The sequence below is a fragment of the Peromyscus eremicus genome, chromosome 5 (assembly GCF_949786415.1).
Source record: "Peromyscus eremicus chromosome 5, PerEre_H2_v1, whole genome shotgun sequence".
Classification (NCBI taxonomy): Eukaryota; Metazoa; Chordata; class Mammalia; order Rodentia; family Cricetidae; genus Peromyscus; species Peromyscus eremicus.
The window spans coordinates 73,790,580-73,862,668 of record NC_081420.1 but is presented as its reverse complement, the minus strand read 5'-3'; the positions used below and the strand labels follow the sequence as shown (position 1 = coordinate 73,862,668).

Sequence of the window (72,089 nt, the reverse complement as noted above, 5' to 3'; positions counted from 1 at the left end):
GTTCAGTCTGGAAGCCCTATATGCATTATATTACCTGCAAGTAGTAAGTTTCCAGTTGGCATTGATCAGTGAATGGACATAACACATGCTATATGTAAAGTGCTGAGAGTGCAGAGGAGGCTAAGGGATCATGTTTGAAGTGCACTGGGGAGACAGTCCCCAGCTTTACCCTGGGTCTTAGCTGATTCTGGAATACACACTGCCTTCACCTACACAAGGACTCTGAACATCATGTTGGACAAGGCTTTCAACCATCCCAGCACCTCCACTGTTCATAGATGAGGTTTTGGCTTTCAGGTGACCAGCCCATCACTAGGCTGAACCCAGTCTCCAATCCCTAATACATGCTGGGATGCCACACTTTCCACTCTTCCCAAAATATGCCTACAGTGAAGGCATGCATCAGGACATAGGGATTCTAGGCAGTAGTTTGTTTATTCATGCCCAGGTGGGCACCATGTGGGGCTAGGACACAACCCACCAGGATAACTGAGCTCTAGGTTGGGCCACTAGGTCACAAGTGGAGGCCAGACAGGCCAGAACCAAGGGACACTCAAATTGGAGAGTAGCGAGAACAAGATCAACCAAAAATATGAACATGTAAATTGTAGCTAGAGTTTTCCTGCCTGGCCCACAGTCAGGACAAATCTCTGTCACCCGCCAGTCCCACAGCCACTCAGACCCAACCAAGTAAACACAGAGACTTATATTGCTTACAAACTGTATGGCCATGGCAGGCTTCTTGCTAACTGTTCTTACAGCTTAAATTAATCCATTTCCATAAATCTATACCTTGCCACATGGCTTGTGGCTTACCCGCATCTTCACATGCGACTTGTCATGGTGGTGGCTGGCAGTGTCTCCCTCCGCCTTCCTGTTCTCCCAATTCTCCTCTGTTAGTCCCGCCTATACTTCCTGCCTGGCCACTGGCCAATCAGTGATTTATTTATTGACCAATCAGCAACACATTTGACATACAGACCATCCCACAGCAGTAAATGAAGTGCCACATCCAGTCACAGTTCCAGGGATTTGGACTGGGCTGTGGGCCTTGCCATTCCTCCATGGGTCTGAGGCTCTGGGCTCCTTGACATGGCCATGTCTCTGTAAACAACACACATTCACTCAGGACATCACTCACTCAGGCCTTTCTGACCACCCCACTCTCCAGTGTGTGTGTGTTTCCTTACTCTACTTCTTTATGATCTTCCTCTGTCCAGCAAAGGTGCTAGGTCACATAGTCCATGAGCACTGGCACAGGTCCCCAGGGACAGCCACACCAAGAGCTGGTAAATCAACAGATACATGCAAAGACTGACTTAGTTACTTTACCACTGCTGTGATAAATCATCATGACCAAGGAGCCTTACAGAAGAAGGAATTTATTTTGGGCTTACAGTTCCGGAAGAAAACAATCCATCACCTTCATAGCAGGGAGCATGGTGGCAGGTGAGTGTGACTGGTGCTAGACCAGCAGCTGAAAGCTCCCATCTCAACCCACAAACAAAAAGCACACAGAGAGCTAACTCAGAAGGACAAAAGTCCTTAGAAATCTCAGAACCCCATCCCCAGTGACAAACTTCCATCAGCAATGCCATACCTCCTAATCATCCTGAAACACCTACCAAACCAGAAGCAAGCATTTATGTCCGAGGCTTATGGGGGGACATCTGATTCAAACTACCATTAAGGAGGAGACCAGGCATCTGGTACTCACTGAGCGCTGTCTCCTCTTCAAGCTGTCCATCACTGCCTACCAGACTTACTCTAGCAGACCTGGCCTCTGCTCATGCCCTCATTCTCCAGATGGCCCTAGAGGCTAAGCCAGCGGTACATAGTTACCCTAGTGTCTTGAGATGGACAAGGTGGCTATGGACCTGGGAGAGGTCTGATGAGGGTTGCCTAGAATTAACTTTCCTCTATTCATCCTTGAAACCCCTCCAGACTTCCACAGTTCCCATGCACACCTGTGCTACCTGAACTTCCTCGTTTTACCTTTGTTCTTCAGAACAGTCACCGATCAGGGAACCATCATGTTGCACATATGACAGGCAAAACATCTTCCAGAGAATTGAAGAATTTATTCACGCTCCCTTCTAGAGTGACAAGCTTACATCTTGGTATAGACAATGAGTCTGGCCTCAGTATCTATATGACTGACCATTCTCCGGGGTTCCCATCCCTTCTATTGAGCCCCTGGGGATGCTGGTCCCAGCAGGCAGGAGTAGGTTTCGGTGGTTCTGTTGATGTTACACAGCATCTTCACCTGCCAGCACCCTGCACGCACCACTAGAATCTCCTCCCCCAAGGCCAGGGGTAGATGCAAGTGCTGCCTGGTTCAGAAACATCACCCAGATCCCAACATCAGCAGCAGAAGAGTTTGCACACTCAAGTGCTCCTGCCTGCAAGTCTTACTTCGTTTTCTTAACCAGCTGGGTAGCACCAGGCAACCAGTGGGAACTGGGTTCCTTCCTGCTTTAACAGTGTGGAGCAGCTCTCTGGCCCTCTATCCCAGGCCAGCAGCTCTAGGTGAGATGTGCCCCACTCCTGCAGCCTGCCCACCCCAGCCTGCCCACTCCATCCTGAGCAGCTTCAAGAGACAGCAAGTGCTGAAGTTGGACACAGTGCGCAGGCGCAGCAGACACACTGGCAGAGGTTTCGCACAGACCACTTTGACCACACAGCAGAGAGAGCATGGACTTTGCCTTCTCTAACTGGAGCTGGCAGGAAAAGAAGGGTCTCCTGGAGGTGATGGGACAGAGGTGGTGAACCCTCCTTCAAGCAGGCCCTGACCTGATGACCAAGGTGAGCTGAGTGTGCCAGCCGTTAACCGCCACCAGGCTGAGCAGGAGCCGGAAGCTGTTGGAATGCAACAGACATGGGAAACCTTGGGTACCATCCTAGCCATCAGGAGCATTGGATAGGATCCAGAAGCAATGTAGGATGCCCAGGAAAGAGTGAGGTGTGAATTAGTATGAGACTTGAATTCTTTGGGGACTGGGAGAGACCTAGGGGCAACTTGTGGGTCAGGGACAGTGAACCTCTGAGCTCTCTGAGGAAAGGAAACTGCATTGTTCACTGGAGGAGGAGTGTGGGAAACAAGGCAGCCCTGCAGCATTCAGTAAGTCTCCCCATGAGCTGCAGGAAAGTCGGAGAACTGGAAGGATGAAAAGTGCAGGAGGAAGGGACAGACGCCGGGGTTTTTAATGAAATGTGGAGGATACCTTGGGAGACGGTTTGGGTCAGACTTCATGAACCTTAGGAGAGAGGACCCCAGTGACAACAGGGGACAGTCCAGACCCTGTCCCACTGTTTAAGTAGGTCAAAGCCACAATCTGCTGGGGAGGGCTGTCCTTCCTAGGGGCAGGCAGTCTGCTTGGCAGGCAGGCAGCCTGAGCAGGGCTCAGTACAGGGCAATCGGACTGGCAGTGAGGCAGCTTCTTGCTTGCCCTTGCTGTCTCTGGAAGGCTGTGTGGGAGACCCCGTGAGGGGCAGGCTTGGGGTTCAGCACATTGACTGAGAAGCCAGCAGCCTCTGCCTTTTCACACTCCTCCAGCAGCAGGAGGATAAAAGGAGGCAGGAAGTGTTGAGGACAGAGACAGTGGAGTTGACAAAGGCAGATGCCTCAGGCCCCATCCTCAGGTTCTCCAGTGTCTCTAGGGAAGGCTGGTCTGTGTGTCCGGAAATCCACAAGTGTTAGCGGATATGCCAAAAGAAATAATTTATGTTTCATCATATTCTCAAATGCTAGGACTTGCCGTACTTGCTCCTAGGTGGAGGAACAGGAGTATCCAGGAAGGGCCATTAGCCCACATGAAGTTCTTTGTAACGTGCAAACTCAGAGGCCAGACGTCCCCCTGGGGAGAGTCCCGTTTGGAACAGATTTTGGGTTGAACATCCTCGGGGCTATCATGTGAAGAACCACAGGGAGGTTTCCAAGATGCTGTGTCCCTGTGGTGCTCCATGAAGGGGTGCCCTTACTTAGAGGAGGTAAAGCTTTGCTGTTTGGTCTCCATGCCATGCTGACCCTCAGAGGACTAAAGAACAAAGTTCCTGCTGAGATGGCTGTTGAGACACAGCCCAAGGCTGGGAAGTGCAGACTCTTGGGGTACAGGTGGCTCTTTGTCCTTGGCCATGCTGAGTGGAAAGACACATCATACAGTGTCTTCTTTAAACTTTACCCTAAAAGTGCCTGCTGTTTCCTCCAAACACTTCTGTGGAGGCCCACAAAGATTTCCTGGTGAGATCTGAGCTTGCTTTACCCAGCAGAGCTGCATTAGAGGATTGCTTGACCATGAGCTTGGTTACTAGGTGAGTGGAAGGGTCTACACTTGGCTGAGCTAGGGGGAGGTCTTTTGCTCCAACCCTTGGCATTCCTATAAAGAGTCCTTTAGAAGAGACAGAAGGGGCTGGTGGAGAATGATCCAGGCCTCTTGAGGATGTCCTGTGTTTCTGTTTCTCTCCCCTCTATCCTTTTATCTAATATTTCTTATCCCTCTCTCCTCAAGAGTACCCTGTCTTAAAATGTGGGAACCAGTCTCCCCAGCTGGGCTCCCACACCCTTCCTGTTCACTCTCCAGGGAGGGTTCCAGCACCTTTGTGTGTTCTGTTGTGGCACTCAGTGCTCAGCTCAACTGCTGCATGATCCTGAACACTGCCTGGATCTCACTGTCTTCAACAGAATGGGAGCATGTTGGGAAGAGTTTGTCTCCAGTGTCTGTGTGTGTTTAATGGAAGGCACTATATTCTTAGCTCGTGTAAACTGAACGCTGATCTTCATCCCGTTGTTTCAAGTGTCACACCGGGGGCTTTTAATTAGGTGTGTGTGTCTGTGTGTGTGTCTTTTGTGTGTGTGTTTGTGTGCAGGAACACGTACATGTGTGTGCATGTGTGTGTGTGTGCCTGTGTGTGTGTGTGTCTTCCTGATCCCTGTGCCTTTCTTTCCCTCCACCCCATGAGGCAGGGCTGTAGCTGGTCCCTCCAGCCTACCCCAGCACTCCTCTGCACCCACCTGCTGAGTGCTGGAGTTGCAGGAGAGTGGCCTTGAGTGGCAGCTGTTTAATCTGAGGCATTTCCCTGTCCCAGCATTCCTGTTTCTTTCCTGGAACATCAGGACTCCTGTGTTATAAAGAGAAGTTTTCTGACTCATTCTTTCTGTCAAAATGAACCAGAAGGAGACATTCCCTTCCCTCACTCTCTCTGGACCTCTTCCATGTTCTTTCTTTCTCATATATTTCCTTAATTTATCTCGTTTATCTCATGAATTGTCCAATTATTCTTAAACTAATTGCTCAATCATTTTTCTTGCTGTACCTTCTCAAATGAACCACCAAGTGGTCCCATGTCAGCCTTGGCCATGACTCCGGAGTGCTTTTGATGACAATATTTACAATTTTACCCCAGTTTCCTGATGCTCCACACCTTCTGCATCTGTGTGATTATTCAGGAAAAAAAAGACCAAGGAAAATGAGTCTTTATAAAGCACATACATTTCTTTTGCCTTTTTGTCCTACCAATACAACTGCTTGTGTAGTATTATATATTGAGAAGCAATACGACGAGGATCTAATTGAATGGGAGGAGGTTCAAAGGTTAATGTAAATACTGCATATGTGATGTAAAGACCTGAACATGTGTATGTGTGGACTTGGGTATTGGGCAGGCCAGGTCATTTCCACAAATGATGGAGAAAAGTCTCCATTTCTCTACTTTCCAACACCTCTTCTCCCTGCTCTTTGCCTCGGACCCTAACTTTTTATACTGGGCTTGGTTTCTTATAGGTTATTTGTGTATGCGTGTGTGTGTGTGTGTGTGTGTGTGTGTGTGTGTGTGTGTGTATCTGTGTGTGTGTGTGCGTGTGCGTGTGTTGTATGAATGTATATATGGAGTTTGCATGCAAGTGTGCAGGTGCTTGTGTATGGAAGTGTGTGTCTTCATTTTTCACTTCCCAGCTCATTTTTAGAAATAGTATCTCTCACTGGACTTGGAAAGATGTCCGATGGGTCCCAGAGACCCACCTGTGTCCCATTTCTGCAGCCCGGAAGTTAGCAGATTCCATCACCCCACCCGGTTTTTTCATGGATGCTGGAGATTCAGACTCTGGTCTTCTTGTTTGGACAGCCAGACTGTATTGTTCTTGAGCCTCGCCCCACACCCCACTGAATTGTGTTAGTTTTGAATGTTATGTATAAAGCAGGGCTGTATCTACTGAGCTGCCAGTACTTCTGGGCCCTATGGTGAGAGTCTGGGAGTAGATTTGTTTGTAGGTGTGATGGTTTGTTTGAGTCATCAGCTGTACATGATGTAGAGTCTCGTGGGAAGAAGAATCTCTGTGAGGGATGGCCTAGCTTGGGGTGGCCTGTGCTCATGACTATGAGGATCCTAGGAAATGTATTCACTGATACACAGGTAGCTACTGTGGTTAGCATCCAACCCTGGGTTCGGGTCCCAGACTCTGCCAGAGTGTGAAGGAGCACAGAGTGCAGTTGTCAATGCATTCTCTCTCTCAGGTGACGGTGGGTGTGCTGTGACTAGCTGCTTCAAGGTCCCCCTGTCGGGACGTCCCCAGTGATGGACATTGGCAGGGGTGGCCCTGGAGTCAGCACTTTCTGCCATACCATGCTTTGTCTCACAGCCACGGAATAGGAAAGTAGAAAAGTAGGTGTGTCTCCATCTTGTCTTTGTGACACTCAAGATTTATCAAAAAATAAAAATAAAGACTTTTTAAACTTACATTTGAGATGATAGTACAATTACATCATTTCCTTCTTCCTTTTCTATTGTCCAAACCATCTCATTCAAATTCATGGTTGATTTCAGTTACTGATTCTGGTAATATTTATATATGTATATGTCTCTGTGAATACATATCTATTCCCAATTATTACCTGCTCAGAAAGTGTAATATTACATGTCTGTGTGCATTCAGGATTGACCATTTGGTTCTGATAACCAGTTGTTCTGCATTGCCCTTGTGATAACTGTTATAGGACATGTGCATGCTCTACAACCTTTCTGAAGTAAGAAAACATATGGACAAAATGTAATGAGTTTCTGGGTCTGATAAAATTTTATTTATAAAAAAATAAGCAGCATCAGGCTGAGCTCTCGGAATGCTATTGAAGAGAGGTGGGAAGGACTATAAGAGCCCGGGGAGGTCACAGTCATCACAAGGAAACCCACAGAAACAACTTCCCTGGGCTCATAGGAGCTCACAGAGTCTGAACTGGCAGTCAGGGAGCCTGCAAGGGACCAACCTAGGTGTAGACCCTTGCATAGCTTGGTGTATTTGTGGGACTCCAATCAGTGGGATCAGGGCCTGTCACTAATGCTTGAGCTGGTATTTGGGAACATGTTTCCCATACTCGGTTGCCTTGTCCAGGCTTAATACAAGTAGAGAAGCTTAGTCCTGCCTCAACTTGACATACCATGTTTTGTTGATACCCACGTGAGTCCTGCCCCCCCTGAACAGAAACAGGAGAGGACTGGATGGGGTTGGTGGATGCAGAGGGATCCATGGGGAGGAAATGGGATGAGAAGAGGGAGGGAAACTGTGGTTGGGATGTAAAATAAATGAAAAAATTTTAGTTAATGAAAAATTATAAAAGCTTTATTCATCATAAAAAGATAAGCAGCATGGAATTTTGATGTGGGCTACAGTCAGCCGACTCTACCTGGTAGGTGTGGTCATGGTCTGGGTATGGTGTTCTGTGGCTCCTGTACTCCTGTCCCAATAACTGAAAATGGGGCCTCCCACAGGTCAGCAAGGTAACGTTACTAGAACAACAGAAGCCGGTGGTAGAAGGCAACACTGTCACAAGTGAAGGAGTAAAGCCCAGAGCAGGAGGGGTGGCTGTCCCCAGGGAAAAGCAGAACACCTGGTTATCCAGGGCCGAACAGTCAACCCTGAAAACATAGATACAAACTCAGAAGCTTGAAATAGGAACATATATGTGTATCCATCATGCATTTCAGTAACACTGAAATAGGAGGTCATGAATTTGAAGGACACCTGGCATGGGTATGTATGAAGATTTGCAGGGAGGAAAGAGGAGGGGAAATACTGTAATTAACTTATAATCTCAAAAATTAAAAGGAAATACTTTCAAAAGAGAATGAGGGTGGGTCACAGAAGTCAGAGGACTCGAGGTCCCCACACTACATGTTGGGGACACATTTAAAGGGCCTGAATGTTTAGGGGCTGGTTCCCAAAGGGGAAATTTACAAAGATCCTTCTATTTTGATGGGTAGATTTGGTTATAAAATCATTTCTCTACTGGGCATGTCCCTTCCTATACTGCTACTGATTTTACCCACATGTATGCCCAGTACGTTAGGCAGGAGATGGCAAATAGGGGACCCTGCAAGGTCACTAGAGGCCACAGGCCTACTGCCTTTGGAGCAAGGTCAGTAGGACGTTTCAGCTCTTCTACTTACCATATTTGGACAAGTTGGGAACCAACTGTAATGAAACTGTAAATTCAATTGTCACCGTGGACAGGGCAACGTATAACATTCTCTGTGATGGGGAATATACAGCCCACTGCAGGGGCTTGAGTGAATCTGAGGCTGCTAGAGGCATGTGTGCGCTAGAAGTAGGTCAAGGGAGTATGTGGTGATATTTTATTTGTGCTTTGATAAATAAAGCTTGCCTGGAGATCAGAGGAAGTAGCAAGCCATTTTAAGTAAACATAAAAGTCAGGCAGTGGTAGCACAGGCCCTTAATCCGATCACTTAGCAGAGAGGATTTCTGTTTGTTCAAGGCCATACTAGGGACCAGAGCCAAGCGTGGTAACACACGCCTTTAATCCCATTACCAACCACAGAGACCTGGGGGTCTGTACAGACAGGCAGTGACAAGGAAGTGAGGTTGCTGGGCTAAGAGCCAATGAGAGGGCAGAAAAGCAGGATATAAAGGGGTAGGTAGACAGGAAGTAGCTCACATTTTGGAGGCTGCAGAGTTGATGAGGTGGGTTGCCTGGTGGCTCTCACTATTTCCCTGATCTAAGATTTCACTCCTATATTTGGCAGCGTGTTTTTTTAATTTAATAAGGCGATTTAGAAATTCGTCTATAGAAGTAGGGTACAAAGTGCATTATTATCGAGAGATGGGAGGATTGAACCCAGAACCCTATGGGGTCCCAAGGAGGACTCTCTCTTGTGCTTGCCTGCCTCAATCTGACACTCTATTAGCACAAGGACAAGAATTCATGGCCAATTTGGTGAAATTCAGTTTTACCCATGCCATCAAAGAAGGCCATAGGAAAGACACTTGGAGGAATGGGTTCAAGGTAATTATGCGCTGTCTCTGTTGCTGACTGCTCTTTTCTCTTCTGTGGATGTTTGGACAGCGCTTTCTTGTGTCTTGTCTGTGCATTGCAGCTGTGTTTGCAAAAGGAGAGTCCATTAACCACAATGTGCACAACATCCAATGCTTTGCCTATTACAAAATGAGAGAAAATAATAGTGTAGGCTTGGGAGGATGCTTTCTTAGCATGGTAGATATTTGCCTTCATCCTTCTTCATGAAGGCCTGCTGAAGGCAGAGCCCCAGAATGGGTTGGGTCCCTGGCTACTGTCGGTTTACAGTTTTGAATGCCATGTTCAGCTGGAGGAAGGACGACAGCGCAATCATCGGGGTGAAGAAAAAATCTTGTGATTATACTGCTCTAGGCTCACAGGACAGATTTGCTCCATTTCCTGCATTTGATCGTTTTTCTGATTCTGACAGAAAAGGAGCATCTTCAGAGCAGTGCCGAGTTACCTTACCAGTATCAAATTTTCAGTCTCAGGGGAAGCCTCCTGAGGGACACATGGCCTTGGTGAAACACACTGCTTGCTCTGGGTGTGATGTTTGTTCCAGGAAAGGAAAGCAGTCACATGACTTAACATAAATGTTCAGAGGCCTGGACTTAAAGAGTCTGATGATGTAAGATGAACTGGGCCTTCCATCCTAGCTTACCTGTTAGTCTCCACGCTCAGAAGTGAGGTTTGTCCTTTGGGGAGGTACATGTTCCATGTGCCTGGGGGTATTTTGTTTGTGAGAATCAGCAGCAAGTGTCTGTAGTCTTTTCTCTGGGATGCAAAGATGTGTTTACAGTCTGCCTCAGCACACTCATGGTTCTGAGAAAGCTAGGGAGGCTTAGATCCCAGTTGGAGGCTATGCAGTGCCTTCTAAGACATCTATTTTAGCCTTACAGGTTTTCATTTGGTTGGTTAGTTTTAGTCTGAAAGGTGATGAGCACCAGTGTCCTAGAGGACTGACTACCGTGCCTTTGGTCTTGCTATTGCTCATGTTCTGTGGGAAGGAGAGTCCTTGTTCTACCTAACAGATGGAGGAAAGGACTGGAAGTTAGAAGTTCCTTTCCCAAGGGCGCTGCTCCTTCCCAGTGCATTCCGGAAGTGTCCGTTCCTAGTTGCCAGTCTGGAGCCCCATTTCCTGCACTGTGAAGAAAAGTGACTTCTCCTTGAGTGACCTCTAAAGACCCCTGCCCACAACACTTTGTCATCAGTAAAAATACCAAGAGTCAACTTCTATGAATACTTTCTCTTAGATTCCTCACATGGAGAGAAACCACTGGCCTCAAATGGTGACGCATGTGCCAGAGGAATATCTTGTAGCAAATACAATGATCAATCAAAATTATAATATGCCCATCCGGTTTCACACCAGAGGCTTGCTTTGAAACACATATTTGCCCGTTTTCTATCGCTCTGACAAAATTCCTGAATCAGAACATGGTATAAAGGGTTCGTGTGTTTTTTGGAGGGCAGCTAGAAAGCTCCACCATGGTGATACAGGTGCACGGATAAGAGTGCTGTGCCTGTGTCAACAGCACAGAAGTGAAAAGATAATTCACTGTGGGCAGGAGGAGCCAAGAGTGCAGAGCAGCCCCAGGAGGGAACCGCTCATTCTCGAGGGAAATAGGGTAGTTGCTGACCTCCTGACCCACTCTAGAGAGACAAGATTATTCATTTATGGAGCACTGCTCCCACAACACGAGATTCTTTGCAGATACTCCCTCATCCAGCACAATCTTACCACCTCAGCATGTCCCTACTAATGACCTCACTTACACAATATTTTGTTTTTGTTGTTGTTGTTGTTTTGTGAGACATTTTTCTCTGTGTAGTTTTGGTGCCTGTCCTAGTCTCACTCTGTAGACCAGGCTGGCCTCGAACTCAGAGATCTGCCTGGCTCTGCCTCCTGAGTGCTGGTGTTAAAGGCGTGTGCCACCACCACCACCCAGCACACTTACACAATATTAATATTGGGAGGACAAACCCATGCCAGTCTGAAGCAAAGCAAACACTCACACCTCTAGATGGCCTGATGCCCAAGGGAATCACACAATATTTATTTGCTTCTGGAATGTTTGATTCAGTTGAGTTCGTGCCTCTTCATATTTCAAGTATTCTTTGCCTTCTCTTTTGTCTTGGTTATTTTAATTAACAGTATTGCTACAAGTTGTTAATGGCTTTTAATGTGACTTAACCCCATTTGACTTCCTCATGGCCTTCATCTAGAGTCCAGCCCTGTTAATAAGGTCACTCATACACTGTACTTCAGCAAGACTTCAGAGATTTCATTTAACTCGGGGCATGCCTAGATTGAAAACACATGTTTTCATTGTTCTTTTGTGAGATCAGATTCTGATGTTCTTGGAGAACCGATTAGAATGAATATCAAGATTGGAAACAGAGTGTATTAGTTTTTCTAGCTGCAGTAACAAATGGCCACACAATTAGATTTGTTCCCTACAGTCCCGGGTCAGACCAAAGTGAAAACACTGCTGAGAGCCTTCTGGACACTCGAGGGGAAGGAAGACCTGTTGTGTCCCTGCCTGGCTTTTGGAAGCTGTCCACTGTGGGGTGGGAGGAGGTGCTGTGGGACCTTCATGTATCTGAGAAGCTGACAGCAAAGTTGGTCATTTCTGTCCCCTCTGTTCTTTCTCCTCCGTGTAGGAATTTTGGGGATTGCATTGTGTTAAGCTGTATAAATCTCCATTTTCAGGTCATCTTCCTCCGACGGTGGCCATACAGCATGCAGATTCCCTTGGAACCACTCGGAATACGTCTGTCTGCACTTGTGCACTGTGACCAAGAATCCTGGGCCTGGTACAGAGACCCTTCAAGAACAGCAACCCAGTGCTTCTAGTGCAGGAATGATTGCAGGCCCGGCTTCCAGACACTGTCAGAGGAGGCCAGTCAGGAGGGAATACGGCCTCTAAGGGATCTCCTCTCAGCTTTCATGTTCCCTCTCAAGCATCAGGGTTGACTTCAGAAGATGCCTGACCCAGAGGAGAGATTCTTATGGAAATGACAGGCTCAACCTCCATTTCCTCCCCAGGAGACCAGCTGTGAAAGAAGTTTTCGTCATGGGATGCTGTGCCCACAGTTCAAATTGCCTCAGAGGACATGAAGATGCCCATAGAGGGCTCTCAACTTGAAAAACACTTTTGCTCAGAGAGACCCAACTGTGAGAGTAGAGAATGCTCTGTCTAGCTTCTGATCCCCTCAAAGGCGTGGAGTCTCCCTTGGGGCAAATCTGGTAGGCAAACAGAATTGAGTGGAAGCCCAAAGGACCAGGGCATCCTTCAGTGGAAATTTCACAAGGGATTTTGATGACCAGAGAGGATGCTCAAATATGCCCCCTGGTTCCCAAGAGAAGACCACACCGCTGTACACAGAGTTCTTCAGAGGACAGAGTAGATAAAGGATGCCAGACAAGTACCACAGATGCCTTACAAAGGGGCACAGTGTCACTCAAAGATTGTCTCAGTTGTCATGATGTCTGGTTATGAAGATTCCTTCTGTTTCTGGTCATGAATATTCCTTCCATGTGTGGTCAACCCAGGGTTTGAACTCCCTAGGATAATTTCAGGTGTTTGTATCTCTAAGTGTTTCCGGAAGAATATGCAGAAGCTCCTCTTCCTGGAGCCATCGATGAGCCTGTTGATAACCAGTCTACTGTCGCGAGAAGTGAAGGCATGCCCTCTCAGCCTGGAGCCTGACAGGGGATCCAATGAAGGAGGGGCTTCCTGAGTGCCAGACCTCCTGCTATGCAGCCATTGGCCTCTGCTTGTAGACCCCCACCTCCCGCTTCCCATCTCTGTTGGTCATGTTATAGTTACTCAGGCGCTGTGTGTGGTCTTACCAGATGCATAGAGAGGCAGTGTGTGCTTTGTTTTTGGATCATAGGGGTAGCTGTCGCTATCAAGATCTTCAGGACCAAACACAGGAACTGTCCTTCCTCTGCCAGATACAGAAGCTTAACCACTTCTTGTTTCCCACTCCAGAAGCCAGAGACCTTCATGGTGGATGCCTTCCTTCCCAGGACCCTCATATCCCACTGTGCTGTGTACACACCCAGACATCTACTGGTCCAGATGACAGACTCCTTATGATGATGCTTCAAACAATGGAGATTAGTTTGCAGAGTGCCTGTTCTTGTGTGCCAAATCCCTCAGAGGATACCTGACGTGGCCATGGATTCCCTCAGCATGCAAGTCCCGTTTGTGCATATCCCCGTGCATGATGGGCATGGCATGTCAATTCCTTAGAAGCAGGGAGAAGCCATGCCCTCAGGATGCTCAACTTAGTTTTCAAAGTCCCTCAGAAAACACATAAACTCCCCCAGTCCCCACAGCCAATGCCAAGACTTGCAAGGACATTTCTTCAGGAAAATTCCAGAGGTGGTATCTGTTATGATTCCTGTTAGGAAAACCCAGGAATCACTGCCTTATGGTGTCCAGAGAATGCCTGCCAGCGTGTCATATTCCTTGAGGACACCAGGCTCTGATTGTCACAGTGGTGCCTTGCTGTGGGGCTTACCACAGAGGACACTCTGCCCTGCTTTTGGTCCCCTCAGGTATGCTTGCTCTCTCAGATGAAGCCTATCAGCACAGCAGAATCCCGTTCAAGGGACACTTGTCTCTATAGCAACAATGCTCCTCATCATCTACCCATGGCAGGAGCCCCAGAGCATCTTGGCAAATCTCTTCCCTTCTGTAAAAACAGAATTTTCATGACAGAGGTCCATGTTCTCCTAAAGGAAAACAGTGGTGTCTCTCCTAATGTGGTTATTTTGACTCCAGGGTTAATCAGAATTTAATTAAATAGTCACGAGTTGCAATTATCTTCAATGGGGTAACGGAGTAAACTTTATCCAGAGACATCTTAAAAAAGATATCAACACCTTGCTGAAGAAGAAACCTGGCCATATATTCTGAATCAATTTTTATAACATCCAAAATGCAATTCCTTCTAAGATAGCAGAGATAACCTCACTGGTAGAATCTTTAATAGAATTAATTAAATGGTAAGTGGATATAGTTTACCAAGTTCATAACTTGCTCATCTGTGTAGAATTGCCCATTTATCAATTAGAAGCATATTTGGAGATGAACCAGACATCTCTACAAATTGTCTTCAGTGCTGCAGGGAGAGGGCAAGCAGGCAGTGTCTTACTCCACTGAGGGCTTACCAGGTGCGTGCTGAGTCAAACGCTGAAGTAAGCGCCCAAAACTAACATTGCTTTCCTGTGATGACTTTTCTTCTTATAAAAATTCTTTTAAAAGGGCACTTGAAGAAACAGAGGGTGTGTTAGTCACAAATTCGGGTGTTTTCACATGTTTTCGTCATGACTTCACAGAAGAAAATCACACCCGTCACCTCTTCCTCCTGGAGATCAGAATTTGAACAGATAACCTTCTCAAGGATAGGACTCTGAAGTATTATCAGAGAATGCCTGAGCTTCTAAACAAGCGTGATCAGTCCTGTGCCTGCCACATGGAGTTCTAGAGTTGTTGTAGGAGTGTGGAGGCCCTCACTGGTTCCTGGCACACAGACACCAATGTGGGAGCATTGGTAGGTACCATTGCAGTCTTTAATGTGGGTTCAACACGTACAATCTCTTCCTCCCAATTTGGCAGGGTCTGTGGCACTGTAAAAAGAAAGGGATTTTCCATTTGAGGAATTCAGCTTAAGCTATCCTGGGAATCACCACTCTGCTCTGTTTGCATCTGCATCCACACATTTTTCTTTTGGCATCTTTGGGCAGCCCGTGAGTACAATGACAGGGAAGAGTTTGTTGATTCAGGGAATTGAAGGTAAACACCCCATGGGATTCACCAGTTGGTTCCTTTAAGATGAGATGTTTCATGTTTCTAAACATTTAAATGGAAGCATCTCATATTGAAATAGATGACTACAGCCTACCTTCATCAGAGTTGTGGAAGTGCTTCTCAGTGTGTAAATGTTGCAGTTGTTGGCTAATAGGAATGTCATTAGTACCATGTGTCCATGAAAACGTGATGAATGAAGAGCAGTTCTATGGAAATGAAAAGGACTTTCAAATGTAATTATAGAGCACTCAACATACAGTTACTCATATCATTGGAAACAGTACCGAAAACTGTTTGTCGGTACTTTGGTGTGGTCTTTGTCTTGTATACAGGTATGTAACTTCCTTCTGAAGGGAAGCCAACACTTATTTACTTGTTGAATTTCCCTCCTCAAACAGTCCATTTCCTTGACATTCAGCACCACTTAAATTTTCAGGCCCTGGAACGAACAGAGCCAGATTCTGTGACATTTGTGTCCCACAATCTTTTTCATGCCCCACTCCAATGGGGTCTTCATTCCCCATCTGAAATCTGCTGAGAAAATCTGTCACTATCTGTGTCTATTAGAACGCTGGCCTTCTGCAGTTCCCCAGATTGACTGATTGAGCTCCGCTCAGATCAGTCTAGAGCATTTCTAGTCCTCAGCTCTAAGCTCTGCATTTCTTCCCCAAGACAGGCCCTGTGGACATGCATGGTTTTATCCCAGCAAGTGTCCATGCCTCAATGCCAATGTCCTCTTCTTCCCTGGCACATGCTATGGAATCCCACATGGAACAAATGAAGGGGGGTTATTCTGGCTCACAGTTCCTGGGGCACACCTGTCGTGGCAGGCGGGCCTGACAGGGGAAAGCTCACAGTTGTGGCATGGGAATCTAAAGTCGCCTCATGGAAGCGGTGGTAAGAGAGGGGACTAGAATGGGCAACTGGCTATATCCCTCGAACCTTTTCCAGGGCCCTACCCCCTCTAGTCAGACTGTACCTCCTAAAGGCTCTGTGGTCTCCAAGGCATGACCCGTCCAGCAGGCCAACTTATTGGATGAGATCCGAGGAAGCACCTCCTGAAAGATCAATGGGGGCGAGAGAGAAAGGAGACCAGGCGCATAAAGAAAGACAAAGTCAGTCTGAGTTGCGTCAAGGTCTCGTTTATTGCAAGGGGAGTCAGGCTTATATATGCTGGGAGCTAGGAGAAGTAGATAGGGGTATGGAAAAAGGAAGAAGTTAGGGTAGGGTAGGGTTCAAGGAAAGGTCTCTTTGTTCCAGGGCTTGATCAACAGACCATGCAGCAGACCATCATGTTTCAAGAAGTTAATCTAAAAGTACATATTGCGGTTTTGTTGAAAAATGGTTGCTATTGAAACTGTTAATGGAAGGTTAGGTACACAGCTTTTTCCCATGAGAATCAGTTAGGCTACTTGGCTCCTGACAAAGGCAGAACTACCTGATGAGGATCCAGGACTCAAATACATAGCATGTGGTGAGATTGTCACACTCAGAACAGGGCAGGTATGCCACCAGTTCGGCTGCCATTGAGATGCTCTTACTCCAAACAGCATAGTGCAGAGATGTCTGTGTTCCCACGCTGGTTCATAGCATTTGGATTGGCACCGTGTTCTCATAAAATGGTCATGCATTGTTTATGCTCATATTGTAAAACCTATGGGTATTACATCAAGAAATAGATCGGAAGGATGAGAAATTCAAGACAAGCATTCCATGGATTTCACTAATTATTTGCATTTAGTTGAGATAAAAATCACGTCTATTCTCAGCACCTACAGCAAATCCACGTCATAATGAAACTGTTGGCTACTCTCTCCCCTAATTAGAGCCATGCTGTTGTCACTGTCACAGAGATCAATGTCACACTTCCATGCTATTAGAAGGGTCACTGCGTCAGGATGGCCATGAGCACAGGCATAATGCAATAGAGTTCTGTGAAAATGAAGACTTTTTAAGACTTTATACAAGACTAAGTCAAAAACACACAATTATTCATGTAACCATGTTAGTAATTGTCTTCTGATGTCAGACAACATTTATCAGCTCTTACCACACATCACATTAGCAAAGAGACTCTCCAACTTGTGTACCTGAGAATGCCTAATGTCTAATCCAAGGAGGCATTTCCTGAATGGGGTGGGGTGTATCAGAGACAATCAGATCACTGAAATCTGTTGTTAAAGAAAGTGTCTCAGTGATGGGCAATCCTAGAATAAGTGACAACCAACCAAGTCAAAGGCTGCAAAAGTAACCGTGGCCAGAAGTGGCTGCTGAAAAGAGGGAAATAAGGAGGTTCCTAAAGTGATTGACGCACCGATGAACTGACCCTTGGACCACTCACGACTCATCAGGACTTTAATCAGTGTGGAACAAAAGTGTCTCCAACACCCCACTCTTCCTGCTAGGAGCAGTCTGCTGGGAGAACACAGAATGAAGATGCTCCAAGGCATTGGTTTTATGTGGTGTTTTTGTCTGTGCTTTCTTTTGTAACTTCTAAGTTTTTTTCTTTTTAATTCCTCTTATATAATTTTGTTCATATGTTTCTTTTTATTTTAATTTTTAATGTTTTAACTGAAGTAGAATTATATCATCTCCCCTTTTATAAAATCTCCAGCCTCTACTATCTATCCTCCCCAACCCCTACCACGCTTCCCTCACTTGATAGACTTTTTCTGTGATTACATCTGTGTGTGTGTATATAGTGTGTGTGCGGCACAAACATATATATAAATACAACCTGCTGCGTCCACTTCTGGTGTTTGTGTGTATTATGGTTTCAAGGCTGACCGCTCTGTACTGGACAACACCGCACTTTTTATTTTTATCGTTTGACGCTTTCTTTCCCTCTTTCTAAAATTCCTATCCTATTATCTGCCAGTAGTTCACCTCCCCAGCCCGCCTCTTGTCCTTCCGGCCAGTTCCAGTCAGCTGTTTTTCCAGTCTTGGTCATTCTTGCCATTGTTGCCAAGGCTGAGCCTGCGCTGCCCCTTGGCAACGTCCTCACCCAAGCTCGCAGCCTTACGGCGCTTTCCGAAAGCTGTATAGCCTTTGAGGTGTCTGGGAGGGAGGAGGGTACCAACAGTCACACTGAAGTCCAGGACCCAGAAAGGACCCTTGGGGTTGGAGGAGGATGGCGAGGACAACTGGCTTTGACTCCAGAAGCCCAGGATCTTCTTCATGGTGCTAATAGTGGACCTTCCCCGCCCCCCCCCCCCCCACCGCCCCAAGATCTGTCCAACCTATTTGCTAGCTTAACTTCCCCTCTTTCCAACTGCGGAGGCAGAGCATGGCGGCTGGCGGGGAAGCAGGGTTTGCCTGGACTCTCAAGACTGCAGAGGTTAAGGGGACGCTTAGCTAAATACTTTCTAGCTCACTTAACCTGGGTTTCAGCGACTTCTCTTCCACCTCCAACTGCATCTAGCCCCAACTGGTCTCTAAGGGAAGTTAGCAGGTGCTACAGGAGGCAGGTCTCCAGCTGGCTGACTCCTGCGTTGGTAGCAGGACGAAACCGGATGAAATGGAAAGCCATTGTGCCCGCTTCACCCTGTTGCCTTCAGCCAGCCTCAAATTCGCACACGTCCTCCAGTTTCTCCATATGAATCTGGAAGGAGATTCACACTTAGGAACATGATGTCCTATTCTGGACATTTCAAGCCTTTTTCCTTTGCCCTTCACAGGCCAGCAGAACTCCGTTTTCTCCCTGAGCAATTACGGTCATATGACTGGTTGAGCCACCTCATCCCAGATATGTCTCCAGCCTATGTCTGACCTTCCTTCCTCTGTCTCCTCCTCCTCCTCCTCCTCCTCCTCCTCCTCCTCCTCCTTCTCCTCCTCCTCCTCCTCCTCTTCCTCTCTACCTCCATGTGTAAGCATTGCAGCTCAGATGGAAGGGGATCCTGGCAGTTGGGAGCCAAGGAATACCACAAAGTCACCATAAGCATAGTAGCTTATAGCGTTGCTCTAGAGAAAGGTTTCCCGAATATAAGTGTTAAGAACTCTGCTCCGGCAGGCAAGGGTTTCCCAGCGAAGTTGTTACAGCTCTGCTCTGCTCCACTACGGGAAAGTTTTCCCAGCAAAAGTGTTAACAGCTCTGCTCTGCTCAGGCTCTGGTGAAAGTTGTTTACAGCTAGGCTCCACTTGGTGAATGTGTCAGAGATTTATTAGGAAGGAAGAATCCTGGAGAGTGGCTACCTCTAGGGTAAGAAGCAGCATAAACCAAACAGGGTGTAGGGAAAGGGGGCTAGCTAAAGAAACCCACCTTGAACCGGGAGCCCAGAACCAGTGAAAGAAACACAGCCCATGTCTGGGACCAGAGGCAGAGAAACATTTTATCCCTGAACCCAGAATCACAGAAACATGCCCTGACTCTGAAACCAGTGCCAAAGAAACACACTTTGTCCCTAGAATCAGAGCCAGTGAAAGAAATATGCCCCTGCCTTAGAATTAGAGCCAAAAAACTAAGAAAGGCCAGTGAAAGAAACACAATTTGGCTCTGAAATCAGGGTCGTCTCCGCCCCTGACCAACAAAACTAACCAATCCCTAGACAGAAAATCTTCTCCCTGGAGAAACTGCCCCTAAGAAATCCTATATAAACTACCCTGCCTGTTCAGTTGTGGGCTGTTCTTTCCCACCCTGGTAGAGGCAGCCACTCTCCTGGACTCCTGCTTCCCAAATCTCTTTCTCAAAAGAATCTTGGGTGTGAAGATCTTCATTTGCCCATGCAGACATCCTTTAGGGGACTGAGCAGGAAAAAAAAAAAAAAAAAACAAACAAAAAAAAAACACCTTGCAGAGATGTTCCTTTAGGAGACTGAGCAAGGTGAGCAGAAAAAGTAACAACTTTACACCAGGGGAGGAGATTGCTACATACATTTTACACACATTGTAAACCGTTTAGAGGTTTATCCTATCTGAATCTGTCTTATTGTGAACCTCTTGCTTTAAACTGCAGCATTACTAAGACTGAAACAGCAGCTCTGGCTGCTGGCTCCACCCACCTCAGCTTTCCAACATGGCGGAACTACGTTCACCACCAGCTCTGGATCTGGGAGCCATGTATACCATCAACTCTCAAAAGCAGTGGGTCTATGCTTCTATCAAAGCAGTGTGTAGCCCAGAAACCTCTTGTGTGTGTGTGTGTGTGTGTGTGTGTGTGTGTGTGTGTGTGTGTGTACTAGCTAAGGCTAAATCCACCATGATGACTCAACATTACAGAGGAACTTTCAATGACTGTCCAGGCAGGCAGCTGTCTCTGTCATTCTAGATTTTTGGAAGTTGCTTATGATGCTCTTCCTGTTTACTTAGGTAATATATTATCCTTCTGATGTCTTTGATGTAGTTGAAGACAAATAGTATACTCTTCCTTAGTTATGATAAAAGATAAGTTAGATATGAAACCTTAGACTCACAAATATAGGATAGATAGGATACCTTCTTTAATTTTGCCAAATACAAATAGACTAGAAATAATAAATAGACTAGATATTGTAACTGTAATTCTTGCTTTGTTATATGTAATTTTACTGTTAAAGTTAAAACCTTTCTTTTTGAAAAAAAAAGAAAAGGGGAAGTGCTATGGATATTTCTCTGTATGCTGTGAATGTGTTGCTCTGATTGGTTAATAAATAAAGTGCTGATTGGCCAGTAGCCAGGCAGGAAGTATAGGTGGGAAAAAGAGAGAGGAGAATTCTGGGAACAGGAGGGCTGAGTCAGGAGACACTGCCAGCCGCCACCATGAGAAGCAAGATGTGAAGGCAGAACTGGGAAAATGTACCAAGCCACATGGCTAAACATAAATAAGAATTATGGGTTCATTTAAGTGTAAGAGCTAGTCAGTAATAAGCTTGAGCTAATGGCCACACAGTTCGTAAATAACATACGCCTCTGTGTGTTTATTTGGGTCCGAGCAGCTGCGGGACTGGTGGGTGAGAGAGATTTGTTCTGACCACCAGAAGGCTGGGACACAGAAAATCTTCAGCTACAAATATAAGACCCAATACCCTGAACCTAATTCAGAGAAAATAAAGAATAGACTTGGAATCATTGGCCTAGGAAGAACTTTCTGAACAAAACCCTGATAGCACAGGCATTAAAATCAACAATTAAATAAACAGAATCTTACAAAACCAAAAAGCTTTTGTTCTGAAAAGGACTCTATCATTTGAGTAAAGAGGCAATCTACAGAATGGGAAAATATCTTTACCAATTATATGTCTGATAAAGAATTAGTACTAGAATATACAAAGAATTAAAAAAAAAACTAAACTAAGCATCAAGAAAAAAAAACTCAAAAAACTGAGGCATGGATCTAAACAAAGTTCTCAAAGGATGAAATAAAAGTGGATGAAGAATATTTTTAATATTCAGCCTCATTAGCTATCAGGGAAATGCAAATGAAAACTACTTTATGAGTTCACCTTACCCTAATCAGAAAGCCTAAGATTTAAAAAACAAATGATGAAAACCACTGCTGTGGAGGTGGTAAAGAGGAACACATCTTCATTGCTGATAGGAATGCAAACTGGTGCGGCCACCACTGTGGAGGTTCCTCAAAAAGCTAGAAATGGATCTACCACCTTATCCAGCTATACCACTCTTGAGCATGTATCAGAAGGATTCTACACCTACTATAGAGATACTAGCTCATCTATGTTCATTGCTACTCTATTCATAGTAGCCAGGAAATGGAAATACCCAAAATGTCCATCAATTGATGAACGGATAATTAAACTGTAATGCATTTATACAGTAGGATATCATTCAACTATTTGTTTTTTTAATGTGATATCTACAGGTAAATGGATGATGCTAGAAGCAATCATTCTGAGTGAGGTAACCCAGAAAGACAAGTATCACCTGTTTCCTCTCATGTGTTAATGTTAACATTGACTCTTCAGCAAATGCAGAGATCCACAGCCAAGCACTGGGCTGAAACTTGAAGTTCAGCTGAAGAGAGGGAGGAGAGATTATATGAGTGGGGGGAGGGCTCAAGATCATGATGGGGAAAACCACAGAGACAGATGACCTGAGCTAGTGGGAGCTCATGAACTCTGGAACTCTGGGGAACCTGCATGGGACTGAATAAGGCCCTCTGAATGTGGTGACAGTTGTGTGGCTTGATCTGTTTGTGGGGCCCAGGGAGTGGGACCAGGACTTATCCCAGGTACATAAACTGGCTTTTTGGAGCCCATTCCCTATGGTGGGATACCTTGCTCAGCCCTGATGCAGTGAGAAGGGGCTTAGTCCTGTCTCAACTTGGTATACTAGATTTGTTGACTCCTCAAGGGAGGCCTTACCCCCTCTGAGGAGTGGATGGAGGTGGGGTGGGAGGGAGACAGGGGGAAGTTGGAGAAGGGGAGGGAGGGGGAATTGTGGTTGGTGTGTAAAATGAAAAAAAATTAAATAAAAAAGAGCTAGTGGGACAAGCCTAAAATATTGACTCTTCAGATATGTGTTCCATTTGTAATATCCATAAATATGTTGTGGAATCATCTTTTTGTACACTGTGAAGATATGTCTTTTCCAAGGCACCTTCTGATTGCTTTGTGAAAGAGCCAAATGGTCAATAGCAAGGCAGGAAGTTAGGCAGGACTTCCAATCAGAAAGAGAAGAGGACATAAATCTAGGTGTGGCGCAGGGGCCAGAGGACATGGAGAGGAAAGAGGAGGTGCAAGATGGAAGAGAGGTAAAAAGCCATGAGGCAAAACGTACATTAACATAAATGGGTTAAGTTATAAGAGCTAGTGGAACAAGCCTAAGCTATAGTCTGAGCTTTTGTAATTAATAACAAGTCTCCATGTCATTTTTTGTGAGCTGGCAGCCCTCTCTCTACACATATGTCAGAAAATTTAGTAAGGAGCCATGGATGTGGAAGGATCCCAAAGGAGGGGAGACAACACAGTAGCATAAAATATTAAAAGGATATAGTGGAGCAAGCAGGGCTAAATTAGGGTAGGAGATTATGGGATGGGGGGATAACTAACGCTGAAGACATTTTGAGAAAGGCATATGAAAATCTACGACTGGAGAAGCCTCCTAAAATATACACATACATAAAAAGAATTTAAATAGTTACCCTACAATGGGGCAACAATGCCCCTCCTAGATACCACAGGCTAACAAATAAAAAGCCCAGTTCCAGGAATGGGTTACTTCTTTTGAGTTATTGGCCAATGAGATGCCACTGACTGCAAACATTACAGGCTATAGCCAATGCTCATGGTTTCCCTCCAGAACTTGATGGTAAGACTATATTGATGAAGACACCACATACTTGAGTGTTAGAACATGAAGACATCAGCTGGTACTCACTTGGAAGCTTTGTCCCTACGGCCTAGCTTTCATAATTCTTAAAAGTGCCATACAAGTTACCAAAGGAAAAAAAGTAATAACCAATCTCACCCAGCTGTGATCTCTGCAAGCTGCAACATGACCAACCTAGCAAGACATGCCTATTGGTACAATAGTGGCATGAATATCATAGAAGTAACCAATCATTATATGATTGGATTTAAGGTGTACTCTACAGGTTGAAACCTCTATATGGTACCAATATTGGGCCAAGAACCTGTGACTAGATTGGTCACAGGGGAGAACCTACTACTATTTCTCCACTAAATGGGCATAGTATTAAATCAACTCCTAATGATTTATCATTACATACATAGGTTAGTGAATCTCTTAGCTCTCATCAGAAAAGCTCCTTTTTGCTTTAGATGATAATACAGAGACCTACAACTAACTGGCCATCGTCCAGAGAATACAAGATGGCGAAATCCTCAGGCCTAACTGGGACCTCTATATCATAACTTCCCTCTCAGGGCTCAGGGATCTTTGTGGAAGAAGTGACAGAAAGATTGAAAGATTGTAAGAGCAACAAGTGGTGGAAACAGTGTTTTCCAGACACAGCATGACAGTTGCACATATAAATTTACAGTAGTTAAGACAGCATGCTCAAGACTGAACAACCTCAAGTCAGAGAAAATCCCAGCATGGAAAGGGAAGTGGGCATAAAGTCCTATCCAGAGCTAAGGAGCTATTGGCAATTGATAATTCCTGAGAAAGGAAGACAGATTTCCATAAAAGTGCAGCCCATGGTGACCTTGCTCCAGTGAAAGGCCGCATCTGAGAGTGTCTGGACAGCATCAACTATACTTGATGAGGTTTTTTTGCTTGTTTGTTTTTGGTTAGTTTTTTGTTGTTGTTGTTGTTGTTGTTGTTTTTGGTTTGTTTTTTAGAGGACCTTAAGTTGGATGGTTAGTGAAGTGGAGGTGAATCTGGGGTGAGTTGGGGCAGGAGGTAAATATGATCAAAAATACATTTTATAAGATTCTCAAAGAACTAATAAAAATGAGAGAATGAAGACTTTCTAAGTAGAATGTAATTGATTCCTTCCACTAGCTCATTTATTATATATGTACTTTTTTGATCTTTAGCCCCAAATATATCATCAACAAATGTCTATGGAAGACTCTCAGGCATATCCTGATAAATTTGATATCAATAATGAAAGGCACAAATTAGATATTTCAATTTTGTATTTTGGATGTAATTAAACTTAAAGGGGAGAATTGCCAAAATTAGAATATTTTAATACATAACCATATATATGTAATTCTACATCCAGCCACCTCTGATCTTCATGTGGGAACTGACTGAATACTAAAGTGGAGAAGAAAACAATTCATAGATAAATGCTCATGTACACATTTCAACAAAGGAATTAGCTTTACAGTGTGTAGTCCTATATTTCACCAAAACTAAGATGAGCTTTTTAAATAAACATTTAAATCAAATTAGCACTTATATCTTTTTATTTTTTCAAAACAGAGTTTCTCTGTGTAGCCCTAATTGTCCCAGAACTCTCTCTATAGACCAGGCTGGCCTCGAACTCAAAGATCTGCCCGCCTCTGCCTCCCAAATTCTGGGATTAAAAGTGTGTGCCACCATGCCTGGCAGCGCTTATATCTTAACTTACTATAATAAGTCATAAAAATGTCACACATTTCTATTGTAAGGACATTATGTTCGTATTAGGATGCTAGGGTGGTGAAGGAAACCCAAGCATGTTACACTGAGTCCAAAGAGAGTATTTTGGAATTGATGTCATGTATGTGAACAGGGTTTACATAAATTGTTTTTATAAGAAAAATATTAATAGCATATGGGCAGTGCAAACTGGACTCTATGGGTTTAAAAGAAAGAAGGCATGGGGGATGGGAGACAGCTTGGAAGGTCAAATATTCTGCTGTCAAATATTGACGATCAGAGTTTGATCCATGGACTTAAGTTTGAGGCCCAAGACCTACATGATGGAAAGAAAGAATTGAGTCTAGCAAATTATCCTCTGCCCACCACGTGAGAGCACACACACACACACACACACACACACACACACACATACACATACACACGCGCACACACACACCCCAAACAAACAAATTAATAAATGTGATTTTTTTATTGTTGTCTTGTTTTTGGAGACAAGGTTTCTCTGTGTAACCTTGGCTGTACTGGAACTCAATCTGCAGACCAGGCTGGCCCTGAACTCACAGAGATCTGCCTGCCTCTGCCTTCCGAGTGTTAGAGTTAATGGCTTGTGCCACCACCACCACCTCCAGCAACAAATGTAATTTTTTAAGACAGTAAAAGGCATATGGTTGAGGAGAGAAGTGGGGGCAGACCTGGGAGGAGTTGGGGGAGGGGAATAAATATGATCAAAATACATTGTATGAAATTCTCTAAACTAATTAAGGGAAAAGTGTAAACAATATTAAAAATTCCAAGTAAGTAAGAAAATTAAGTTTAGCAAGGAGTACTTTCCCCCAGCAACAACACACAAGCCTTAGTTGCTGTAGGTAAGGTTGTTCCAGCACCAGCTTTCTTTGTTGGTAGGCCTTCAAAACAAAAAGTGCACAAGGTATGTGAATACGAGTCTTTAAAGTGTAGTAAAAGATCAACTCTTCACAAGGTGAATTATATTTCTCCATTTCATTATTCTAATTTGACCTGAGTGTTTGAGACACCTTTAGTTAATCATGTCTGCCTCCACCTATCCCAATCTAAGAACTGCTCAATGGGGTATTAGTTACAGGTTTATCTCATGCCAATATTTTTGCAGGCCCTGGAAATACTTTGCATTTAAATATTGCCTGACATGGAGGCTAAACTAAAATTCCTATCAAAGGTTCACAGAAATGAAACAAATCTTACAGCATAAAACATGTTATAATGCTGAGATATTATTGCTCTTTCATCTACTCCCAGATCAAATACCAAGTTTTGTAATTCAAGTGTGGTAGTTTTGTTTCTTCATCACTGGATACACCTATTAAAAAGAACCCATTGCAAGGCTAGAGAGATGACTCAGTTAAAAACACTTGCTGTTCATTTGAAGAACCCCGATTCTGTTCTCAGCACTCACTTCGGGTGGCTCACAATCATCTGAAATTCCAGTTCTGCAGCTCTGCCACCAGCCCGAGGTGGCATCCACCAGCACCTGCACAAATGTGTACATACTCATGTAGACATACGTACATAAACACACAAAAGAAACTTGAAAAAAATAATTATTTTCTCTCTGAAAAATAGTAGAGGGAGTCCCCTGAGACATTTTTAAACGTTGAAAGATAAATTTGCAAAGTCCAAGAATATGTTTGTAGTTGTTACTGAAAATGTTTTTCACAGAGGTTAAAATACTATAAATTATAGTATTAGAACACAGGAGCTATAAAGGGGAAGAGGGAATAATTGGAACAAAAGGTTTAAGTAGGGAGGGGGGATGACAGAAGAGGGGATGGAAGGAGCAATAAGTAACACTAAGTATGTTTGAAAATCCACATAGAAACCTACTCTCTGATTAGCCTCTTAAATATATATATACATATATATATACATACATACATTAAAGATTTATTTTTATTAGTTTTGGTGTGTATGTGCATCTTTGTGTAGGCATGTGCACGTGAGTACAGGTGCCAGCAGAGGCCGAAAGAGGGTACCGGGTTCTTAAAAGCTGGAGTTACAGGCAGTTGTGAGCCATTTAACATGGGGGCCAGGAATTGAACTCTGGTCCTCTGGAAAAGCAGTGCATGCTTTTAACCACTGATCCATTCCTCCAGTATAAAATTATAAATCTGTGAGTGTGAGTGTGAGTGTGTGTGTGTGTGTGTGTGTTTGTGTGTTTGTGTGTGTGTGTGTGTGTGTGTGTGTGTGTGTGTGTGTAATGGCATTACACTCAACAAGATAGAATGATCCTCCCAGAGGCTATAGGTTATCAAACCAAAAGCCCAGTGCCATGTATGGGATCCTCCCCTGGAGTTGTTGGTCAGGAATACCAGAGACCCCCAAAACAATACAGGTGGTTGCCATTAATCTTGGTTGCCCACCAGAACTTGATGTAAGACTCCACTGCTGAGGACACCACATGCTATGGTCCCAGGACATGAAGAAATCAAGCTGGTACTGACTAGGAAATTTCCTTCTTACTGAGTAACTTTCATAGTACTAGAAGGTGCTATGCAGGCAGCTAGGTAAGGAAAGTCATTCAAAGTTTTACCCAGCTGTGACCCCTGTGGGCTACAATAACAAATAGCCAGGCAAGATACGGCTGTGGGTGAGATAAGATACGAAGTGCAATGGGTAAACCACTGCTTTCTGGTTGTATTTAAGGCCCTCCTCACAGGAGGAAATGTGTGTGTAAATCCAGCAAGTGATCCATGGCTGGGAAGGTCATAGGCCCTAGAGCAGAACCTGTCACTATTATTTTGCTGAGAACATGCTGTATCAGACTGCCTTCCAAATATGTGCCTCTGTACCCATGCATTAGTGCAGTTCTTAATCCCCATCAGAAAAGCTTCGTTTGGCAGAGGATGGTAGTTAACAGCGACTCAAGGTGGTCAAGGTGCAGAGAATAAGTGTCTGTGGGATGCTCAGGCTTACGCTACATCTATATCACAGTCCCTACCCCAGAGTCTCAGGGAATGAGGAGCAAGGGGGTACAGAAAGACTATAAGAGCTAGAGGCCGGGGAGGACTACAGCAAACAGTGTCTGATGGACATGACAAGGCCATTGAGCTCATGAACTCACAACAGCGTGGTCCCAACTGTTTGAAGTGCAAGAGCTTCTTTGCCAGCCAACTGTAAACCTTGACCACGAGTGTATATAAGAAGTGCAGCAGTGAGTTGGCAAATAAGTGCCACTGGGGGGACACCTGCCCTGGGTACTTGAAGAACTCTAATCCACTCTCTATAATATGAAGTGGGTAATGCAGCCCTCCTAGCATCTGTAGAGACTTGCTCTGGTGTTTCTATTGGGTTTTTTAAACAACTTTCCAAGGAAATTTTGGTAGTTCCTACTATTAAGCGAACAAAAGCAACTTATTTTTCAGGATTCTCTTGAACCCCTGATGTTCATATGTCTTTATAAAGAACTTTCAATATCCTGTTTTGTGTTATCTTTATCAGACCTATCATGAAACCCAGGATCCTGATCTCTGCTCTAAACTCCTGCTGCTTTGAACTGGACCCAGTGTTGTTCCTTTCCAAATTTGCCTTACCCTGTTAATTCCATTCTTATCCTCTACCATTGGGATCATTTGCTAATTTCATTCTTCTTGCAGTGGGATGACTAGACTCATTGATCCATTCTATTAATAAAGAAAAAAAACACAACACTCACCCATGAAGGGATAAATAAGGAAACTGGCCTTCGAATTAGCTGAGTTTTATGTTTACTATATCCAAAGAGGCTACTTTAATATCTGTCAGTCTCAGAGTCTTCACAAGCAATCACTTGTTCTGTGGCATGAGCTCAGGTTGATGAGCTGGAGACCTCTTTATTAGTTTCCAAAGATACCTGAAAATCCTGAAATCCTTGTGCTTTTGTTTTTCTCTGCAAGCATGAAAAAGAGGGATGAACCAAAGTGAAAATAGAAAAAATTAAAAAGTAAAAAGGAGTACAAAGTCAGAAAAGAGTGCAGTTGTAGAAAAAAGAAAATAAGATAAGGAAGACTTCATTCTCCTAGACTCAAATAAATGTTTGAAACAAAAGCCAAACTGAGAAATTAGAGAGGAGATAGACAAAGCTTGGATCTCCTCTAAGTAGACGACGCTGTACATGCAGGCATTTTGCACTTTCACTAAAACATTCCTCTCACAGGCTTTCTCCATCTTGGTGGGTACTCAGTGTGATTTCATAGCCACAGTTAAGTGAGATCTGCCCTGTGGTGCAGTAAAAGATACTTTTTCAGCAGTATTTTTTTTTTTAAGTATTAAGATACATTCTTAGATTATAGCTGTGTTCCTTAGGAAAACTCTAAAGCAATTTAACGTAAAATCATAATTGATTTTCTGAATTGACTTTTTACAGATCTATTTCTTGCCCCTGTGCTCTACAGGAGTTTCTCAGTCTATGAAGAAAATCAAGATAATTTATTATTGAATCACATAGTCTGACATTTACATCATGGGCTGGGTACTTGTTGATTGTGACTTGATGGAACAATTAATCAAACTCTGAATGATGGTTGTTTAATTAGTAAAGGAAATAAATTATAATAGCATAGGTCCTTTTGCATATCTGTTGTGATAGTTAGAATAAAGAACATGCATTAAACATACAATACGGAATCAAGGACAAAGTCCAGCAACACAGTTTCCTTTCATTGCACCCTATAATCAGTTGACATTCTTTTTTCAATTTACAAATCCTACTTGATTGAAGAGTTGTTTTGAGAATCTGAAGTGCTACCAAAGAAAAGACACGATTTACCTTGTGCAGATAACATAACACTGTCAGCTATTAAAAGTGCAGTAGTTAGGCATAAGAATATTCTACGGTGAATATGACTTATATTACTTGTGGGCAAGTCATGTATTAAAAGTTATTTCCCTTTGTCTTCTTGTATATAAGAAAAATTCAGTATATCAAAATGTGATGCCTTAAAGTAAATAAATGCCTTGTTATAACAACCATAATCCCAGCTGAGAACAACAGACTAACAGCAGATAGGGTCACTCACAGAACCAGTTTCTTTCCATAAACTAGCAGTATCATGCACACATTCTCTGGCCGCCAGTGGAGGAGAGATCATGAGAAGAAATGTGAAGCCCCGTCATGCTAATCCTCTTCTAAAAGATGCTAAAAGCTCACTCAGTTTTTACTATTTTTTTTATTCTTCCCTTTGGTGCAAACAAGATTGAATGTCACTGGATATTTGGCCTCCCATAGAAGGAACTACTGGAATGATTGAACTCTTAAGGGTCTATTTGGGGCTGGAGAGATGCCTCAGTGGTTAAGAGCATGGGATGCTCTTCCAGAAGACCCAGGTTCAATTCCCAGCAGCCACATGGCAGCTCACAAGTGTTTACAATGCCAGTTCCAGGGGATCTGATGCCCTCTTCTGGCCTCTCTGGGTACTGCATGCACATGGTACACAGGTGTACCTTCTGGCAAAACACCAAAATACATAAAGTAAAACTGAGTAACTCTTTTAAATTTTTAAGAGTATATCTACCCCAAAACCATAACTAATAGTAAGCGGTAAACTTACAAACAAGAACTGAGCCGGGCGGTGGTGGCGCACGCCTTTAATCCCAGCACTCGGGAGGCAGAGCCAGGCGGATCTCTGTGAGTTCGAGGCCAGCCTGGTATCCAAAGGGAGTTCCAGGAAAGGCGCAAAGCTACACAGAGAAATCCTGTCTCGAAAAACCAAAAAAAAAAAAAAAAAAAAAAAAAAAAAAAAAAAAAAAAAAAAAAGAACTGAGGCAGTGAGGTAGGATGAAGGTCCTTTAGTTGGCAGTCTTTTTATTACTATTTCAATATCCTTATTTGTCATAGGTCTGTATTAGTTACTTTTCTGTTGCTGTGATAAAACACCATGACAAGGCACCTTCTAGAAGGAAAGGTTTATTTGGGCTGTTGGTCCCAGAAGCTTATGATCACCATCCTGGCGGGGAGGCATGACAACAGGAAGGTGCAGAGGCTGGAGTCACAAGCTGAGACTTCATATTTTGAAACACAAGAATGAAGCAGAGTGGAAATAGGGACCAATCTTCTAAGCTGTGAAAGCCCACCCCCAGGGACATACTTCCTCCAACAAGCCACGCCCTCTAAGCATCCCCAGACAAAACCTCAAACTGGTAACCAAGTGTTCAAATAGATGAGTTTGTGGGGGACACTCTCAAACCACCACAGGGTCTGTTGATCTCTTCTTGGTTTAACTCTAGTGAAATGCATACATTTCTCTCAGATTTTCCAATTTAATGAGATACATGTCATAAAAATATTCCCTTATGTGTTTTGAATTTCCTTGGTGTCTGTTGTAATGTTTCTCTGTTCATTTCTGGCTCTGTTAGTTTGTCATCTCCTTTTTTTACTTTGATTAATTAGACCACAGGTCTGCTGATCTTCATTATCTTCTCAAAGAACCAGCTCTTAGATTTTGTCCACTCCCTGGCTCCCATAGGATCGTATCATAATGAAAACTGCATTCAGTCCAACTTCAAAAGTCCGCATAACCTATTACAGTCTCAACACTGTTTAAAAGTCCAAAGTTCAAAGAAAGTTTCTCTGAAACTTATGAAATCTCTTACTATAATCCCCTGTAAAATAAAAAGCAAAAAGCAAATCACATACTTCCAACATGCAATGCCACAGAATATACATTACCATTTGAAAAGGGAGGAAAGGGGCATAGTGAGAAAACACAAAGCAAGACCAAAAACCATCTGGGCAAACTCTGAATTCTGCATCTCCATGTCTAATGTCAAAATGCTCTTCATATCTCCAGCTCTTTCGGTTTTGTTGACTGCAGCATACTTCTCTCTCTTGGGCTAGTTCCACACCCAGTCTGCAGCTTTCCTCAGCAGGTATCCCATGACCTGGCACCCTTGGTATCTTAGAGTCTCCAACACAATCCAGGCTTCACCTTCACAGCTTCACACAATGGCCTCTCTGGGCCTCCATGTAGGGACATCTTTAACATACACATCTGGCCTCCATGGCTAACCCACAATCCCTTTCTTATATCCTTGACTCTAAAGCCAGAACCATGTGGCTGGCACTGAGTTCTGCTGCTTGATGGGCCTGAAACTTGGCCCCCTCCATCAATTACATTTGCATCAGCTTTCTGTTCTTGATGGTTTTCTTCATTGCTTAAGTCTTCTTGTAATTTCTTTCACAAGTTGGAAGCTTAGCTGAGTGGGGTCTTGCCCTGGTCACCATTCTCCTTTTTTCCATGTCACGTCAGGTTTTTCTTTAAACTTTTTATCTCCTTGATCACTGGACTTAACTCCATTACACTTCCTAGTACTCCTTTTCTCCCCAAACTGTATTTGTCTTTGTCCAGCTTGCTTCTTTCATTATAGATCTACATAAGAGTGAACTAATAACCTCATGACACAGTCAATACTAGAATTTCTTGAAATCTCCTCCACAAAAGTCATTCATCCAAAACTCTTCAATTTAGCCTCCAGCAAACTTTAAAACAAGGGCAGAAAGCAGCCATGTTCTTCACCAAAATATCACAAGAACAGTCTGTAGACCACTTACTGATATGCTTCCTCTCTGAAACTTCTTGCAATGGGCCCCTACAGTCCACATTGCCCTCAAAACCACTGACACTGACTATGCTCCTACTAGGATGGCCCAGTAAGCCCCACTTAAAGCTTTCGACAGCTTTTCTAGTCCAAAGTCCCTAAATCGTCCATATTCCCACAACAAACAGTATGGTCAGGCCGATCACAACAATCTACCACTCCATGGTAGCAACTTGTTTCTTGTCACTTTTCTATTGCTGTGAAGAAATGCCTGCAGCGGCCATGCCGGCAGAGGAGAGTGCTGATCAGAAGAATCACAAGCCATGGTTACCTTTTTAGAGCTTTATTGGGAAAGAGCGGGGAGAGAGAGAGGGAGAGGGAGAGAGAGAGAGAGAGAGAGAGAGAGAGAGAGAGAGAGAGAGAGAGAGAACAGATGGAAGGAAAGAGCAGAAAGAGAAGAGGAACACACAGAGGGCCCACCCGCTTTTTAGGCTGGGACGCCATCGCAGGCTGGTGATGTAATTAAGGACAAAATCCTTACATCCCAGACTTTCGCTTATTATAAAAAAAGGCAGGTAGATGGGAATAGGGGCATCGTTCCTATCAAAAACTGCTTCCAGCTGACTTTTGGACGTCTGTTGGCTCTTAGAGGAAGGGAGAAGGGGAGTCTTTCAAGGTAGACAGGCATTGTGAGATGTTGTCTGTCATTCTTTTGCTCTGGAGACATGTATCCCTCTTGGCTGTGGCTTGGAATTTTTTGTTTGACAAGATGCTGGTGACACAGAAAAAAAACTTAGAGAAAAGAATCATTATTATTTTATGTTGGTAGATTCAGCCTGTCCAGATGGATTTTGAAACATGTTAAGCTTTTATCAGAGACAGATTATTTTAAAGCACCTGTTTCCTTTATTAGTTTGGTATCCAAGAGACAGGTAATCAATTGTAAAAAGCATCTCACAGTAATAGATGTTTATATTAAAGTCTATTTTTATAGCGCCCAGACATTTTTGGGTCTGGGTGTGTAAATACCTTTAGCTGTTACAGTATCTTACTTGATGATCTCTGGACTCCAGTTCTGTGGTGGTCCTGTATCATTGGCTGAACAGTGAGTTAGAACAGGGAACTGGGAAGGGAAAAGCTTGTGGCGTATGAGAATTTATTTTTTAGAATTAGGGACAAGGCAAAGATCAGGGCCCTGTCTGTATGCACATGAGAAACACAGGCAGTAACTCTAAAGGTGCAATTAAGTCTGGTGAGGTGGGTAAGGCTGTCCTCTGTACCCGACAACAAAGGAGAGGTGACATCCCAAAACTCCGGGAACTGAGTGAGTGGCTCTAGTGTCCAGAAGGAAAGAAATGGATCGCTTCTCTGCTACATTCTGGGCTCCCTGCCATGTCTGTAGACAAGCCTAGGTCTGCTGGAGGTCTTAGATGTACCCATGCATCTTGGCGCCTGGGGGCAGTCAGCTGACTCGTTGTCTTTCTAGGTGGCACTTTTAACAAGGCTGTTGATGGCCTGGCAGGGCATTTGCTAGCCCGTGGCCTTTTCCTCACTTAAAACAGGGACCCAACAGCTTTTGGGAGTCAGCGAGTGCCAGCACTTGGCAATTTTGTTTTCGGGCTTTTATCTCTTCCCTGGCATACCTTAAATGCCACAGATGACTCTTTTGCCTGTGGGGTCAGGAGCCTTGATCTCCAGATGCTTAAGTTTTAGTCAGAGAGGTCTGGGGAACAAGAGACAGATTTTACTCCATGTCCTGAATTTTCTTTTCCCTGATGATTGGTGGCTTAAGGACAGCTTTTTGGAAGATCTGCCAGTAGGCAGACTATAAACCGATCCTTTTGGAAGACTTGTCTGAGGCTATAAGCTGATTTTGTTTATAAGCCATCCTGACTACTGTAAACTTATTTGTATGGATCTTAGCCACTTCCAGACCTGCCTGTGTCGCTCAAGGCAGTTTGAGAATGAGTGGGTGGAGTTAAGGTGAGTTAGAACGAGAGTCAGTAGAAGTTGCCCATTTGAGCCTGCCCACTGCCGGCGGAAGTCAGACAGAAAAGGTTGCACATGGCAGATGCAGAAGTGGGGAGGGAGAAGGGTTTAGAGCTTTAGCAGAAAGCTTGGAGATAAAGTAACTCTTTTATTTGCCCATTTGCTGGCAGAAGTTCCCACGACTCTGTTATGTGGCCAGATTTACCAGTACTGCAAAGCTGTTATGCGGCCAGATTTACCGGTACCCGCCCCTTTGTTCTATGGCTTTTTCCCATTTGCGGGCAGAAGTTCCCGCAAAGCTGTTATTCGGCCAGAGTTATCGGTACCCGCCCCTATTCGCCAATGTAGGTGGTAAATGTATCTACTCCTTTGTCTTATAACTGTAGCCGAGAGAAAAATAAAAAATTAAAATAACAAATCGGGATCAGACTCTAATCTTGGGCATCCCCGAGCGCGGAGAGATCTATGAATCAGCTCAAGTCACCGATCCTTTTCATCAAGGGATCGTGAGGGCTGCAGCTGTGCTGGAGTTGGTCCACCGTTGGACCCTAGACAGCATTTACACCCTCATCAGGAGCAAAAATGTGCCTGCTGCTGCCAGCACAGCCCGAGGACAACCCCCGGGGTGTCTGTCACAAAGAATATAGCTCAGACTACAGCCATGAGAACGGCAAACGCACTGTGGTGACGGCAGCAGTAGCTGTGTGTGGGTCCAGCAGAGGCGGTGAGGGACGCACACACTCACAATCTCGAAGTCTTGCTGGATGGGGAAGGAGGTGGCAGGCGGCAGTGGTCATAGTAGGTCCTCGGTGGTGTATCCGAGTCTGAAAGTACCAATGTTGGTTAAACAGCGCTGCTTGTGGCTGGCCGCTGCCCGCAGCGTCCATGCCGGCAGAGGAGAGTGCTGATTGGAAGAATCACAAGCCATGGTTACCTTTTTAGAGCTTTATTGGGAGAGAGAGAGAGAGAGAGAGAGAGAGAGAGAGAGAGAGAGAGAGAGAGAGGGAGGGAGAGGGAGAGGGAGAGAGAACAGATGGAAGGAAAGAGCAGAAAGAGAAGAGGAACGCACAGAGGGCCCATCCGCTTTTTAGGCTGGGACGTCATCGTCGAAGGCTGGTGATGTAATTAAGGACAGAATCCTTACAACCATGAACAAAGCAACTGTTACAAAAGAAAGCATTTAATTGGGGGCTTGCTCACAGTTACAGAGGGTTAGTCCATTATCATCATGGTTTAATCTCCACAAGTTTCATTTGCTTTTATTTCTATATTCTGTTGACTGTGTATTTCTCTCTTAAGTCTGAAGTATTGTTTCTAGGATTATCTATAGAGTTGACTTGGTGGGTGTCAGTCTGACCGACAGGTAGGGTGGTGTTTCCTGTAGTCCTTGAAAGCGGCTAAGGGAGATATCTGATTCCACAGAAAGCCTTTCCCGAGGCTGTTCTCCAAATACTTGGAATGTGTATGTGTTAGGGAAAAGTCAATTGGGAAAACTATGAAGGCACACATGATTTTCATAACAGAATACAGCTGATATATAACAAGCCAAGTAACACCAAAAACTCCTTGGGATTTGGCTTCCTCTAGAGGAATTCCCTGATTCCTCCAGGTAGTGGCTTTGCCATAACCAGCTGAGTTCTTATAATATATTCCTGCGGCCTGCAGCAGGCCATTATCTGTTTTCATTTTGGCTGGGTAAACCAAGGGTGGCAAAGCATTGAAGCATATGGCTAATAGCATGTTTGGATTTTTCCCCCGGCGTGTGCTGATGCCCAACAGGCATGGGAGAAAGCATCTGTGGAAAGAAAAACATATTTAAGTTTTTCAAATGGAAAGTAATGTGTGACATCAATCTGCCAGAGATGATTGGGGCAAAGTCCTCGGGGATTGCTCCCCATCTTTTGGAGGAGAGGGATCTGAAGGAAGGACTGATAAGACTTACAGGTCTGGACAATTTTTTTGAGATCTTTAACCAGTACCTGAGGAAACTTATATTTTAGGTCCCTCCAGTTAACATGGGTAAGTAGGTAGAAATCTGTGGCCTCAGTAACAGTATTACATTGAGGCATAGAAGCCAGATAGTCAGCCAGCTGATTTCCTTTGGAAAGAAATCCTGGCAAATTTTGGTGGCCTTTAATATGTTGCAAATAAATGGGACTGAGTCTCTGTTTAAGTAAGGAGAGAGCCTGAATCATAAGAGGAGAAATGGGGTTGGAATCTAATTTAATATGGGCTTCAACCAGGTTGGACAGAAGATTTACAACATAAAGGCTATCAGAGAATAGATTAAATGACTCTGATATGGAATCTAACGCCATAACAACAGCAAACAGTTCCTTAAACTGTGCAGACCCCTCCACCTCAAGGGAGATTGTTTTTATAGGTATAGGTTCCTCTCCTTGTCCAAGGGGTGGGAACACAACTAAGGAGGCCCCCAAATGTCCTCCATCAGTAAACACTGTAAGAAAATTGGGGTTTGGGTGGGGCAGAAAAAATCTAGGGGGCCTCCACTCCAGACGGGAGAAGGAACTCATCCATTTATAAGGGCCATAATGGCAATCAACCTTCCCCAAAAACCCCTCAAGGGCTATGGCCAGTCTGCTATCATTTCTTCGAAGTCAGTAATTTTAAATGGAACGATAACGAAATGAGTTTCTGTGCCAAATATCCTGACAGAAATATCCCTGCCTTTAATAATGCAATCAATCAGCTACCTGGTTGGTCAGGGAGTAAACCCGGGGGGCTCTACCCACTGAAGGTGAACCCAATGAATGGGCTCCCTGTCTTGTGCTAACAGCGCAGTGCATAATGATTCCGCAGGAAAAATACACAGGGAGACAGGCAGGTCAGAATCGAATCTCCTTAGGGCCTGTATCAATGGCTTGTTGAACCTGTTACAAGATTTGTAAATGGTGGGAGGATAAGGTTATCTGGGATGAAAGGTCAAGGCCCATAAGGAGTTCATTTAAAGGGGTTAACTGCTCTGTGGCCACAGAGATCCATGGCCTCAGACAATTTATCTCTCCCAGCATCTTTTGAAGCTGAGTTAAGGTATAGGTATCTTGAATAAGTAACTGGGGTTTAGCTGGGAAACTGTATCAAGGAACAGGAGAGTGCCCAGAATTTTAAAGGGGGAATAGACTGTACTTTATCTAGAGTCACTCTAAAATTATGATCTTTTAAAATTGTAAGGCAATTAGTGGTAAGGTCCTGAAGGCCCATCAAAGTGGGGCTTCCAAGAATAATATCATCCATGTAAATATAAAATAAAATGTCGGGGGATCCCATCAGGGAGGAAAAAAATATGTGACATAAAGTACTGACACATAGAGGGGCTGTTAGCCATCCCCTGGGGCAAAACGGTCTACTTGAACCTCAAGTCTGGGCCCCAGAAATTGGTAGAGGGAAGGGAGATGCAAACTTCTCCATATTATCTGGATGTAATGGAATGGAGAAAAAACAATCCTTAATATCAATAATAGTCAGATAATAGGTATTAGGGATGGCAGGTATCCAGGGAAGTTCCCTTTGGGGGGGGGGTCCCAAAAGGGACCATTCTTTCATTGATTTTTCTTAAGTCATGCAGGAATCTCCAGGAACCATTAGCCTTTTTTTTTTATAACAAAAACAGGAGAGTTCCAGGGGCCGAACAACTGTTGTTTAACCAGAGCATCAAGCTGTTGTAATTTAAAGGATGGTAGAGGCCACTGCTCAACCCATACAGGTTCCCCAGTGTCCACTGAATCTTTGGCACCAGGGGGCAAGCAGTGGCCTTTAGAATTGAGGGTGAACTTCTCGTCTGAGCTTCTCAAAATCGGGGTCATCCCTATAATTGGGGTGTGTTTCCTGCCCCTCCTCAAACTGCTGTTGGTACTCTTTAGTGTCAAGAATGTCCTGGTAAGTGGCCTTATGGTCTATGGTGATAAAGGCCTTAGCTTCCCCAAGGATGTCCTGGCCAAGAAGGTTGTCAGTTACACCAGGAACCACAAGGGGATGCACCTCCCCGTGATTATCATCAGGGTCAGTCCAGGACAACCAATTAGCTGTCTCCCATGACATAGAATGCCCTCCCACACCAAGCATGTGGGGTCCAGGAACCAACTGCCAAGAGGAGGGGACTTCCTCCTTTCAGATGACCATGTGGTCAGCCCCAGTGTCTATGATAAAATTAAAGGTTTTTTCCTTCAATGGTTAGGGTCATCTTGGGCCTTAATCCGGGCACCAGTGGGCTTTGACCACCTCTTTCCCCTTATTTAACGGGGCTGGGGATTGCTCCTGAGGGAGTTTAAAGGCACCCCTTGGAGGTTGAATTTAGATATACAGTCTTTTGCCCAGTGGAACCCCTTCTTACACCTGAGGCATGGGGTGTGGGGCAGGCCCGATTGGGGAGGAACCATGGAGGTGCCCTTAGCATGGTTAGGACATTCTCTTTTAAATTGGCCTTCCTCCCCACAACCGAAGCAGGACCGTTTTCCTCCCATGGAGACTTGCTGGAGGGCATTGACTAAGGTTGTCATCTGTTCCCTATTAGCTGCCTGCGTGGCTACGGCCATGGTTTGGGCCTGGTGAGAAGTAGAGCCAACATCTCAGGAGGCCGCAATCCATTTGCTAATTTCCTGATCTCTCAATCCAGCACAGGCAAGCTTATGATCAGTGTTCATGCCGTCCCACACCAACATTTTAACAAATTTACCCCTCGGCTCCCCAGGAGGAAACTTTCTCTGGAGACTCTCATTGATCCTTTCAACAAACGTCACTAAGTCCTCGCCTGATCTCTGATGGACCCTGGATACAGGAGCCTCCGTGGGGCCTTCATTCAATTTTTCCCAAGCAGCTATCCCAAGTGCCCTAACTTGATCTTGACAGGGGGCAGGGATGGCCCTGTGAATCAGGGTTTCTATTCTATCCCAGGTGACCTAGTCGAAAAGATGGCCATCAGGCAACCATGGGGCGACCTTAATGAGGTAAGTCCATGTCTGGAATGCCTGACTATCAGAAAGGTTGAGACCCCTGCTCTTTAGCAGTATTTGCAGGGACTCCAAGGCAGGATTTAGTTTAGAAGAAGACTGCCCAATATCTTATGGGGGTACACTCACCCGTAGACTCATTGGCCCTTCAGTGTTCTTCCGTTCCTCACATGGGGCACCAGTCTGTCGGTCTGGCTGACAGGTAGGGCAGAGGCAGGACTGGTCCAGCTGGTCTCTCCCCCGGGCTGAGCAGGATGATGAGTGTTGGACAGCCCAGACCTCCCCATGTCCACCAGAGAGAAACACTGGACCAGGAGTCTTGTCGAAGCAGGAACTCGCTTTATTGCATCAGGAGTGAACTTATATAGGTTGGGGTGACAGGCGGGATGAGTTGAGGATAGTGGGTCAATGAGATGATGCCACCTCAGCAGTTATTAGGCAGAGGCGATTCTTGGTCAGGTAGTGCTGAGTCACTCGTATGCAGAAGTCATGTCCCAGGACAGGTCACCAAACTCGAGCTAGGCTCGGGAAGTTACGCTGGGCCTCACACCCAAGCCTTTGGGGCCCAACAGTGGGTTTGAAGTGTTTTAGCCTATTTGTATCATGGGAAGTTTCTCATTCTCCTTCAACTATGGTAGATAGTTTTGCTGGGTACAGTAATCTAGGTTGGCATCTGCGGTCTTTTAGATCTTGAAGTGCATTCCTCAAGGCTCTTCTACTGATTAAAGTTTCTACTGAGAAATTAGCTGTTGTTATTCTGGTGGGTTTTCCCTCGATTGTGACTTGATCCATTCTACTCTACCTAAGCTCACAGCCAGCATTATCCTAAATGAAAAACAAACAAACAAAATTGAAGCAGGATTGCTTTGGTTATCTGGGGACTTTTGTGATTCTATAAGAATTTTAGGATTTTTCTTCTGTGAAGAATGAGATGAGAATCTTATTGGGATTGCATTGAATCTACAAATTGCTTTAGGTAGAAAGCAATTTAGGTCATTCACAGCACAATTCTATCAAACCATTGGCATGGAGTGTTATTCAACTATTTAGTTTCTTCTTCAACCTCTTTCTTCAAAGATTTAGTTTTCATTCACTTTCTTGGTTAGGTTTATTCTTACACACTTTTTTAGAGGTTATTGTGAATGGGTGTGTTTCCATGTTCTCTTTCTCAGTGTGTTTGTTGTTATCATATAGAAAAGTTACTGATTTTTTAAGTTGATTTTTTTATCCTGCCATTTGCTGAAATTGTTGATCATTTCTAGAAATTTTCTGGTGGAATTTTGTGGATCTCTTATGTATAATAAGAGATATATACCGATAATTTAACTTCTTTTCCTATTTTTATCCCCTTAATTTCTTTTTCTTCTTTTATTGCACTTGCTAGTTCTTCAAGCACTATATTGAGGAGTAGGGATAATGGAAAGCCATGACTCATTTTAATGAGATTGCTTTGAGTAACTAGTCATAATTGTTCTCAACCTGTAGATGACAACCTCTTTGGGGATTGGATATCAGATATCCTGCATATTGGATAATTACATTATGATTCATAACAGTAGCAAAATTAGTTATGAAGTACCAATGAAATAATTTTATGGTTGGGGATCACTACAACATGAGGAATTTAATTAAAGAGTTGCAGTATTAGAAGGGTTGAGAATCACTGAGTAGTGGGTTAGAGCACTTACCTAGAATGAGGCTCCAGATTCAATCCCTAGCACTACCTAGTAGAGTTGATGATTTTTAATCTGATATATATTTGGCCAACCTAGTATTTCTGTGTATTATAACAAGAGGTAGTCACTTGAAATGGGGACATTTAAAAAATCACAGACTTGATCTTGTATAGGTCCCACGCCTACCTGAGGAGCTATTGGCATGTATGACTTCTTGTGGAGAAATAGTCCATTTTCCTCAGGGATGTTGGCCCTGAGAAGCTACCCATCACTAGTCGATGGTACCACGTCCATGCACATATAGGCAACATGAAATGGACATTGAAAGAGGGAGGGGAACACATGAAACCGGAAAGGAAAAGTTATGGGTGTTATAGGCAAAGAATTGGAGTAGAAGAAATGGGAGTGTTTGATAAAAACACATTACACTCATCTGCAAATACTAGGAAAAATTATTTAAAACCACAGAAACATTAAATGAGTGTTATAGTCTAGACTGAATAGTTTGAAAATACAGAAAGCCAAGTTTTTAAACTAATAACATAGAAACGAAAACAATAAAATGTTTTAACATTATTCATGTTTACTGACACATATATAGCCAAGTAAACAAGGTTCAACTATGTAATGCAATACATTCTCATAAACAATTAAAACCCATTTTATAATGTGCCCAATTTGCTACAATGTGATGATTACTGTGACATATGGTATACTAATTTTGAGAATTTTTTTCTTATATATACAAAAACATAAGAGATTTTAAGTGGCAAAATTAGTAAACCATTTTTTCTCATAAGATAATACTGTTTCAGATTGAAAATGCTATATAATTAATTTCTTCATAATTCTGAACTCTAAACTAGAAAAGAAAAATAAATAAAATTTACAGTTGGTTTTGAAAACTTTTCTTTTAGAATTAGAACTTTCTTACTCTAACATTTTCATCTGGAATACAACCGCCAAGAGATGTCTTACCTGAATTCTTCTTCTCTCTTAAGCTTTGTTTTAGGTTACGCTCATACTCCAAAAGTATTGTCCTCCTGTCATATACAAAAATGTGGCCCATGCAATCATTATTTCAATATTGGTATGAAAAACATGTCAAAAACATATTAAATCATTAAGAGTGTTTCAGTTGGTATCAGGGTATTTTGGTATAGTCTTCAAAATTCTGAACTTGAATATATTTTATTAAACTTTTAATTAGATAAGGAAATAACAAAGAAATGGTGATGAATCAAAGATAGCACATGCACTAGGTCTTCTTGACAAAATGGGAAGTATCATGACCTCTGATACAGTCCTAGCTTCATAACTAACAACTGTTTCTAGATATGTTTTCTCTCACGGTAAAACTCTTAAACTTCTAAAAAATAAGGACTTTACTGCTTTGGTTCACCAAGTTACTATGAAGACTTAACAATATGAAAATATTAAGAGGCAAATGGAAAAACAATAGAACAATTTGTATCTTAGCAGTAAATTGCTTTTAAAACCAAAATGAAACCTACATGTGTTTTTCTTCACAGAAACTAATGCTCCAAAGTTACAGCTTTCAGCAATGTGAAGTGCAAGTATGTTTACTATCTGTTCTGCTATGTGTGGTTTGTCATTCAGAGAGTAGTAGCCATTGAACAGTTTAAAACTAAAATTTATATTAACATATAATCTTATTAAGTTAGTAAAATGATTATTCATTATTATTGAACTAATAAATCATACCAAAAATTTTAAAACTATTAAATTTCAAAACTTAAATATTTCTGCTTTACCTAATCCAGTCTTAATCCATGGACCATTGTTACAAGGATGCTTAGAACTGTCATGGTTGCCACTGGATCACCTACTTTTCTGAAGTTGTAGTAAAACACTATAACCAAGGCAACCGATATAAGGAAAGGTTTATTTTGGCTTATGAATACAAAGGAATGAGTCCATCAATGGTGGGAACAGATACAGAGACTCACAGCTAGAGCTATGTGGAGAGAGAGTCTAAATGGGAGTTCTCCATCAAATCCCACCCCCACATACATACACACACAAAGCTCAGGGAATCCTGCAGAAGAGGAGGTGGAAAGATTGTAAAAGACAGGGGAGAGGGAGGACAACCAGGAGAACAAGGCCCTCTGCATCAACTAAACAAGGTACACATGAGCTCACAGAGACTAAAGCAGCAAACACAGGGCCTACATGGGTCTACACTTAGGTCCTTTGTGCATATATTATAGCTATTAGCTTAGTATTTTTTTTTTTTTTTTGGTTTTTTGAGACAGGGTTTCTCTGTGTAGTTTTGCGCCTTTCCTGGAACTCACTTGGTAGTCCAGGCTGGCCTCGAACTCACAGAGATCCACCTGGCTCTGCCTCCCGAGTGCTGGGATTAAAGGCATGCGCCACCACTGCCCGGCTAGCTTAGTATTTTTATGGGATTCCTGACAGTGAGAATGAGTGGGTCTCTGACTTTTGTACCTACTCTTGGGACTCTTTTCCTCCTGTTGGATTGCTGTGTCCAACTTTGATCGGATTGCTTTTGTTTTATAATTTATATTATTTTATAATATAAAAATATAATAATTTTATTGTTTCATGTTTGGTTGTTATCTCTTAGAAGCCTATTCTTTTCTAAAGAGAGACAGAAAGGAAGTAGTTACAGAGAGGAAGTAAGGTGGGGAGGAACTGGAATGAGTAAAGGAAGGGGAACCAATAATCAGGATATATTGTATGAGAAAAGAACCTATTTTCAACAAAAGAAAATATCACCCAGAAAAAAAAAAAAAAGAGTCCATCACGGCAGATAAGTATGGAAGCAAGTAGCAGGCAAGAGGGCAGGAGCAGGAAGCTGAGAGCTCACATCTTCCAACATAAATATGAAACAGAGAAAGTGAACTGGAAGTCATATGAGGGTCTTAATGTCAAGGCCCGCCCCCAGTGACACACTTCCTCCTGCAAGGCTGTGCCACTTTAGGGTTCCCAATCAGTGCCATCAACTGGGGACCAAGTGTCCAAATGTCTAAGACTAAGAGAGAGATTTCTTATTTGAGCCACTACAATCACCATCTGGTTCAGAAGATGGAATCTTTTTATGCATGCATACTGATAAGACATCATGGGACTTACGTTTGCTAATACAGGTCATCTTCTGTTTGGTGGCTTACTTGTGAGGCAAAATTTGAAAATATATTGAAATCTTGAAGGGCAGATTCACATAGCTTGGAAGATTGTCATTGATATGGCAAAAAAAAATCACTCAAGTGGCCAAGCAAGAGTTGGAATCTCCCCTGAGGAGAGTGATTTGGGTTCATTCTAACTTGGAAATGGGGCTAATCAGAATATAAAGGAGTTTCTGGGTAAAGTTCATTGTTAAAGAAGAGTAGAACTTTTGATCTTGTCTTACAAAATTACTGGACACTATCTGATTTTTTGGAGAGGTCACAACACATACTTGATGGAAGAATAGCCAAAATCCTCTTAGCTAACCAATCATGAAGGTCTAGGTTCACATGTTGACTGCAAATTAAGGTTGTGAATGGATGGGAAGGGTCAGTTTACTGTCAATGGGTAAGCTAAGACTCCTAGCTGTTCAAGTAGAGCACCTTTAGAATAATATCTGTTTTAGGGTTTTTATTGCTGTGAAGAGACACCATGACCACAGCAACTCTTATAAAGAAAACATTTAATTGGGGTGGCTCATTTACAGTTTCATAGGTTCAGTCCATTATCATCATGATGGGGAACATGATGGTGTGCAGTCAGACATGGTGGAGAGGTAGCTGAGAGTCCTACATCTTGCAGACAATAGGAAGTCAACTGACTGTCACTTTCAGGGAAGCTTGAGCAAAAGGGACCTCAAAGCCTACCCCCACAGTGACATACTTCCTCCAACAAGGTCACACCTCTTAATAGTGCCACTCCCTTTGGGAACCATTTTCTTTCAAACCACCACAATATCCTAACTTATAAAGAACATATGAAATGAAGAAATTGTTCTAATGATTATGTGAATATTGCCACAAAAACTCAGGGATCTGAATCAATAAGGGCAATCATGGGGTAAGCTGTGAATCATTCCTGTGTTGTAGGATCCACTAATAGCAGAACTGTAACAACAGAATCAACAAGGAAAAAAAGAGACATGACTAGAATTTCTACCTTTTCTCCTTTGGCTTGTGAAAGAAGGTTGACTCCCTTGTACATACAGAACTAGTTAGTTTCTTGGAATTTCAAGTAGCAGTGTACAGAAAACAGTTTTTAAGGATTTTTCTGCTTACATGGACATTATAAGACTACAATAAACCATTAAAAAATCAAAATGTGGCACTGTGTCTGATGCACACGGGTTATGTTTGGAATGAAATGGAGCATTCTGGAATTCCTAAGTATGAAGATCTTCAAACTCCTGAGACAGGTTAAGGATGTAACTCAATGGTATAATACTTGCTTTGCATATAGACCCTGTATTCAATCCCAACATTATTAAAAATCAAACATATCTTGGGATTAAAATTTCCTGCACCCATTTCTACTTCTAAATAATGCATACTTTTGCTTGGTTTCTAGCTGATGAAGTGAACTAACTCCTTTCCATTTCAAAACTACCTAAACCAACAATGAAATCTCACCTAGTGTAATTACTTGAAGCAATATTAATTAGAATTACTTACACCTCACGATCACCTTCAATAGCATAACGTAAAGCAGTCCATCCAAAGAAATCTTTAAAATTCATGTCAACACCTTGTTGAAGAAGAAGATTGACCATAACTGATGAATCACATCTTACAGCATACATGAGAGAAGTTCTAAAATAAAAATAACTTCAGTTACAGACCTTAATATAAATATCCAAATGATTATTGGATATACTTTACCAAATAGCTTGCACAACTGTGTAGAACTGTTAGTAGACCTAAGTATTTTGGGGAGATCCATTATTCAACACTGTAAGTTGTCTTCAAAGCTAAAAAGACAAAACACTCTGGTAGAATTCTTTCCTACTATTCTATTACCTAATAGGATTCCCAACTTAATATTCTCTGATGGATAACTATGGTAATAAGAAAAACGTATCTGAAGTACGTCAAGATTTATGAGATTTCTCCATTTCTTTAATAGCTTAATGTAATATATTGTAATTTATACTCATGTTAATTAAGTAAAATAATTTGTGATTAATATAATAAAAGAAACAATATAAAATGATATTGATAAAATAATGGCAAAGATAGTTATGGTACTTTCAGTTAATGATGCTGATTACCACTGATAGGCACTGAGATAAGATATTAATTTTTTTCCAGACAGGGACTCAATATGTTTGTTTTTCTATGTAGATCATGCTGATCTCAAACTCAGAGATACACCTGCCTCTGTTTCCTGAGTGCTAGGATTTAAAGTATGTGTTACCACAGCCAGATGAATGATCTTACAACCACCCATGTGGTTGTAAGTGGTTACATTTTTTTATATATTAGGGATGTGTTGTGCCTGGTTTAGCCACACAGCACAGGGAAGTGATGCCAGCCAAGATTTAAGGGAGTTTGCTGTATGGTAGCATATGATGACATCATCCATGTGGTGCTGGCACAAAGAATGAAAGAGTTATATAAGATTGTGGGAGTATACACCAAGGGTTCAGGAAGAAAAATAAACCCATGAGGCAGTGCAGTGAGGAGCAACCTGGAATTTCCTGCATAGAGCTCCTGATTGAATTGTATGTTGAACTGTGGATGGGATTTTAACTTACAAAGGAGACCTTGGGGTGGTTGGAGATGTTAGGTATACAGGAATCCTTGGGAGGAGTTCTCCCATATTCTCCCCATCATGGGGATACTATATTATGGTTTCCCTGCCAAGACAGACAATGCATTCTGAGTACACAAGCCAAATAAATCTTCTCTCCACTAATTTTCCATTAATTAATGTCATGTATTATGTCACACCTATATGAAAAGTAACTAATATACAATTATTTTTTAACTTTACACTCAATATAGAATTTTCTAAAGACAAGTATATTAAAACAAAATTAATACAGTTTAGCTAATATAAGATCATATGTGCTAATATCCGATTAAGAATTAGAGAAATTAGTCAATATTAATGAGAGTATGAACCCTATTATATAACACTTACTTTGAATTACTGAAATTCTAAGATGGGTGTGGTGGCTAATGCCTTTAATCTCAGCCCTCATGAGGCAGAGGCAAGCAGATCTCTACTTTCAAGGCCAGCCTAGTCTATTGAGCAAGTTCTAGGACAGCCAGAGTCACACAGAGAAACCCTGTCTTAAGGGAAAGAAAGGAAAAGAAAATCTACTTAACAGATAATACATGTTTGGTTTTCAGTATATTCCTATAAATTAATCTTATTGTTCCTAATAATGTAATATTTGTATGTGCATGGTGGTCTCCATTTTAGAATAACATTAAAGGGCTCTCTCTCTAAGTCAAATGAGTCTACCTTCTCTGAAAGTCAACTGCATGTACACTTGCTTTCATCCTTACTAAATATTCTGCCATCTTCAGCCTGTCTTCCCTGAGAGCAAGCAGTAGTGGTGTGAGGTTATCCTGTAAAACAGCAAAATAAACTTATATTTCGCAAAGACTCCAGGGACACAAACATATGAAACAGACAGTTTTAAGATGAGGGCTAGAGATATAGGGGTAAAGAGAGTGCATTAAAAGCCATCCTTTCCTTTTCAAGCTACTATGCTGCCATGCACGCTTTACATTCTCTTCAAAATGTTGCCCCCTGTCTACAGTTGTAACATGAACCCTAGTCCTCTGCAAACTTCACTTGAAATAATTTTGCTTCTATAAAACTTTGCTCACCTTATTAAGTTAATCTTGGTATTTTGGAGTCATATAATTGTGTCCATCTAAACCCTAATGTTCTTGAGAACAAGGGCTGTATTTTTTTTTTTTTTTTTTTTTTTTTTGGTTTTTCGAGACAGGGTTTCTCTGTGTAGCCTTTCCTGGAACTCACTTGGTAGCCCAGGATGGCCTCAAACTCACAGAGATCCGCCTGTCTCTGCCTCCCGAGTGCTGGGATTAAAGGCGTGCGCCACCACCGCAAGGGCTGTATTTTTATCTCAAACACCCAATCACAAACACAGTAGCAAAGACTTTCATTGCTTTATGGGATTAATGAGCTACATTTTCATGTCTAGAGCCCCAAAACTATTTCCATTGCAGAAGTATCATGTTGCAATAGGAAGACTATGATTAGCTGTTTACTGCTCTAGTTGGTGGAGTGAACCTGGGAGAATGGGGCTTAAAAATGAAGCGGTCTAAAGTCTCATGCAACAGCCAACTTTATTCAGAGCATCAGACAATTTATAGTCTGGGGGTTAAGAAGAGTCCCATGAGTAAGGTGTTCAATCACAAGGACAAGCCACACATGGCAAAAACATGTTTTTCTACAGAGGCAAATGAGGAGTAACACACCTGAAGTAAACTCACTCCTGTCCACTATACCTGGGGGAGCATGAAAACATTTCCAGAACAATTCCATGTTTTGAAGAAACTGAGATCACGAGATTCTTGTTTTCTTGGGGTTTTCTCACAAGCACTCAGAATTCTCACATGACTCTATTCTTGGACTGTGTTCCAACAATTGTGAAATGTGGAAACACCATGCAGTGTATGTAACTTTAGTTTTGGCTTATTTCTCATTTGGCAATGCACTTTGAGCCAATCATTAGCATTTGAAGAAGTAGGTTGAGGAAAGTGTTAAGACTTTTCTCCGACACTACCTTCAGGTCATGAGGACACCTTGCAAATGTGAAAGCAGGTTCTCAGAAAGCAGCTGTGCCTTCCACTCACCCTTCTGCAAGGCTAATTAACTGATTAGACATTCAACAATTGTAAAGAGTTTAGAATGTCACAGTCCAGAGCCAGATTATCTTAGGCCATCTTTAGCCCTCTTAATAAACATGAGTTACCCTCCTATGTGTGTGAGCTAACATCTTTTGATCATTAGGTAAAATCCAATTGCAAACAGACATCTAGCCCACACCAACCAAAAGGCTAAGAGTGTCGTCAGATAGCATCTGAGGCCCATCCATAGCAGAGATTTCTCCTCTTTGCTTTAACCATTCAGCTGTTTCCATCAATGAATTTGAAAACTGTCTTTATTTATGACTTCTTTGTTCAATTACGATAAACGTTTTATGAAACTGCTTCCACTTTGGAACATTCAGAGTAGGAATTTAGGGTAACCTCAACCTGTGTTCTTGGACCATTTATGTTTGGTCTCCCACTCCGTGTAGGTCACTACAGAAATGGGCTTGTAATTACATCTAACATCTTCAAAAGGACTTCACATGATTTGTGGATTTTCTGATATTATAGGTTGAAGAATGTCTGAGCTGTTAGGAAGTTCAGTACAAACGTTTTCTCACATCTAATAATAATACTGTGACTCCAAGTACTACTCTTTTGGGGGTTCAGGTTCTTTCTTATAGCCTAGGGGGGATTGAGCCCAAGCTTCACTTGCTCTAGCTTCCTAAGTGCTGAGATCACAGGGATGTACACCTATCCTGGATTGTCTAACATTTTTCATTCATGTTTACTATGACTCTATTTTAATTACTGTTCACAGTTACTTTTCACTTTAGTCAAAGTATAAGCCATAAATTAAAAGCCAATAACTTCTCAATGAAATTCCAAAACTGATATAGATATACAGATATATAATTTATAATATGACAAAGGCCAAATCACTCATGTCTAAGGGGTAATGTGGAAGAGAAAAAAATGTTGCTTGCAATATGCCCATCTTGTCAGTCTAGGTAGTATAATTAACCAAGCAAGACCTACAGATATTCCAATGGGAATTTCATTACTTATAGTATAGACAAGAGAAACCTTTGCCAGGCTGGAAATGAAACAGGGCTGTGAGCATGCTCGGCAATCACTCTGCCAAGGAGCTACATTCCCAGCCCAAGGATATTCCTAGAGATTTTTTTTTTTTTGAGATCTTTAAAATTTTTATTCACGTATATGTCTGTTTGTCCACATGTAAGTATGTGCATGTATATGCGGGTGCTTGTGGGAACCAGAAGAGGGTATCAGATTTCCCTCATGCTAGAGGTACATGTGATGGTGAGCTGCCTGACTTGAGGGTTGGGAACTGAACTCTGCTCCTCTGGAAGAGCAGCAAAGGCTTTTATCTGCCAAACCAGCTCTAGAGCTCCCGCCAAGAAAAATTTTAACATGTCAATTTAATATAATGTTGAAAGCCTAGAAACTTATATCACAATATACCACAAGCAAAGGGTTGTAGACTCAAATACTAACACAGAGCAATGGCATGACACAGAGAAACACCGAAGTGGGTTCCTTGCACACTGGAGCGGACTTGGGTGTCAGAAAATGGACATGCTCTCTGCTCAGGCTCCAGTCAATCAAATGAGATCATAAGAGACTGGATTTATCAAATCTCTAAGAGACATCAAAGTCCAGGTTTCTGCAGAAGAATTCTGAAGTTAAATTGTGGACTATTTATACCCTTGTGTATTTACCAATGAATGATTATTAAATTAGCATGTGAAATATTTTCTTTCTTTACAAAAGCCAGATGTCAAATTTTAATTACAAATTACCTACTCTAGAAATATTCTAGATTTATACTATATATGCATTCAATTCTCCCAATGTTACTGACATGAATAATTGTTGCATGGGACTGCTGAAGCTAAATTACTGAAAGGATTCCTATTACCATTATTACTGTTAGATTTTCAGTGTTTACAGCTGCAGGTCCTGAACTAAGAGACTTCCAAGTGCCAGGCTCTTTCCTAGAAAGTGAGTTCACATCCAAATGGGCATTGGTAGCCACGCTTTCTTTTTTTTTTTTTTTTTTTTTTTTTTTTGGTTCTTTCGAGACAGGGTTTCTCTGTGTAGCTTTGCGCCTTTCCTGGAACTCACTTGGTAGCCCAGGCTGGCCTCGAACTCACAGAGATCCGCCTGGCTCTGCCTCCCGAGTGCTGGGATTAAAGGCGTGCGCCACCACCGCCCGGCGGTAGCCACGCTTTCTGCTCCCCATCTCCCTTCCCTGCTTGGGAATCAGAAAACCTGGCTGCAGACATATACTGTGAACTCTGTCCCCATCCCCAGAAATCTATAAAGTGAGACCCTACAGGTGCCAAATAGGCTCTTATTCCTTTTAGAAACCCCCAAATGAAACTCTTTGTGGCCCTGGGCCCCACTCCCTCCACCCCAGTCAAGCGGTTGCCTCTCTGTCATGGCATTAGTAATTCTTCTAATAAATTCCTTGCTCCATAATCATCAGCCTCAGCCTTCCTCTTGAACCCCAGCTGTGCTGGCTAGTTTAGTGTCAACTTGACACAGGCTGGAATCATTTGAGAGGAAGAAACCTCAGCTGAGAAAATGCCTCCATAAAATCAGGCTGTGGGTCAGCCTGTAGAGCATTTTCTTTAATTAGTGATTGATGGGGGAGGTTCAAACCCATTTTGGGTGGTGCTACCCCTGGGCCGATGGCCCCGGGTTCTATAAGAAAGCAGGCTGAGCAGGCCATGAGGAGCAAGCCAGTAAGTGGCACCCCTCCATGGCTTCTACACCAACTCTTGTTCCTGCCCTGTTTGATTTCCTAGTCCTGACTTCCTTTAGTGATAAATAGTGATGTGGAAGTATAAGCCAAATAAACCCTTTACTCTCCAACTTGCTGTTTGGTCATAATGTTTTGTTTTGTTCCAGCAATAGAAACCCTTAAAACACTGGCCCGCTCCAAAGTCTTAATAATGGTGCAGGAGACTCAAATGGAGCTCTATGGAAATGCTAACACTTTAGGGACCTCCCCCTTCTCTTGCTGCTGCCTCTCCACACCCAGCATAGGCTCCTGCCCTAAACTGGTGAGTCTTTCATGTCTTTGGCACCTGAACCAAGTAAAATCCCACGCTGAGTTAGGTGCCTCCCGGGGCATGGTCCAGGACTATTGCTCAAAGCACTGTGTGTTTGGGCAAATACTCAGTATTGTGTTTGACCTGCCCATTGTGACATTGGTCCCACCTCTGAGAACTTGGGAGGTACGAGGAGGCTTGTCTCTCTTACTCTTCTCCACTTGCTCGATTCACAGGCCTCATGATGGGTACCTCACTCTCAACTATCTAATGACTCCCCCCTAGATTGTAGTTAGATTTTTTTATTCTTTATCCTTTGGGGGCCTGCCACTCAGCTCCTAAATAAATATATGGAGACTTATTCTTCCTTATCCATGCCCAGCCTTAGCTGGGCTTGTTTCTATCCAGCTTTTCTAACTTAAATTAATTTGTTTCTCTTCTACATTTTGCCTCTGTTCTTTTTAACTCTTTTTTTTCTATAGGTCTTTCTTCCCTTCTTACTCCATGGCTGGTTGTGTGGCTGGGTGGCTGGCCTCTGGCATCTTCCTCCCCTTCTTTTCTTGATCCTTGTTCTTCTTCTCTCTTCTCTTATTTATTCTCTCTGCCCAGCCGCCCCACTTATTTCTCTCTCCTGCCTACCTATTGGCCATTCAGCTCTTTATTAGACCAATCAGGTGTTTTAGACAGGCAAAATAACACAGCTTTACAGGGTTAAGCAAATGTAGCATAAAAGAATGCAACACATCTTTGCATCATTAAACAAATATTCCACGGCATTAATGAATGTAACACATCTTTAACTAACATTCTATAACATTAGATAGCTTTTACATACTCTCAAACACACTTTATCCTGGGGGAGAAATCAACCAAAGAGACTAATAAGTTTCTTAATAGCATCTGGCTACAGTATAAATCAGGCAATGGATTTCAGTGACCTTAAAAAGGTACCTTTCACATTAAAATTCTTGCTGACTTAGAACTACATAGGGCATAGTGATAAACGGCAGAAGATGGATGCCATTAAAGCCCATTTCTAGCTCAGAAACTTCCCCTGCCTTTCCCAGTCTTGCACAGCGTTTTAAATTCTGTAGCTCCATGGAAAACTTGCCCATTTAGCTAGCCTCCTTGGCCCCGCTGTCTCCCTCTGCACCCAACCAGTCCCCTGGCTAGGTGTCAGGGCCCACTTGTGGTCCTTCTGGCCGGCCGGCACTGGATCCTCCAAGGCTTCCCAGTGTACCAGCCTCAGTCTTTCCAAAACGATGGGTTTCATCCTGTGTATCAGGTCAAAGGTCATGATCCACCCCTTCCACTCTTTCCCCTCCCCCGCCCCACACTTACTCAACCATAGCTCAGTACTTAAGCAAGTGGATTTCAAACAAGAGGGCTACAACAATTCTTGTCCTCTATAGCAAAACTCTCCGAGGACTCTCACTTTCCTCTGTCTGCCCAGACTATCTTTGGGAGCTGAGGCACCCCACTCACATCTCTCTGTCCTCAAACTTCTGTCTACCACTTTGGGACAGGTGAAAGTGATATCATGTCCTCACTTTAATAGTGTTTTTGTAGAACTGTCTGTTTAGCCAGAACCCCTGCCTCATTTAAGTCAAGTTTTCATGTTTAAAAAGATTCAAGTGTTTTACTCACCTTAAGATTCAAATGTTCCCGCTGTTTTGTCAAAGAATTTTCTTATTCAGTGTACTTTGGGTGAAAGAGATCTAATTCTAAATTAACACAACAACAAAGCCCCCAATTTTGGAGACACCCACATTCCTATGTATATGTATGAAATAGGTCAAGTCAATTCGATTGCCACTCCACTAGCCTTAACTCCATGTACTACAGTACTTATCCAGCTTAATTCAAAGCACCAGTTTCTTTCATCTGTTATCTTTGCTCCTTTCAGAAATGATGTTTTTAATTATTTTAATGCTAGCTATAACATTTCTGTTATATCAATGCTATATCAGATACAGAGGACAAAATTAACTAATTAACCTGAATTATAGTACGGCTAATAGGATCCAGAAGTTTCTTCCTTAGTAGCCTTCGATAATTATTTCTCTCCCCTGAAGATCTGCCTTCCTGATGTTGCAGCCTCTTCAGATTCCAGGAGAAGCTCCTGGCTACAGTGGGACACGAGCTGCTATTGATGACAAGCTGAGGCTTGGAAGAGCAGCTGCATCTGCTGCAACTTCTACAAACTGTATCCTTGCTGTTACATCTCTAATTGTGGAGAGTTAGAACGTTAGAGGTCCAAAGGCGAAATTATATTGCCTTTTAATAGCCCAATCTGTATTTACCTGCCTCCCCACTAAGAAGACCCCCTTTTTCCCCTTTTCTCTGTCGGATCACTTGCATCCTGCTATTCCCCTTCACCCTCTTCCCACCTTCTTCTGTGTATCAACAAAGAAGTGTAGTCTTCATACCTCACCAAGGAAACGTCTCTTTGCAACACACAGCACTACAGAAAACCACAACCAATCCAAATGCAGAGTTGTGTAGCCCAGTCCCAATGGCTACATCTACAAAATATTCCCACACCTGAAGCTCAGGAAACATTGCTGCAGACAGGGCAAAAAGACTGTAAGAGCCAGAGGATCAAGGAGTTTGTCATGAGATTGTCTCCTAGGAACATCAGAAGTTGCACCCATAAAATCCCACCAACATGACAGCCCAAAATGTGTGCTGAACAAGGGTAACACCAATGAATGTGCCAAACTGGATGGGACAAAGCTCAAGGGGCCGCAACCCTACACAAAGAAATCCAGGCAATTGAGTAAAGCTGTGGGCAGGAGAGGTGGTCCTCCCCAGGGAAGAGCACACCAATGGTTGTTTACAGACAACTGAGTAAAGCTGGGGTCGGGAGGGGTGGTCCTCCCCAGGGAAGAGCACACCAATTGGTTGTTGGGTGCCAAATAGTCAGCCCTGAAAACATACATACACATCATACAACATAACATTATATGGACTAAATAGGTTATACTTATGAATATATGTATACGCATTTGTATATGTAGTAACAATGAAAAATGGGTCGTGAATTTGAATGAGAAGGGGAGGGCTTTATGGGAGGATTTGGAGGGACGAAAGGGAGAAACTTGTAACTAAACTACAATCTCAAAAATAATAACAACAAAAATAGTCAAATCTATTACCTTTTTCTGCAAATAACATCACATTATTGTGATGAATATTCAAAAGCTATTTTATGAGATTAAATTTAAGTATAGCACCCCTACTAGGGCCAATCTTTATGCTCTGTCTTCCTTACAGCCTCTTCATAAATCAAAAATTCAAACCTTATGTTCCTGATGATCCCCTTCTCTCAGTAATTCCAACTTAAAATGAGTTGAAAGCTGAAGAATACCCCATCCATGCAAAGAAACTTGGAAAAATGCTAACAATTCTGGGCATTTTGTGTTGATTACATAACTTCCAAATTGGCTTGAGTATTTCTACTTAATTTCTGTTTCCATTATTCTCCCATTAGAACTACCATGACTAGATAAGTGACTGACAGACAGAATTTGTCAACAGCATTAATGTTTCCGCTTCATTCAAAATACTTTGGTTTTGGTTGAGTTTTGAGATGGTGCTTATTTGCAAGGCTAATACTGCTTTATTGTGTTGATTCTTAATTTTTACCAAAAAAATGTTTAAAAGATTATTGAATAAAACACAAATCTCACCTTTAACAAATTCAGTGTTTTCACATACATTTGTCCTGAATGTACAGAAGAAAGCTGCACCTTCCAAAGTATCAATACTTAAAATGGTTTCCCTTCCAAATGTCTAAGCATTGTCACTCAGAAAATGAAGTGAGCTTCTAAACATGGGTGACTAGCCCTGCAAACATCACAGGAGTTTCTAAGCAGAGTGATCCTTACTTTTGTTCTTTCCTCAATATTTGCTCCATACTGTAGCAGCCTGGCAGCCAGGGCTGGCTCCCCACCATAGACTGCATAGTGGAGAGCAGTATTACCATTGCTGTCTTTAATGTGCAGGTTAGCATGATGCTCTAGCAGAAAACACACGATTTCCTCTTCCCAGCTTTGGACAGCCTGGAGGGATAGTAATAAGAAGCACATGGTCAACTTAAAGAATTTACAATACACACGCATGGGTTTCACCGATTAATTATATTTACATGAGATGAATTCGTTTTTACTTCAATTAAAAGCATCCCATACTTAAAATGATGGCTATGGTCTACCTTCATCAGGGGTGTGATGTCATGATTGTCACACGTATTAATCTCACAGCCACGCCTCCAGAGGTATTTCACCAGGTCTAGATATCCATAGAAGCAGGCAAAGTGCAGGACACTCCTACAGAGAAGTTAGAGTGCACTCTGTCAATATACACAAGGACTCATGTAATTGAAACTGTTCAATAGCATACAGTGCACGTGCCTTCTAAACAAATACGTAATGTTCTTCTAAAGAAATTTGTTTTCCCTTGTGAAATTTCTTCAAAACACACACACACACACACACACACACACACACACACACACACACACACACACACATCAGTCTTCTTCATTTGCATTAAGCCTCATTTTAAATTTCAGGATATAGAATATAGATCCTTTGCCAGAATGTAACACAAATGGCTTCTATCTCAGTTCACAACAGACCCTTTGCTTTCCAGTCTCCTGGGTCAGCCTTTTCTTGTCTGTTTCAATTGTCATGCTGTCTTCTGCACTTACAGTAGGATGAGTCATTAAGCTCTGCCCACAGCATTCTTCTCTAGCACTTAGCTGCAGACTTGTCCACATTCCTACCACAAAGCAGGTCTTATGGCCTATAGGCCGTATCTTCATGGTGGCATTCAGGAAACAGAGAAGGGACTGGAACCAAGGACTGGCTATATCCCTAAAGCCTGATCCACAGAAATTTCTATCTGTCCATAAGTTTCCATAACTCCCAAAACAGAGCTACCATCTGAGTGCCACATGTTCAAATATATGAGTCTGTGGGGGAAATTTTTACCTTTAATCTCTATCCTGTTTTAATCCTACTCTAAGCTCTGTTACCTACAAGATAATTTCTTATCTTTTCTAGGCTTCATTTCTGTTCTTATAAAATAGAACATTGTTGTGGTAATATTTTTTTTGTGATTTAACAAATAAAGCTTGCCTGATTATCAGAGTGCAGAGCTAAGCCACTAGTTGGCCATGGAGGCCAGGCAGTGGTGGCACACAACTTTAATCCCAGCACTCAGGAAACAGAGGCAGACAGATCTCTGTGAGTTCAAGGCCACCCTGGGCTACACAAGATTGATCCAGTCTATGGAGGCCCACAAAGGATTCCTAGTGAGATCTGAGCTTGCTTTACCCAGCAGGGCTGCATTAGAGAATTGCTTGACCACACGTATGGTTTTACCAGGTGATTGGAAGGGTCTGCACTTGGCTATGCTGGGGGAGGTCTTTTGCTCCACCCCTTGGCATTCCTGTAAAAGGCTCTTTAAGAGAGACAGAAGGAGCCAATGGATTTTCTTTTTTTTTTCTTTTTTTTTTTTTTTTTTTTGGTTTTTCGAGACAGGGTTTCTCTGTGTAGCTTTGCGCCTTTCCTGGATCTCGCTCTGTAGACCAGGCTGGCCTCGAACTCACTGATCCACACCTGTCTCTGCCTCCCAAGTGCTGGGATTAAAGGCGTGCGCCACCACTGCCCGGCCCAATGGATATTGATCCAGTCCATCCTGAGGCTATCCTGTGTTACTATCTGTTTTTCTCCCCTCTATCCTCCTGCCTAATATCTCTTATCCTTTTCTCCTCAAGAGTACCCTGGGAAAAAAATGGGGTGGGTTCCCCGACACTAGTCTAAAAGAAAACAGAGACAGGTAGTGGTGGCACACACCTTTGATTCCAGCACTTGGGATCTCATGCCTTTAATCCCAGCACTAGGGAGGTGAAGACAGGAAGTGATATGGTTGGGCAGAGAGAGGACCTATAAGGCAGGAAGAGACAGGAGCTCAGGCCCTTTCAGGCAGATTTGGTAAAGGTAAAAAGTGGCTGTGGCTTGCTTGTCTGTCTCTCTGATCTTTCAGCATTTAACCCTAGAACTGAATTTGGGTTTTCATTATTAAAGCCAATTAGGATTCGTGCTATATCTAGTGTCTAACTTTTGGGGCATGAATTCACTAAAAAGCCACTTGCCTGTGGCTTTGCAGCCGCTGGCACAGGCCAGAGCTGCACGTGACCAGAGTCACTATCCCGCTGAAGTTTCTGTTGGAGCCTATCTGCAGCAAACTCTATAGGCCTTTGGGCTCCAAAACCAGCAGGAGTTAGCTGCTTTCGGACGTTCCCCCATGCAGACGGCTGTCTCTTTGGCTTCTTCTCTCCCGGTGGGTTGTGAACTCTCCCTGGACCCCCTCCTCAGGCTACTACACTAGGTAGCTGAAACTTGCTCAGGCTTCCACTGTTCTATGCAGAAGCAGTCAGCTTCACATCTGAATCATCATTGTCGGCAGATTTGGTGAGACAATTGGCATCTCTTAATGGGAGGAATAAGTTAAAAGAGTTTTTTTCCCCATATTAAAAAATGGGGAACACTATTACAATGGAGGGAATTAGGTCTCTGTGTGATGAGACACTGTATGGTTTGAAAATCAAGCAATTAAACAAGAAGATAATTAATTTAGATGGGATTTATGTAATGTCAATTATAAATATTATCTGTTTATTCATTTTTGTTTTATCATTAAAAAAGTTGGTTGTAGGACAAATGTTTCTCTGGTCCTACCAGGCCTCTGCAGTCCTATGACCTGATTATTAAATAATCACTCAGAAACTTATATTAATTATAACTGCTTAGCCATTAGCTCAGGCTTGTTACTGACTAGCTCTTACACTTAAATTAACCCATAATTCTTATTTATGTTTAGCCATGTGGCTTGGTACCTTTTCTCAATTCTGCTTATCATCTTGTTTCCTCTGTGTCTGGATGGTGACCCCTGACTCAGCCCTTCCTCTTCCCAGAATTCTCTTCGTCTGCTTGCCCCACCTATATTTCCTGTCTGGCTACTAGCCAATCAGTGTTTTATTTATCAACCAATCAGAGCAACACATATTCACAGCATACAGAAAGACATCCCACAGCAGTTGGGTAATATAAGCACCAAGATAAAAGTTTTAGAAAAACTTACTAAAACAGATCATAGAGGTATTCATACCCAGACAGAGGAATTTAAAGGACAACCAATCTCAGCACTGCATTATAAAGTTACAGAGGAACAGCCTAATGTTTTCAAACAGCCAACCTTAATTTATCCAGTAACCTTACAGGAACTGACAAATGATAGATATCCTCAAGGCTGTGTAAGAGCTGAATGGACTCCTGTGCAAATGTTAGATTTGAGGAGATTTTCTGTGGGATGTTCTGTATGTTAAATGTGTTGCTCTGATTGGTTAATAAATAAAACACTGATTGGCCAGTAGCCAGGCAGGAAGTATATGTGGGACAAGGAGAGAGGAGAATTCTGGGAAGTGGAAGGCTGAAGCAGAGAGACGCTGCCAGCTGCTGCCATGACAAGTGAGATGTAAGGTAACAGTAAGCCACGAGCCACGTGGCAACTTACAGACTAATAGAAATGGGTTAATTTAAGATAGAATAACTAGATCGCAAGAAACCTGCCACGGCCATATAGTCTAAAAGCAATATAAATCTCTGTGTGTTTACTTGGTTGGGTCTGAGAGGCTGTGGGACTGGTGGGTAAGAGAGATTTGTCCTGACCGTGGGCCAGGCAAGACCAGGAAAACTCTGGCTACAGAGATTCAAGGAAGTGATAGTTTCATACAGCATGTATTCACCTTTTGTGAAGCATATGTTAAACTTATGGTCAACTTGTAACAGAATTATCTCTCAAGATTGGAGAGACTTGTGGTGAGCCCCAGGACTATGAAATAGAAGTCCAGCTGTATATTTTAAGTTATACCTTGACCAGACCAAGGGTCAGTCAAGTGGGAAACCATTTAGCAGGGACTATTTGGTGTTACACAGCTTAATATTCAGCTGTGCCTTGCTATGAATTCCTTGTGCTCATAATTCTCCTAAAATGTGTATGTGTGTGTGTGAATCTCTGTTTCAAAATATTTGGATAAAGACAGAACCTTCTGCCTCTGGACTCCTGGCTCCTCTTTAGCATTTGTTTTGGGTATCTGCCTTTTGCAAATATCCTCCCTAAGTTACTTCCTAAGATAGGGCCAACTCCAAACAAAGCCTTAAAAGGCAAGTGAGGAACAGATAGCTACCAGACCACCTGCTAGACACCTGAACTAAGATAAAACATCCTTTTGGAGACAACATGTCTCCCAGGCCAAGTGCCTGTCCCCTAGATGCATAGCTTTGTTTCTTGTGCCAATCAAGTTCAGGTCTTCCCCTCTTTCTCACTGCCCCAGAGCAACTTCTTAGATCAAAGGGGTTTCCTCTTACCAGGTACTTCAAGTTGTGGTACAGATTGACTAGCTATTAGTACTCCTCTCCCATCCTGTCAGGAAATTGGCAGCAGAGGAAAATAGTGACAGTTTTAACTTTTAGTGACCTACAGATTTTTCCTACCCTATCACCTATAAATTTGTATGTAGATGTAATCAACCGTCTTATTAAATAAAAAACACAGAGCCGATTCAGAGAAGAAAGCCAAGAGGTCAGAGCTAAGAACCTCACCCTTCCTGATTCAGCGATCCTCTTCAGCCAAGAGAGCTCTCCGAAAGAACCTACTTCCTGTGTGTATGTCTTTATATAGTCTAGCTGCTTTGCCTTCTCATTGGTTGTAAACCCAAACATGTGACTGCCTCGTCACTGCCTGTATGTACCGCCCTCCAGGTCCTTAAAGGTGTGTGCCACCGCCACCACGCACTTGCTATGGCTCTAATAGCTCTGACCCCCAGGCAACTTTATTTATTAACATACAATTAAACTCACATTTCAGTACAAGTAAAATACCACCACATTTGTAGTTGAATAAATTTATGATAGACTCATAATGCTTTCACCTAACCACAGTAAGGATATATTTCTAGCACATAAATACCTTTTCTGATTTATTTCAACTCCTATCTGACTCTACTCTTGTTTTCTCCCCTTTTGGGTTGCAAATAAATACCAGGAAGCTTCTGGTGGGGACCTTGCAATCTTTTGTTGTATACTAAGCATGAGGTGTTGCTGCTTGGGAAAAGATATAGACCAGTCCTCAGAGAATAAGGAGAGTTGAATTGAGAGGACTGAATTGAGAGAGTTGAACTGAGAGAGTTGAATTGGTGGCCGAATGATGGTGGCAGACAAATAAATAAATTGGACGAAAGAGCTTCGTGCATCTGGATTCATTCCCGTGCTGATGGTAGCATCCCTTCTGGGCCCCTGGGATAGTATAATATTAAGGAGACTTGATTACAGCAGTCTTGGAGCCTTGTCCTCAGTTACAGTGAAGACCTAGTGGAAAGATGAGGCTAAGGCCATTGAAAAATGAAGTAGGGCTAAAGGTATGGAAATCTCCCAAGACCAACTTCTTGGAGAGGGAGATTATGCTAATATACAAAGGCAATCTCTATATGAAGACCACACCCTGGTTTTATGCCACACAGCAGTGTTGAATGCTTGGGACAGAATTGAAGTAGGAAGGAAAATAGAGTCATTTACTAAAGTTATATAAGGCCCAAGAGAAACCTTCACTAATTTCTTACAAAGATTGACTTCAGCAGTAAATTGAATGATACCAAATTCAGAAGCTAGACAAATATAACTGAATCTCTGACATTTGAAAATGCTAATGCACAATGCAAAAGAGTAATTAGGCCTTAAAGGCAAGATCAGCATCCTAAGAGGAATGTTTCCAAGATACAATCAATATTGAAACTCATGACTATGATGATACTTGGATAGGAGAGGTGATTTCCAGAAGTTTGAAGAAAAATCAAAATTTCAGATGTTTCAATTGTGGTAAACAAGGTCACCTAAAAAGGAATTGTAAAAAGGCAATTCCTAGAAACAATGTTTTTTTCTAAGAATAATCTCAACAGAATGCCCCTCCCTTCTGGATTATACAAAAGGTGTGTCAAAGGCAGACATTGGATTAATAAATGTAGCTCAACAAGAGACAGACAAGGTAACCCTTTGCCACCAGTAAACACCTTGGGGGCTTCTTGCAGGCCCCCATGTCAAATTCTGTTCACTTATTTCCTATCATTATGGAGGAAACTCCTTCCTAGAGCAATTAAAGAACCTAATGCTTACTATAAGAAACCATACTGCTTGGGATGATAGGACAGCTATAGAAGAGGTAACAAAAAATTCAGGAGAAACCATAAAGCAAATATTTTGGCAAAATTTTATAAATGAACAAAGACCAAAATTAAAAATACAAATAAATGACATCATCATTGAAGGTCTTACTGACACAGATGCAGATGTGACAATAATTGCACCATAATCTTGGCAACCAAATTGCCCTCTTCAGGAGGTAAGTGTTCAGCTTTTAGGGATTGGAATATTATCTCAGGTAAAACAGAGTGCAAGATGAGTCAACTACATAGGGCCAGAAGGACATAGAGGAAAATTAAAGCCATATGATGCTAATATAGCAATGAACTTATGGAGACGTAGTTTGTTACAGCAATGGAATACCCAGATTAACATTCCTCCAATCTCAGAAACAAACCATAAACCAATGTATGTTTCTGGGAAAAATATTAGAATGTATTATAAAGAACAGTCACCAACCATCCAGATTGTAAAAGAACTGGGCACAACAACTTCTGATCTTTCAAAGGCACCAACAGCCCTATCTTTAAAATGGTTGACAGAAAAACCTGTATGGGGTGAGCAATGGCCTTTAACATCAGAGAATTGCAGGCCTTAGAACAGTTGGTACAGGAGTAGCTAAATGCTCAACATATTGAAGAACTGACCAATCCTTGGATTCTCCTGTATTTGTTAATAAAAAGAAATCTGGAAAATGGAGAATGGTAACAGATCTAAGAGCTATAGTAAATAAGGTGATTCAGCCATTGTCTCTACAGTCTGGAATTCCTTTGCCCTCTCTGTTACCTAAGAATAGCCTCTTTCAGTTATCAGTTTAAAAGACTGTTTCTTCACTACAACTTTACAAGAAAAAGATAGAGGAAAATTTGCCTTCACACTGCCTATTTACAATAATTCTCAGCCTGTTAAGAAATATCAATGGAAGGTTTTCCAAGAGGGAATGTTAAATAGCCTTACCCTGCACCAGTATTTTGTAAGTCAGACATTGGAAATGATACATAAGCAATTTCCTCAATCTATAGTTTACCATTAAATAGATGATACTTTACTAGCTGACTCAAATTTGGATACCTTAGAAATAATGTTTGAAGAAGTGAAGAAAATTTTGCCTTGTCGAGGATTACAAATTGCTCCTGAAAAAATACAAAAAGGAGATTCTATTAATTATTTAAGATATAAAATAGGCCTACAAAAAATTAGACCCCAAATGGTGCAAATTAGGAGAGGTTGATTGCAGACTCTTAATGACTTTCAAAGACTGTCAGGAGATATTTCCTACCTATGGCCTTCTATTAGAGTAGAAAAATCAAGAACTGATTAATTTGTTCAAAACCTTAAATGGTGACAAGGACTTAAATAGTCCAAGAGAATTATCAGCTAAAGCTGAGAGGAAATTGGCTTTGGTGGAAAAGAAATTACAGGATGTACATGTGGATCATTTGGATCCAGAGATTGATTGCATTCTGGTTATTTTACCCTCTAAGCATTCTCCTACAGGAATATTAATGATGAGGAAAGATGTTATCTTAGAATGGATCTTTTTACCACATAAACAGAGTAAAAAATTAAAAACTTAATGTGGAAAAGGTCTCTGAGTTGATTCTAAAAAGAAAATTGAGACATCGTCAGAAATAGACCCAGCAGAAATTGTAGTACCTTTTACTAATGATGAAATTGACAAATTATGGGCAGAAAGTAAACCTTGGCAAAGAGCGTATAGTAATTTTTTTGGGAGAGGTTAACAACAAATATCCCAAAAGCAAGAGAATTCAATTTACAAAGAGAACAAACTGGATCCTTCCTAGCACTGTATGTGGAACACCAATATCTGGAACCCCTCCATTCTATACTGATGCAAAGGCAAGTTACAAATAAGAAAATTTAAGTAAAGTGACTTAAAGCCCTTAGGATTCTGTCTAAAAGTCAGAATTCCATACTATTCTGATGGTATTAATAGATTTTAGAAAACCTCTTAACATATTTACTAACTCTCAGTAAGAGTTGTTTTACACATTGAAACTGCTGAATTTATTCCTGATGAGTCAGAATTAACTTTATTTATTCAGTTATAAGAAATAATCAGGAATATGAACCATCCCTTATATATAAAACACACATCCAATCACATATGGGTCTACCAGGCCCTCTAGCACAAGGTAATGAAGGAATTGATCAACTATTGATAGGAAATGTACTGGAGGGCCTCAGCATTTCATTAAAAAAAATCACGTAAAAAGCAAGGTTTGAAAAAGGATTTTTCCATCGCTTGGCAACAAACTAAGGAAATTATAAGAAAAAGTCCTACTTGTTCTTTATACTACCAAACTCCACTACCTGCAGGAAGTAACCCAAAGGATACTCAAAGGAATAAAATCTGGCAGATGGATATGTTTTATTTTGTAGAATTTGGAAAATTAAAATATGTACACCACAACATTGATACCTATTCAGAATTTCAATGAGTGACTGCTTTGAGTTCTGAAAAGGCTGATTCTATAATTATGCATTTGCTAGAAGTTATGGCCATCGTGGATATACCTGTACAAATTAAGACTGACAATGCTCCAGCATATGTCTCTGGTAAAGTGAAATAGTTTTCTTGATTATTATAATATAAAGATATTACAGGTATACCACGCAATCCTACAGGGCAAGCAGTCATAGAATGATCAAATCCAACTCAAAGAATATGCTAAAGAAACAGAAAGGGGTAATAAAGACCCCCCCAAATAGATTGCATAATACTTTATTAACTTTGAATTTTCTGAATGCTAATAAGAAAGGAACAATAGCTGCAGAGAGATATTGGATAATAGAAAGAAACTACAGATTTAAATCAGCCTGTATACTTTAAAGATGTACTGACATCAGAATGGAAACCAGGATACGTGTTATGTTGGGAAAGAGGTTTTGCTTTTGTTTCCTCAGGAGAAGAAAGCTATGAATACCATAGCTTTATCAAAATTGATAAAGATTCGATTTGACCAGGAGAGACCTCTTAATTAGGAGATGATAGTTCATCAACCAGCATGACCATCCAATTTAAATTATAAGATAGCAAGTGCTTCTCATTTGATCAGATGTAATTGCCAAAAGGGAACCTCGCCAAAGTTAGGGTTGGGGCAGGGTTTTGTTTTTATCTTTTCAGGAGAATGAAGGCATCCAGCTAAGGATTCTGAAGGCCACCGAACAAATGAGACAAGTGAAGAAAAAAGGACTAATCATCCAGAAAAATGTCCCAAGGAAAAGAATAAATTGCCTATTGATATATCACATCTCCAACAGGATAAAATTTCATGAATCTTTCTAAATGTTTGTTTTTGCTGTTCTCTACAGATACATAAATCAAATGATCTTTTGGTAGTCCCAGTCCAATTAAAAATTAAATCTGGCTTTAGGTTTGGGTGTGGCTCTCTCCTTCTCTAAATGCAAGTATGCTTGTTAAAGGAAAATGCAAAATCTCTCTTATATCAGAAAAACCACCTGATATGGGACAGAAGAAAAACCAAAATTAAAGTACTATTCTAGCCGGGTGGTGGTGGCGGCGGCGCACGCCTTTAATCCCAGCACTCGGGAGGCAGAGCCAGGCTGATCTCTGTGAGTTCGAGGCCAGCCTGGACTACCAAGTGAGTTCCAGGAAAGGGGCAAAGCTACACAGAGAAACCCTGTCTCAAAAAAAAAAAAAAAAAAAAAAGTACTATTCTATTGTTACTAATCTCATGATCCTTTGGTTTTATTTTGACTCCTTGAAGCTTTTCTTAAGGCATAAATATTATCTCAAAATTTATAAGATCAATATATGTATGTATATATGTATATATATATATATATTTTAAACTTTTTGTCATGATATTAACGGTCATATATAGAATACTAACTAATTCTATAAAAAAAAGATTTCATCTAGTTTCCTGTACATGATTTTAGGTTTGGGTCTGTATCAGTTTTCTGCAATGAAACCATGACCATGCCTAAGGGTAACCTTTGAAGTCTCCAAAAGAATGATGGGGCCCCACAATAGTAATTCCACATGGACTATGATAACACCACTAAGCTGAAAAACACCACCCAAAGATCAGCTTTGGACTACAAACTACTCAGGACAATCTCAAGGTGTCTAGCTGAGATGATCTACTCTCTCAGACTACTCTAACCAGTACTTGAGACAAGCCCTGCACTTTCTCATTATGCAGAGACTGGACAACAAATGATACAGCTACCTTTCCCAGGACTTGACAATTAACCCACATTTTTCTTTTTGGGATTCCCCTAAAGATGCCATCACCCTCAGACAGCAGGAAGTAAATTTAAGACCATGATGCCCATACTCTCAAGAGGTGGGCTGGGTAGTTTTTGGTCTTTCAATGGGTTATGGATATTTGTCACCATTTAGGGTGGTTGGTTACAAGTTGCTGTTGGTATTGGTCAGGAAAAAAAGCTAAGTTTAGATTCAGGGTTCTTATTTTGAAAAGAAAAAAAGGGGGATATAGATAGGATAGGATAAAAGGGTAGATTATGGAATCTATTTTAAAAAGAAACTACTTGTTTAAAATATTTTACATTGATATGGATCTTTGTATATTGATGCAAAGTTAAGATTATTTTTGTTAGAACATACTATACAGCATTTATAATCTTGTTCAAGGTATTGTACCTATGCAACTCATTTAACAATGTAATGCAAATTTCTAGTCTTTGAAAGTTATTACAAACTAATTAGGATATAAAAATGCAGGTTAGTAGTTAGTCACCTATTATAATCGAACTTGAAGTCATATTAGGTATGTTTTCAAGGTCAAACAGAGATATATTTTAGATAGACAGGTCATTCTCAAACACTTCTGAGGTCTACAGAATATGGCATTTAAGATATTTTAATAACATAAGTTTTTTTATGACAATGAGACATGTCTGCTCCTGGCAGCACCAATCTACTTCAGAGATGATGGGCATCAAAGAAATTCCATATGGAGTTTACTTTCCTTGTGGCAAAAGTTAGCCACTGGGCAAAAAAATGCCCTTACTTCAACTGCTGACAGTGTGATTTCCAAATGGGACACAAAAGAAATGACCGACAACTTTTTCAAGACAAGCTAAAATAGCCCTTCAGAATATCCTGCTTCACAGAAAGTCTATCAGATATTCTAGGCCTGTAGGCCAAAGCTGGATGCCCCAATGTTACTGAAGAACCTTGGGTGACTGTCCGGGCAGCCAGCTGTTTCTGTCACTTCTCACATTTTTTGGAAGTTGCTTGCTTGCACATCTTGTTTACTCAGGTAATAATATTTCCTTCTTGGGTCTCTGAGGGAGTTGAAGACTTTATAGTTATAGTTTCCCTTGTTACCAGATTCAGAAAAGAAATTTACTAAAGAGGAAAAAAGTGTATAAGGTTGAGAGACATTAAAAGATAATTGTGGTAATGCAAGTTAGAACGGAATGTAAATTAGGTACAACCTTTTGGATTCACCAAAATAGGATAGAAAATAGAGTATTTTCTCTGAATTTGTTAATTGTTAATGGACTAGACATTGTTGATGTACTTACTGGCTGTATATATTGTATATAGTTATTGTACTTATTGTATATAGTTTTTCTTAAAGTAGTTATAAACTTATTTTAGACAAAAAAAGGGGAAATGTGGTGATATTTTGTTTGTAATCTAACAAACTTTTCTTAAAGATCAGAGTTCAGAGATAAACCACTAGTTAGCCATAGAGGCCAGGTAGTGGTGGCACACAACTTTAATCCCACTACTTGGAAGACAGAGGCAGACACATCTCTGTGAGTTCAAGGCCACCCTGGGCTATACAAGATTGATCCAGTCTAAAAGAGAAACAGAGCCAGGGAGTGGTGGCACACACCTTTGATCCCAGCACTTGGGATTTCACGCCTTTAATCCCAGCACTAGGGAGATGGAGACAGGAAGTGATACGGCTGGGCAAAGAGAAGAATATAAGGCCGGAGGGGACAGGAGCTCAGGCCCTTTCAGGCAGAGGATTCGGTAGAGGTAAGAAGTGGCTGTGATTTGCTCCTTTGTCTCTCTGATCTTTCAGCATTTTCCCCTAGATCTGACTCCAGATTTTTATTATTAAGACCAATTATGATTCGTGCTACACATTGTGATGCTTCGTTGAGAATGTATACAAAGTAATTAAGAAAGTTTTACTTATAACATGCTAGATATCATATTACTCCAACTTAACATACATAGTATTTCAGGTGGGTGTGGCCACCTTAAGATGATGAAGCTGGAACGCCCTTCTCCTGTTTTACAATTGGTAGTAATGTTTAGATTTATTAGTACTCAAAATTCTGAGTCAGAGCACAATCCTATACACAATGGGTCCACTGTAATCTAGTCTTGCCATTTGCATTTAATAAATTTTACTTCTTACAAATACAATAAGAACAGCAATAACAGTAGCAAGAGCTAAGCACATACTAATAAGGGCTTTGGTTTTCAAGAAACTTTTAAGCTAAAGAAAGGAATTGCAGGAGTTAAATGAAGTATGCTTTATTTTAGTCAATATTGCTAGTCTGGGCAAAGAAACATGAAGTTTTCAAGGACAGATGGATACTGAAAGATAGTAGTATGTACATCAGAGATAGTCAGGTTAAGTCTGGAGACTAAATTGGATTGAGAGAATGGGGAAATAAAGTTATGTTTCTATAAAGAAACTTCTATAAAATAAGAAAATACCTTTGCAATATTAATAGCCACTATATTTGCTATCTTTTATTTTCATACTTATGATCAGTGTCTAGTTTGGATTTCTATTGCTGTGACAAAACACCATGACCAAAGCAACTTGAGGGGTATGGTGGTTTGAAAAAATATGATCTCCAAAGAGAGTGGCACTATTAGGAAGCATGGCCTTGTTGGAGTAGGTATGGTCTTGTTGGAGGAAGTGTGTCACTGTGGAGGCAGACTTTGAGGTCTCATATTTGCTCAAGCCATGCCCAGTGAGACAGACCATTTCCTGTTGCCTGTTGAGTCAAGATGTAAAAACTCTCAGCTCCTTCTCTAGCATCATGTCTGCCTGCATGCTGTCTTACTTCCCACCATGATGATAATGGACTAAACCTCTGAACTGTAAGCGAGCCACCCCAATTAAATATTTTCATTTATAAAAGTTATCATGGTCATGATGTCTCTTCACAGCAATAGAAACCCTGACTATGACAGGGAGGAAGTTTATTTGGCTTACACTTCCACAGCACTATTCATCATTGAAGGAAGTCAGGACATGATCTCAAGCAGGGCAGGAACCTGGAGGCAGGAGTTGATGCAGAGACCATTGAGGTATGTTCCTTACTGGCTTGCTCTTCATGACTTGTTCAGCCTTCTTTCTTATAGAATGTAGGACCAATAGTCCAGGAATGTCATTACCCACAATGGGCTGGGTCCTTTCCCATCAATCACAAATTAAGAAAACTTCCTACATCCTGATCTTTTGGAAGCATTTTCTTAATTGAGGTTCCCTCCTCTCAGATGACTTTAGCTTATATCAAGTTGACATAAAACTATCCAGCACTATCAGTCTACAATTATTTGTATGTATAAATCTATATAGAATAAAACATACTCAATAATATTTACACTATATAAAAATCTATAAGCACAGATAAAAAGATTCTCTTCAGAAGAGACTAAGTATTGACAGAGAATATCAATACATATATACACACAAAGTTAAGAGAAAATGTGAAATTTTCATCTGTACATGAACAGTCCTACTCTTCAAAGGATTATTTGAAGGGATAACAGAAGTACATGCAGCACCATTATCAACCAACCACACAGGATTCAAAAAGTTAAGACTCAATGCCAACATTAATGTAGATCATATTCTGTATCACTGCAAATAAGCTGGAAAGAAATAAAAGATGGTCAGATACCCTTAGTGTTCAAATTAAATATTTAAGTAATAAAAATGGAAGAAATTCACTTGTAATTCAAATGCTTGAAAATAATACATTAGATTTTTACATATAGTTTGCTAATAAAAATCCACAATCAATGTTTGTGTGGATGTAACCAAACTGAGTTGTCACTTAGCACAACAAGCTATATCTGACTATGCTAACATTCCTCTTTTTCTCTATGCTTCTTTCAAAGGTGAAATATTCCTTCCAATGGATGCATTGTTATTTAAGTAACTCTGTGTTCTTTTAATGGTTTGATATTTTAAGGCAGGTTGATAAAAAACAAAGTGCTATGTTTTTGTTTTTTCTACTGGAACCAAGAGGTAGAGATGCGTACAACTTTTAAATGCAGCAGGAAGAACAGGTACACTCAGCCACCTTCCCAGTTCAAGTCCTTACAACACACAGCAGTTAAATATGTGTGTCTACATATATATGTATATATATGGTTATTGGATTTTATTTGAAGAATTTTTAGACTTGAAAGCAATACATTATGAAGAATATTCCCTTTGTCTTTCACTTTTCTCGATGTATTTAACATTGTATTCTTAATGTGTACACTTAGATAAAATGATGTGATTTAATTTTGTTAGTTAACACTTTTAAATAGTCTGTTGACTCTCTAAGGGGCTCCCAGAGGAAGGGAAAGCAATTCTTCCCTTGTGCTGACTGGGTCATGGGTCCCCTCCCAGGTGAGCCTGCAATGCCAGGGAGCAGAGTTGGGTTCTCACGCCCTTGTTCTTGTCTTGGGAGCCAGTAATGGTGTCTTCTCCCACGCCAGCCCTTGCCCAGGTCTAAAGGCCCTCTTACCTATTCTCCTTGTCTCTGTGATTGACTTCGTATTTCCCCAGACTTAAGTACAGCCGCACAAAAGGTAAATCTCCCGCACAGGCTGCCATGTGCAGATCGTTGTCAGGAAAGTATGCCATGTCTAAATACGCAGGATTCTGAGTCCCAAAGCACGGGGTGTTTCTCGGTGCCTTGATGTCGCAGAAACCCAAGGGCGTCTCTTCAAGATTCTTTTTCTGACATTTACAGAGCCCAGAGAAGCCTTGGGTACCCTGAGGCATCCTCCCTCCCATTCAGCTGTACTTTCCTCCCATCTCAGGCACGGTTTATAGCAAGCCAACCGTTACCCGACCCGGTATCAACCAACGTTATTATAACAAGCCAACCCTCTCCATCTCATATCAAATTATAAGCCCACCCTCCTGTTTTTAATATTATGCATATTATAATTAGTCTACCCCTCCTTATCGCGATATCAATGATATAATAAGTCCACCCCTCCTGATCCAAATATTATTGTTTGTCATAGACTAGCCAAGTCTCCTCAGCATCCTCTCAAGTCAGTTCCTGGTTTAGTGTTTCAGTTGACAGCAACTGAAGAGACAGTTGACAGAACAGCTGTTGTCAAGCCATGCTGGTGGACACAAGTATGCAAGGGTGCGCAGAACACGAGCTATAGATATGCCCTTGTGCATGAACATGTGCTTGCGTCTAAAGCCAGTGAAGGTCAATGCGCATGCGCATAGTCCAGCCTGTCAAATCTCTGCAGAGCAGACCTGCATTGCTTCAAACATCAGAAGACAAAGGTGAAGGGATGGCTCAGTTTTAGGAGCACGCAGTTCTTCCAGATGGACCTAGCTTGGTTTCCAGCGCCCACCACAGGTGACTCACAAACCTCCTGTAGCGCCAGAGGAGCCGTCTTTCTGGATTGCAGGCCCATTCCTTCACATA

The 72,089-nt window shown here is 42.0% G+C and overlaps 1 protein-coding gene across 1 annotated transcript; it reads right to left on the bottom strand.

The window, feature by feature from the left end:
* Positions 1-39,935: 39,935 nt before the first annotated feature.
* Positions 39,936-71,868, bottom strand: LOC131911543 (POTE ankyrin domain family member A-like). Its single transcript, XM_059263695.1, has 8 exons — positions 71,160-71,868; positions 56,372-56,486; positions 56,046-56,219; positions 54,154-54,381; positions 47,754-47,860; positions 45,956-46,093; positions 42,273-42,337; positions 39,936-40,443 (listed from the first exon to the last, which is right to left on the bottom strand). The coding sequence occupies exons 1-8, from the start codon at positions 71,429-71,431 to the stop codon at positions 40,439-40,441; spliced, it is 1,104 nt and encodes a 367-aa protein (XP_059119678.1). The 5' UTR covers positions 71,432-71,868; the 3' UTR covers positions 39,936-40,438.
* Positions 71,869-72,089: the final 221 nt, after the last annotated feature.

Coding starts and splice junctions, on each gene's coding strand:
- LOC131911543 (XM_059263695.1), bottom strand. CDS start 71,431: ATGGGAGGGAGGATGCCTCAGGGTACCCAAGGCTTCTCTGGGCTCTGT. Junction 56,487..71,159: donor CACAGAGACAAGGAGAATAG/GTAAGAGGGCCT, acceptor ACTTCTCTGTAG/GAGTGTCCTGCACTTTGCCT. Junction 47,861..54,153: donor TTAGCCGTACTATAATTCAG/GTTAATTAGTTA, acceptor GCTGTTTTACAG/GATAACCTCACACCACTACT.